This window comes from Pleurodeles waltl, chromosome 2_1, assembly GCF_031143425.1.
Source record: "Pleurodeles waltl isolate 20211129_DDA chromosome 2_1, aPleWal1.hap1.20221129, whole genome shotgun sequence".
Taxonomy (NCBI): Eukaryota; Metazoa; Chordata; class Amphibia; order Caudata; family Salamandridae; genus Pleurodeles; species Pleurodeles waltl.
The window spans coordinates 562,623,848-562,695,936 of NC_090438.1; positions in this window are offsets into that span (position 1 = coordinate 562,623,848).

The following is a 72,089-nucleotide window of genomic DNA, read 5'->3' on the forward strand; positions in this document are numbered from 1 at the left end:
CAGTTCCTGGATATACTGGGAATAGAAGTTGTCAAGCCAGGTTGTGAGTCCTAGCTACTTATCAATGTTTATAGTAGACCCACATCTTATAGAGTGTCTTCCCCAACTCTAGAGATTCTAGATGGTTTTGTTAACCATTATGTAATTCACATATTATCATGGTTATAGGTGATTTTAATGATACATTTCAGCTGGGTGCATGTTTCTCAGAACTAATAATTGAACAGGACTTACTTTGGGGCATCCCTGTCATAGAGGGACTGCCTATTGCTTAATTATCTGCTGCAGCCCTGCAAGTTGCTAGTATTTGTTTATCATATGGGCTAAGACCTTGTAATGGTCGATCTAAATCAGATGCCTCACTTTCTTCCACTTTCTACAGAGTTAACTAAAGGAATAGAATTGATTACATCTGCCTCAAAATTAGAACATAGGAATTTAGTTTTTAATGGACATGGTAATTCCCCACAGATTTGAAAGTGATAATTTCCCTCTTGTTTTGAACTTGGACCATGCTGCAGCATGGAAAGAGGCACGAGTAATGCTTCTGATCCAGTCATGCCTAAGGTTTCTAACACTAGGATGGTACTAAGGTGGAATGCTATTGCCACTTCCGAAAATGCCATCTCAAAAATGTATGACTTCTTTTTTGCCACATTAAATCCAGTAGCTGGCTTTGACTGTCACAATGATTCTCCCATTTTAGCTGCAACTAAGGTCCCTGCTATATTGTTTGCTGATGACACCCTCATGCTGTCAAAGACAGCCATGTGGTTATCAACTTTGTTGCAATGATTTTCCCTCTTTTGTGACCAATGTGGTTTTGAGTTGAATGCAGCCAACACACAGTGTTTGTCCTTCAATCCCTTTAACAATTTCAGTGGGAGCATATCACTGCATGGAGTCTCCTTTCTTAGAATGAGGAACTTTGACTGTCTTGGCATCCGGATATTGAATTCTAATTCATGGGAGTCCCAGTTACAAGACAGCACTGCCATATTAAAACACAGGGCTGGAGCTTAGATTTGCAAAACCAGCCAAGTCTTACCCCATTTACCTCCTCTTCAAATATATAGGGCAACGTTTAACTGTAGTGTTACATGGAAGTGAATTATGGCCCATTCTGATTTGACTATACTCAGTTACGAGGAAAATAGGTTTGTGCGGTCATTAATAGGACTCCTCCAGAGTTGTCACTTGCTACCTTTATGACTTGACTTTGGGTTAAAGCAATTGGGCCTGGTGGCCAAGTTATGCCCACTAGTTTACTGGATACCTATCTGGAAGGTGAATGCACTGAAACCATACAGGGAGGGTCTTGGTCACATCCTTGGAAGACCTGAAGTTTTAAGGAAGATCTGCTGGTTAAGATCTATCAAGGCGAACCTATTGAAGCTTGGCCTGGAAGACCTTTGGAATTGACCTGAACTTATAGTGCTGGGAATCCTGGATGTGTTAAATGTGAGATTTTGGGAAAGGCATCATGCTAAACCTACAGCCCCTGAACAACAGGTGTGTTAACCTAATCTTTTTTTAAGTTTTAAGGTGTCGTTTTATGCAAAGATTTTGGCTACTATTTGCCGTGTTCCTGCGATATCACTTTACTTTCTTCTGCTCTCATCATTCTTAAGTACTTGGTCAACCAGTTCTGAAAGGTCTGCAGCATGCTGTGTCTGTTCTTATTATTAGGAGAATGATGAACACTTTATTTTTTTCTGTCCAGGATACTCAGCAAGCCACTTTAATGGATTACCCCGCCATGCCACAAGCTGGGCTTATTATATTGGTCAACTGCATTACTGGCTTTTCAGCAAGGACAATACCCACTTTCTGTATGTGCTGTAGTAAACTATCTTCAGAGTGCATGGTCTAAACAGAAAAGTTGTTTACTGTAATCTTTTTCCAATTGTACCACTGTTCCACTTTCCTGTATTTCTACACTTTAGTTCCTACATGCTGCTATATAGCCACCTGTCTTAAGTGATAACTCAATGTTGAGCTCTTCTTTAATCATTGGTTTTAAGATGTTTTCAGCTCTGCATGGCTTTTATTATGCCTCATCTCGATGAATTGTATTTACTGTATTGCATTGCTTTATTATGTGCTGTGCACTTTAATGGTTTGCAACAATAAAGTAAAGTTATAAGGAAGATGAGCATCAGCAGCTCAAAGGTATGCTTTTCCACAGGGTCTACTGTCTTCATCATTTTATTGTGTGTGGGTGTGCCTTCCATGATAATAGTTGTCTCAATTGTTATTCAAGCAGAAATGTTTCAACATACTCCTGGAAGAATTAGCGCCTGATGCCTTGTTCCTGACGGAAACTTGGCTAAGCGAAGAATATTCAGTTGACATTTGTAAATCTTTACCCTCCACTTATTCTATAGCTCATATAGATAAACCCCGGATGAGAGGTGGCGGCATAGCCATTATTTATAGAAACACTATTAAGTGTGTGACATTGCCACTTGAGATTCCAGAGTATGAATGTATGACCTTTTCTTTATACTTGTCATCCACTTTTACCTTCTCTGGAATTCTTCTCTATCGCCCTCCCGGCCCCTGTGCCTGTTTTTTAGAAGTTATACCCAATGTCGTGGCCAGTCTTATCGGTAAGACTCCTAATTTAACTATCCTCAGGGATTTTAACATTCACTTTGACAACTTAGATTGTCTTTCGGCGAAATCTCTGTCAGCCTCTTTTACCGCGTTAGACATGGCACAATTTGTCACTGGCCCCACTCATTTGAAGGGTCATACCCTAGATCTTATTTTTAGTAACATCTCTGATCTCACCATTTTATCCTCTCTGCCTTTACTCTGGACAGATCATTTTCTCCTATCATTTATTTTTCCTTATGATGTCCCCAGAGATCTTCAACCCAGGCTTACTACCTCTGGGCGTTCTTGGTCGAAGCTGGTGCCAAGTTTATGGCATACTGCACTTCGTGCCTCTTCTACGATTAGTGACTATTCCTCCCCTAATGCCGCTGATCTATTTGACAGTTGGATCTCTACCTCCCTGAATTCAGTGCTGCCCATCAAACTGAGAATAAAAAAACCTTCTCATAAGTCTAATCCATGGTTCTCGCCTTCTCTACTAGAACTCAGAAAGAATTGCAAAAAATTAGAGAGGATTTGGAGAAAAAATTACAGTCCCTCTGCTAAAGAAGCCTATAGGCCAGCCATTAGATCCTATCATTATAATATTAAAGCAGCTCAAACTGCTTATTATAGCAATAGAATAGAGAATTCCTCTAACTCTCAGAAAGAAATATTTCAGATTTTTAAAGAGCTTACTATAACTGCTTCTCTGATAGAAGCTTCCACAATACATAGTAATTCACTAGCAGCTCATTTTCAGGAGCCGTTGGATGAGCAGGCTGCGAACCCCCCTCTTAAGGGGACTTCATTAACTATTGTTTCACTCCTCACAGATGCTCTAACTTTTAAACTTCTCTCTAATATTAAATCTGGCTCCCCCCTGGATCCTGCCCCTCCTGCTATCCTTTTGAGGGCTGCAGACATTATTTTCTCACCACTGACAAAAATACTTAATAACTCCCTGTCTTCAGGCATTCTCCCCCAGTCCCTCAAACATGCTATTATAAAACCTCTTCTAAAAAAGCCAAAGCTCCATCCCTCTGTTTTGGATAACTACAGACCTATCGCTCTTCTTCCCATTTTAGCTAAGATCCTGGAGAAACATGTACATTTGCAACTGACCAGTTATCTTGAGACTCATGAGCTCCTACATCCCACTCAAATGGGCTTTGGAGCTCAACATAGTACGGAGTCGGTGCTCCTTACGGTGACTGAGTCTGCTCGTCAACTATTAGATCAATGAGGACATGCTGCTATCATCCTTCTTGATCTTAGTGCAGCCTTCGATACTGTTGATCACACTATCCTTTGCGACAGACTCTCTAAGACAGGGTTAGGAGGCATGGCCCTTTCTTGGCTTTCCTCTTTCCTTATAGGAAGAACTTTCCAAGTTTTGGATAGTTCTTTTTTGTCTGATATTGTTCCCCTGACTTGCTGAGTTCCTCAAGGCTCCTCCCTGAGCCCAACTCTTTTTAATATTTATTTATCATCTTTGGCTAAAGTAGTCACTCCCCATAATCTTTCAATGGTCACCTATGCTGATGACACATTAGTGGTGTCCCTTTCTAGTACTGGGGATTCTTCTTCCGCTAATTTGGCCTGTTGTATGAAGGATATCGGCGATTTGATGACCCAATCTAAATTTAAATTTAATGATGGTAAATCTGAAGTACTGATTGTAGGCAATGGCCCAACAGCCTCTCCTTTGGCACTGCATTCGGAGGCCTTCAATAGTCTGCCTCCTCCTAAGACACAGGTAAAAAGCCTAGGTTTCTTGCTTGACCCCCGCTTGACGATGGAACTGCAAGTAAAAAAGAACCTCTTCTGTCTGTTTCGGTCTTATTAGAGCTCTTAGGAAGATTCTCAGTCTTCTTCCTTTTACAGCTATAAGAATTCTTATCCAAGCGTTGGTTCTTTCCCGCCTGGATTATGGGAACTCTCTCTATCTTAGATCCCCAGAGTATGTAATAAGGAGGCTGCAGATTGTGCAGAACGCGGCAGCTAGACTTCTTACTAACTCCCCCAGGCACCTCTCCGCCAAACCAGTTCTTGTAGCACTTCATTGGCTTCCGATCAAACAGCGTATTCATTTTAAATCTCTGTGCATCACCCATAGAGTTTTACATAATAGGGGCCTGCTTTTCTTCAGAAGGCGGATCTCTATTTGTGTTCCCTCTAGATACTTGAGATCATTATCCCCTCAGCAGATTTATATACCTTGTGTCAAGAGATCATGGCGAGGTAACTCTTTTACCATCAAGGCTGCCCGTCTCTGGAATGCCTTGCCTTCTGAACTTCGCCACAAACCATCAGAACTTCTTTTTAGGAAAAAGCTGAAAAATATCCTTTTTAGTAGTTAATCTGTTTTCCTTGGTCTCTCTGAGAGTTATTGTGTACCTTTAGTGCTGGGATGCCCTAGGGTAGCTACACGCTCTATAAATCCACAAAACTAAACTAAACTAAACATACTGTTTCTTTTGAACATAGCTGTTGGACTTTTTTGCTTATGCAGGGTCATCCCCAATCTTTTTGCCTCCTGCCTCCTTTTTTTCTGAACTGTTGCTGTTGGCTTTTGAACTCTGAGCACTTTATCACTGCTAACCAGTGCTAAAGTGCATATGTTCTCTTTGAAAACTGTATGGTTGATTGGTTGATCCATGATTGGCATATTTGATTTACTAGTAAGTCCCTAGTAAGGTGTACAAGAGATGGCAGGGCCTGTAAATCAAATGCTACTAGTGGGCCTGCAGCACTGGTTGTGCCACCCACATAAGTAGCTCTGTAATCATGTCTCAGACCAGCCACTGCAGTGTCTGTGTGTGCAGTTTTAACTGTAAATACGACTGGGCAAGTGCACCCACTTGCCAGGCCTAAACCTTGCCTTTTCTTACATGCCAGAAACCCCTAAGGTAGGCCCTGGGTAGCCCCAAGGGCAGGGTACAGTGTATGGTTAAGGTAGGACATAAAGGTGGTCATTACAACCCTAGCGGTCGGTGTTAAAGCGGCGGTAAGACCGCCAACAGGCCGACGGTAAAAAAAATGGAATCACGACCGTGCGGAAACCGCCAACAAAGACAGGCACTTTAACACTCCGACCGCCACGGCGGTACAAACAAAGAGCGCGGCTGTCACCGCCAACAGACAGGCGGAGGACAATGTACCGCCCACAGTATCATGAGAGGCAAATCCGCCACCTTTTCCGGGGCGGATTCACCGCGAACAAAAACATGGCGAAAACAGGACTTCGAAGGGAAAACGCTCACCTCTGCACACACCACGAGGAATCAGGACGCCATGGAACCCGAGCTCCAGATCCTGCCAGCCCTTATCTTCTTGCTCCTCTACCAGGACCACGAACGCTGGCGGCAAAGACCACGGTGAGTACTGCACCTATGACATAGGGGAGGGGGGAGGGAAAAAACAGGGACACACACACACAACACCCCCACCCCCACCCTCACCCACCACAACACACACACTAATACAGCATGATACAGTACAGTTACATCCCCCAAACCCCCCCAGAAAAATGCAAAGACAAAAGGAAATGAGTGTAACCATTGTAATATATTAAAATCCAGTAAGCAAAAATATACAGTATATACACTATAAACAAATATATACACCAAGAATAGTAGTCCAGGTAGTGCTCTATTGAAGTTCGTGGAACACTGGCCCTACACGGCATGTGCGAGGCCCACACTCAATCCCCGAACATGACAGAGAGAACACTGCAGGGGCATCAGATAGCAATAAAACAGGCACCTCAGGGGGAAGGGAAAGGGGGGGCACCTCAGCCGGTTGAGTGCACGACACCAAATCCACAAGGGGGTCACATGCCCACTGTTCAATCCTGGGGAGTGCAAAGCCACAGTCTCTCAAGTCTCTACAGTGGGTGGTTTGCCCACTGCTTTATCCTGGGGAGTGCAAAGCCACAGTCTCTCAAGTCTCTACAGTGGGTGGGTTGCCCACTGCTTTATCCTGGGGAGTGCAACGCCGCAGTCTCTCAAGTCTCTACAGTGGGTGGTTTGCCCACTGCTTTATCCTGGGGAGTGCAAAGCCACAGTCTCTTAAGTCTCTACAGTGGGTGGGTTGCCCACTGTTCCATCCTGTGGAGTGCAAAGCCACAGTCTCTCAAGTCTCTACAGCGGGTGGTTCGCCCACTGCTTTATCCTGGGGAGCACAAAGCCACAGTCTTTCAAGTCTCTACAGTGGGTGGGTTGCCCACTGCTTTATCCTGGGGAGTACAAAGCCACAGTCTCTCAAGTCCCTACAGTGCGTGGGTGGCCCACTGCTTTATCCTGGGGAGTGCAAAGCCACAGTCTCTCAAGTCTCTACAGTGGGTGGGTTGCCCACTGTTCCATCCTGGGGAGTGCAAAGCCACAGTCTCTCAAGTCTCTACAATGGGTGGTTTGCCCACTGCTTTATCCTGGGGAGTGCAAAGCCACAGTCTCTCAAGTCTCTCTAGTGGGTGGGTTGCCCACTGCTTTATCCTGGGGAGTGCAAAGCCACAGTCTCTCAAGTCTCTACAGTGGGTGGGTTGCCCACTGCTTTATCCTGGGGAGTGCAAAGCCCCAGTCTCTCAAGTGGATAACAGTCTCCACTGGTTCTGGAGTGGGCATGGTGTCCAGAGTGCTTCATCCTGCCAAGGACAGAGGTAGTGGATGCCTTACTCCACTGGTTCTGGAGGGGGCCTTGTGCCCAGAGTGCTTCATCCAGCCAAGGACAGAGGTAGTGGATGTATCTCTCCACTGGTTGTGGAGGGTACCTTGTGTCCAAAGTGCTTCATCCTGCCAAGGACAGAGGTAGTGGATGTATCTCTCCACTGGTTCTGGAGGGGGCCTTGTGCCCAGAGTGCTTCATCCTGCTTGTGACGGACTCAGTAGCGTCAGTGCCCTTGGCGCTCATGGGCCAGTGGTGCTTGTTGCGGCAGTGTCTTTGGCAGTGGTGCTTGTGGCGGCAGTGTCCTGTTCAGCTGTGCTTGTGGCGGCGGTGTCCTGTTCAGCGGTGCTTGTTGCAGCAGTGTCCTGTTCAGCGGTGCTTGTGGCGGCAGTGTCCTGTGCAGCAGTGCTTGTGGCGGCGGGGTCCTTGGCAGTGACTCAGCTGCTGACGGTCCTGTCTGGCCCAGCGGGGCTGGTGCTGGCGGTCCTTTATGGCCCAGCGGGGCTGGTGCTGGCGGTCCTTTATGGCCCAGTGGCCTGGTGCTGGCGGTCCTGTCTGGCCCAGCAGGGCTGGTGCTAACGGTCCTTTATGGCCCAGCGGGGCTGGTGCTGGTGGTCCTGTCTGGCCCAGCAGGGCTGGTGCTGGCGGTCCTTTATGGCCCAGCGGGGCTGGTGCTGGCGGTCCTTTATGGCCCAGCGGGGCTGGTGCTGGTGGTCCTGTCTGGCCCAGCAGGGCTGGTGCTAACGGTCCTTTATGGCCCAGCGGGGCTGGTGCTGGCGGTCCTGTCTGGCCCAGCAGGGCTGGTGCTGGCGGTCCTTTATGGCCCAGCGGGGCTGGTGCTGGTGGTCCTGTCCTAGGCAGCTGGGCTGGTGCTGGCGTTCCTGTCCTGGGCAGCTGGGCTGGTGCTGGCGGTGGCCTCCTTTGCAGCGGGGATGATGGCGGTGGCCTCCTGGGCAGCAGGGATGATGTTGGCGGTGGCCTACTGGGCAGCTGGGCTGGTGCTGGTGGTGGCCTCCTGGGCAGCTTAGCTGGTGCTGGCGGTGGCCTCCTGGGCAGCAGGGATGATGGCGGTGGCCTCCTTGGCAGCGGGGAGGATGGCGATGGCCTCCTGGGCAGCTGGGCTGGTGCTGGCGGTGGCCTCCTGGGCAGCGGGGGTGATGGCGGACTTCTCCGCCGTGCTGCTCTTCCCAGATTTGCTGAGTTTCCTGTGGCCCTTCCCCACCTTGGAAGGTGTCGCAGCTGACTCCACACTCCCACCTGTACCCCTGGGAGCGGCATTGGTGGCTGCAGTCTTCCCCCTCTCCCGCCCGGCACTGGCCAACTTTTGATGCTTCACAGGTGGGGGACTGTACATACTGTGGCTCCGTGCCACACTGGCTGCCCTGCTGCCCGGTGCACTCCAGATTCCGGTGACTACAGGCACCACTGGTCCCGGAGATGGTGTGGCTGAGGTGCTAGGTTGGGACCTGGAGAGTCGGGCCCTAGGAGACTGACGGGGTGGGGGAAGTGAGGAAAAGAGGTCAAGGTTGGACAGGAAAAGTTTCTTAGGAACACTGGGACGGGTAGCTGGAGGGCGTTTGGGAGTGGAGGAAGAGGTTGTGGTTGTAGGAGGTGTTCGTTTAGTGACTTTGGGTGAAGGTGCATGCGCTGGAGGCTGTCGTGAGGTGGATGGCTGTTGGGTGGGTGTGTGCCTGCGTTTGTGTATCTTGGGAGGTGGCGTCACAGACACACTGGGAGAGGACACAGGGGACATGTGAATGGTAGTGGGGGTGGTGACTGCACGTGAGCGGGTTGTGGTGGTCTGTGTGCTGGTGATGGAAGTAGTGGCTGTAGATGTAGTGCATGCAGGTGTGAGTGGAGACGAGACTGGGGGTAGGAGGGAGACGAGGAGGAGGGGGACACAGTGGAGGCAGTGGATGTTGGTGTGTCTGCATATGTGTGATGCTTGCGTGAGTGCCTGTGGGATGTGTCGTGCTTATGTTTGCCAGAGCTTCCCATGTGTGTTGATGTGTGTGCATGCTGGTCTGAAGGTGTGCTTGGGATAGGCTGAGGTAGAGGGATTGGGTCTGGGTGGAGGAAGTTGGAGGCTAGAGACAGGGACAATAGCTGCCATCAGTGCTGAGGCCAGAGTCTGAAAAGCTCGCTAAAGGGCCGCCTGACCAGAATGAATGCCCTCCAGGAATGCATTTGTTTGTTGCAACTGCCTTTCTACACCCTGGATGGCATTAAAAAATGGTAGACTTCCCAACAGTGAGGGACATGAGGAGGTCAATGGCCTCCTCACTGAGGGCAGCAGTTGTGACTGGGGCAGGACCTGAGGTGCCTGGGGTGAAGGTGATGCCCACCCTCCTGGGTGATTGTGCACGGGGCAAAGGCTGAGGGGCTGCTGGGAGGGAGGGGCTGGAGGGGGGGGGCAGCTGTACCTGTAGATGCTGGGGCGCAGATGTGGCCACTACCACAAGGGAGCGCCCATCAGAGGACGAGTCCGTATCACTGGTCTCAGCTCCTGTCCCCGCCGTGGAGCTCCCCTCGCCCTCCGTCCCAAAGGTGAACTCTGAGTCCGTAGTCTCGCCCTCCAGGGTCAGGTGGGATGCAGCTCCCTCCTGCTCTGGTGCCCCTGCTCCTCCGCCTGATGACGCTAATGCACACATGAACAGGGAGACCACAAAAAGGGGGGGAACAACAGAAGAAAGACATGTTGAGTGCATGCATTACCGCTACCGTTGGCGGTCACGACAGACACAGAAGCCCCCTGCACTACGCGGCGCACTTGGGCTCCACTGTTCAATCCCTGGGACATGGCCTACAAGGCTATGGCTGACATCTGCACACATGGATGTCACAGGAGCCTGACTAGGTGTACTTGGCACTGTACACAGGTGGGGTGAGGTGCCACAGGGTCTGCCAGAACAGGGGATCTAACTAGCACACTCGCCCTGGCCTAGGGAAACCCACAGCCCACCTCCCCCACCCAGACACCTCCACTGTGCGCAAAATCAGCAGAATGTGACTGTACTAACCCCCTTGTGGCTGCTGTGATGCCCTCAAGCGCCCATCCAACTCCGGGTACGCCACCGCCAGGATCCTGAACATCAGGGGGGTCATGGTGCGACAGGCACCCCTCCCACATTGGGAGACAATCCCCAGCTGGGCCTCCGCCGTCTTCTTGCTCCAGCAGCGAATGTCCACCCATCTCTTACGGCAGTGGGTGCTCCGTCTGTGGTAGACCCCCAGGGTCCGGACGTCCTTTGCGATGGCATGCCAAATATCCTTTTTCTGGTGGGCACTGACCTACATGAATTGTACAGGGGGAAAAGAAAAGTTATTACCAACTGCACCATCACAGTCATTGGCCCCCATCACTACCCTTGCCATGTGGCACATGCACTCATTTGTTTCATGCACGCCTCAATCTCCCCACCCCCATCTTTCATCCACCCCACTCCACACAGGCACAGCCCATACAGCATGCTCCCAGTGTACTTACCTGTTTGTCTGGAGGACCGTAGAGTAGCGTGTACTGGGGGAGGACCCCATCCACGAATTTCTCCAACTCCTCCGATGTGAAGGCAGGGGCACTTTCCCCAGACGCACGAGCCATTGTCTCTTCCAGACCGAGGTCACAGCAGCACTTGCAGTGTAGGTCCTCTCCTGTCGAAGATCAGGTATCGAGTGATTGAACAGATAGAAAATGGGGGTCACGTCCGCGTCAGTGCGTACCATCACCACCGGCGTACATCGTCATTGGCTCCTGGGACCCATAGGGTCTAATGTTAACCAATGCAGAATTGTGCCACGTTCTTCGTTGTCTATCGCGACGGTGTACAACACCAGCGCAGTTACCTCACATCCCATTGTCCCACCTTACAGGTCAGGCAGCCGCCATTTCAGGGACCCACATGGCTTAATTTTGAACTGCGTCACACATACCTAGGCCTTGCCTCAACACTCATACAGGCCAATTTTTGGATTATGATTTGTGTTCTGTGTAAGCTGTGGGTACGTACCTCTGAGTTGGTTGACTCTGTGCTCGCTGTTGTCCTTCATAGGCACCGTCCGCTTGGACATGTGAGGAGATGGCGGCATCCTCCGGTGTACAGACTGCTGGTGGACCTATCGACAATGGAGGAAAGACATGTGATCATCACCTACAGGCTTGATCATGCCACAATCCTGGAACTGTGTGCCCAGCTGGAGCCAGACCTGATGTCAGCTATTCTCCATCCCACAGGAATCCCCCCTCTAGTGCAGGTGCTGTCAGTACTCCATTTCCTTGCAAGTGGGTCATTTCAAACAACAGTGGCCATAACATCAGGGATGTCCCAGCCTATGTTTTCCAATGTGTTGTCTGCCCTGCTGAAACACATGCGGAGCTACATCGTTTCCCCTCAGGTGGAGGATTTACCTACAGTGAAAGGTGACTTCTATGCCCTGGGACATATCCCCAACATCATAGGTGCCATTGATGGGACCCATGTGGCTTTGGTCCCCCCCCACAGGAGTGAACAGGTGTACAGAAACCGGAAGAGTTATAGTTCCATGAATGTGCAGATAGTGTGTTTGGCAGACCAGTACATCTCCCATGTTAATACAAAATTCCCTGGCTCAGTGCATGACGCTTACATCCTGCGGAATACCAACATCCCTTATGTGATGGGTCAACTCCAGAGGCACCGTGTGTGGCTATTAGGTGAGCACCTGGAAGCAAGTCAGTGGGAATGGTTGTCTGGGTCTGGGGATATCCCTACAGGTTAGTGTGTGTCTAACAGTTGCCCTAGCCATTTGCAGGTGACTCTGGTTACCCCAACCTGTCATGGCTACTGACCCCAGTGAGGAATCCAAGGACAAGGGCAGAGGAACACTACAATGAGGCCCATGGGTGAACTAGGAGGATTATAGAACAGACCTTCGGCCTCCTGAAGGCCAGGTTCTGGTGCCTCCATATGACAGGTGGATCCCTGTTCTACTCACCAAAGAAGGTGTGCCAGATCATCGTGGCCTGCTGCATGCTTTACAACTTAGCTTTGCGACGAAAGGTGCCTTTTCTGCAGGAGGATGGTCCAGATGGCGGTGTTGTGGCAGCTGTGGAGCCTGTGGACAGTGAAGACGAGGAAGCAGAAGAAGAGGACATCGACCACAGGAACTCGGTTATCCTGCAATACTTCCAGTGACACACAGGTAAGAATACAAACCTGCCTACTACATGTACTTTAACACTACTACCTCTCTACTGTCTGTCCTTTTCACCCAATGTATGGTCACTGAGTTTTCACTTTCCCTTACAATTTCACTGATGTGGGTCCCACTGTGTGACATCTGCTTTGTTTCCTCATGGACTAGAGCTGTGTTTTTGTCACTCTAATTGCTAATACACTATTTCGAAATCACAGGCAGGCTCCAGATTGTTTTGTGCTTTAAGGGTGTTTATTTCTGCACTCAATATTGGAGGGGGTTGTGAAATAGTGAGGGGTGATGATGGAGGAATGTCCATGGCAGAGTCCAGTCTATTAGTCTCACAGGTGCATTGTCCAAAGGGGCATAGGAAGTGGAGCTGGGGCAGTTTGAGGATGGACAGGGTGACAAGGTGGGACAAAAGGATGACAATCAGGGTGGTCTCATTTCTTTGCGGGGGACTTGGCATTGTTCTTTGCTTTTGTCCTGGATCTCAGGGACCGCTTGCAGGTTGGTTCTCCATCTGCAGGGGGTGGGGTGCTGGTGTTGTGGTCCTGTGGTGGTGCCTCCTGTCCACTAGTGCCGCCAGAGGTGGTGGGCAGTTCATCGTCCAGGCTAGTGTCAGGGGCGCCTTGTTGTGCCACAGTGTCCCTCCTGGTGTTGAGGACTTCCTTCAGCACCCCTACGATGGTGCCCAGGGTGGAATTGATGGATCTGAGTTCCTCCCTGAAGCCCATATACTGTTCCTCCTGCAGCCGCTGGGTCTCCTGAAACTTGGCCAGTATCGTTGCCATCGTCTCCTGGGAATGGTGGTAGGCTCCCATGATGTTGGAGAGGGCCTCGTGGAGAGTGGATTTCCTTGGCCTGTCCACCCCCTGTCGCACAGCAGCCCTCCCAGTTCTCCTGTGCTCCTGGGCCTCCGTCCCCTGGACTGTGTGCCCACTGCCACTGCCCCCAGGTCCCTGGTGTTGTTGGGGTGGTGGGTTAGCCTGGGTTCCCTGTAGTGGTGGACACACTGCTGATTGACCTGTCCTAGGGACAGAGGTATGGGCCCGCTGGGTGGGTGCTGTGCTGGTGTTTCCAGAGGGGGGAAGCTCTGTGGTGGCCTGTGACTGTGTCAGGGGAACCGACTGTCCCGAGGTCCCAGATGGGCTGGGCTGGTCATCTAGATCCAGTTGGATAGAGCTGCTGTCATCACTGTGGGCCTCTTCTGTTGGTGGTGTGGACATGTGTGGACCCTCCTGTCCGGTGACGTTGGGTAGGGGTCCTGCAGGGGTATAAAAGGATGTTCATTACATCTGTGTGTGCCATGGTGTGCAATGGGTGGGTGGCTGTGTACCCCAGTGCTTGCATTCCTGTGTGGGACATTGTGTGATGGTGGTTTAGGGGGGTGTATGGGAATGTGCAGTGACCATGCGTTGGTGATGGGTGTCCATGCTTTGTTGTTTCATGCAGGGCTTGGTGTTAGGATGTGTGGTTTGTGATGTTGGGACATTTGTGAGGAGTTGGAGTGATGGGGTGAGGGTGTGGGTATGTGATAGCATGCAAGTAGAGTGGGGGATGTAATAATTAAGATTTGACTTATCAGAGTCCATTCCTCCATCTACTCCTGCGAGGCCCTCAGGATGCAGAATCGCCAAGACTTGCTCCTCCCATGTTATTAGTTGTGGGGGAGGAGGTGGAGGTCCGCTGCCAGTCCTCTGTACCGCAAGGAGGTGTCTGGAGACCACGGAATGCACCTTCCCCAGTAGGTCGTTCCACCTCTTCCTGATGTCATCCCTATTTCTTGGGTGCTGTCCCACTGCCTTGACCCTGTCCACTATTCTGCGCCATAGCTCCATCTTCCTAGCTATGGAGGTGTGCTGCACCTGTGATCCGAATAGCTGTGGCTCCACCATGACTCTGAGCTCCTCATCAGAGAACCTGGGGTGTCTTTGCCGTGCCATGGGGTGGTGTGGGTGATGTGTGGGGTGGTGTTTGTAGTGATAAGTGGGGTGATATTAAGTGGTGTGTTGTGTGAGGTGCGTTGAAGTTATGTGGGTGATGGTATTGTGTGCCTGTGGATGCTTGGTAGTTGTTTGTAGTGTCTCTCTCTGGCCTTCTCTCTGTAATTTTGTCGTAGGGGTTTGTGGGTGATGTGGGTGTGTGTTTTATATTGTAATGGGTGTGTGGGAGTGGTGTGTGTTTGTGTATCAGGTGTGTGTATTTCGATTTGTCCAATGTGGCTGTGTTTTGTAAGAGTGTGTGTTTTTTGATTGCGGCGGTGTGTACCGCCAATGGAATACCGCGGTTGAAAGACCGCCGCGTGGATTTGTGTGTCGTGATAGTGTGGGCGTATTTCTGTTGGCGTGCCGGTGGAGGTTTTGTTTTCGCCAGTTTATCACTGACCTTTGGTGTGGCGGACTTGTGTGGGTGTCTGGATTTTGGTGGATTCCGAGCAGTGGTTCATAATGACCGTGGTGGAATTCCGCTGCTGCGGCGGTGTGTTGGCGGTCTTCTGCACGGCGGTAAACAGCTTTTGCCGCCAATGTTGTAATGAGGGCCATAGTAATGTGTTTTATATGTCCTGACAGTGAAATAGTGCTAAATTTGTTTTTCACTGTTGCAAAGCCTGTCCCTCTCATAGGTTAACATGGGGGCTACCTTTAAATCTGATTAAAGTGTAGATGCCCTTTGGGAGCGGATGGACATGTGGAGTTTGGGGTCTCTGAGGTCACAATTTAAAAATACATCTTTTAGTAAAGTTGATTTTAAGATTGAGTGTTTGAAAATGCCACTTTTAGAAAGTGAGCATTTTCTTGCTTATACCATTTCTGTGACTCTGCCTCTTTGTGGATTCCCTGTCTGGGTCAGTTTGATAGTTGGGCTGGTTGCACCTCACACTAGACAGTGACACAAAGGGAGCTGGGGTGTAGTCTGCATTTCCTGATGAGCCATCTGTGCTAGGAGGGAGGGGAGAAGTGGTCACTTACACCTGAAAGGGCTGTGCCTGGCCTCACACAATGCAGTCTCCAACCCCCTGGTGATTGTCTGGGGCCCGGCGTGGGCAAGGCAGGATTTTACATTCAAAAGAGACTTTACTTTGAAGTAGGCCTACTTCAAAGGAGAAATTGGGTATAAGAAGGGCCCCCAAAACCACAGACTTTAGGAACACTTCTGGAAACAAGAGGAACCTCTGGCTGGAAAAGAGCTGAAGAGCTGAGGAAGAAGAGCTGCCCTGCCTGTGACTGTGCTTTATGGAGCTATCCTGCAGTTGTTGCTTCTGCCAGAGTAAGAGGGCAAAGACTGGAGTTTGTGTGCTTCCATCTTGAGAAGAAAGCTCCAAGGGCTTGATTTAGAGCATGCCTCCTGTTGTTTGAAGTCTCAGGGATAGCAAAGACTTCTCTCTGCCAGCACCTGGAGTCTCTGGAGGGACTCCTACTGTGCCCTGTGGTACCCATCCAGTTCCTGGGGCCCTGAAAAGAGAAGCTGGTAGAACAAGAAGAGGAAATCAATGCACAGACACCGTGCAGGGAATATTTTGACGTGTCCTCAGGAAAAATCGACGCGCCGCCGGCTTTGCAGCTCAAATCGATGCTTGCCTGCAACACGACCGAAGAATCGCTGCCCGTGGCTGTAGAAACGACGCGCAGCATAGCTCACGGAGGCTTGGAGATCGCAACCCATGCTGCTTGGTTCTTGGATCATCGTGCGGCTAAATTTCTAACGTGGACCATTGGGTGCGTGCAAAAACAACGCAAGGCCTGCCTGGACCCGTGTGCGGACCGAAATTGACGCATCACTCTCCTGCAGAGACAATAACCAACGTACGCCGACTCGACAGTAGGGGGAAACGATGCAAGGTCTCGCTCGTGAGCGACATCGACGCATCACAAGCCCTTTTCAACGCACACCCACCCGTGCGGGGTTATTTTTGACACACACCAGGTACATTTTCAGGCTAGCAGCTTTAAAACTACTTAAAGACTCTTTTTGATTTTGTATTGATAACTTGACTTGTTTATTGTGGATTTTTGTTGTTTTGGTCTTGTTTTGTTTAGATAAATATTTCCTATTTTTCTAAACCTGTGTGGTGTCATTTTGTTGTGTTTTCATTGAGTTACTGTGTGTGTTTTGGTACAAATACTTTACACCTAGCACTCTGAAGTTAAGCCTACTGCTCTGCCAAGCTACCAAGGGGGTAAGCAGGGGTTAACTGAGGGTGATTCTCTTTTACCCTGACTATAGTGAGGGTCCTTGCTTGAACAGGGGGTAACCTGACTGCCAACCAAAGATCCCATTTCCAACAATAACCTTTCACTTTACTATTTTTATGTTCTATCAACAGAAACAAACCTGTTGAAATTGCCTAGCTGACTCTTCAAAAGAGGTAAATATGGTTTTATGGTACCAGTACATCGCAAATATCGTTTAAAACAATATTACCTTACAGAGGTTAATAATAGAAAATAGTAATCCTATGAAGCAATATTTTTTTTAAAAGATTTTTAGAATATACTCTTTCAATCAGATGAAATTTGTGCGGCAGATATTCTGACATACAATCATATGTTTGCCTAAAACGTAGTATGCGCACATTCATTGCAGGCTATAATAGCAAAGACGATTCTTCTAGAAATTATCAAAAGATGTTTTGTATAGCACAAAGGAACGACAACACCTATAACGCACAACGAACTAAATGGCCCATACTAGGACCCAAAGTGACTATTTTGATGCTGTAGCATTTATTTAGTTCATGACTCTTAATGGCCCATAGAGACCCAAACTGTAATCCTCAGCAAGTTCTGAGCACAAAAATTATCGTGCGTTCAAAGTTTGATTGATACTCCTAAAATGCTTTGTGCATCGTACTGTCAGCCCCTATAATATCTTCTAAAGGGGAATAATGGGTCGAGAATAGAGAAAACCCATAGGTCCACACAAAGGCAGATGCGCTAAAATAGTGTGACAAAGTTTGTGCAAATTCCCCAAAATACCAGGCTCAAATTAGGGACAAATGAAATGTCATGTGATATTCCCAAATACAAGAAGGGTAATTTACGAGAAATTAGCCATTTTACACAGTTTACCCTCGGTGTTCACTCTGAGATTTGTGAACAATATCTAGGGCCCGATTCACAAAGGTAACTCATACATTTAGGTAATTTATTGAATATAGTACAGTTGCTACTTTTTGCTTAATCACAAAATCTGGCTGTTAGTACTGAACACTTTTGTACTAAGTCCAGGAACACACATGACCAACCACTGGTACTGCAAAACGCTCCCATAGAAAATAATGGAGGTATGGAATTGAAATAAATCCCAATAGGGAATAGTGTTAAGTTAAATTAAATTATTTAACATATTTGAAAATATAAATGCATATTATGTAATGTAAAAAATATATGTGTGTTTTAATGCCTTATTTGAAATGTAATAATGATTGCCACTAATGTTTATTAAATGACAACTAAACTGACTTCAGTTATTTCAATACATCACTTTTAATAATTAGTAATGCATTCTGGAAAAATATGTTTTTTCATTAGGCGCAAATTTCACTTATACTTTAAACTTCACAAAAATAATTTAAAAAATGTCTTGTAATTCTATTCATTAACGTTTTTAATCAAAACTAAGATGATAGTCCTATAGCAATTTTTATTTGTAATACATTTAAAATAAAATATATGAAATACATTTTCAATCATATTTAATATAAAATATGTGTATTATTTATTTTCAGGTGAAGTATTTTTAAAATTGTTCCCACTCTACTATGTGGAGATTTCAACCCAAGTACCGAACCTCCCTATTGTAAAGTATAAGGAAATGTCCCACTCTCCTTAGCCTTTCGCCCCCTTTTTTCCAGCATTTGGATGTCCACAGCATCGGTGGGCTGCAGGCCTAATTCTGCTCCCCACCCTGCAGTCCACCCTCCACAGGTGTGTAACCCTCATCTGCACAGAGTCTCTGCCCCATGTGATGTAGTTGGGATACAGTGCCCAGCCTGCAGCTAGGTCCACTAGACAAGTGATTAAGGGCAGGCAACGTTTTCATTGTTGTGTTTCTGTCTGTTTTTGTTTACTAGCGTCTCTTTTTAACCTTTTGTGTGTTTTTGCTCTTTTTTTAAACCTTTTTCGAAACCTATTTTGTTTTTTTCTTTATCATTTAGTGAACTATTTGAAAAGTTTTTTTAATTCTTCATTTTTTTAAACTTTCGTGAAATGCTTTATGATAGTTTTTTAAAAAAGCATTAATTTTCTGTGAAATACACATTTATTCCTCTAACCCAAACAGATGACCTTCCTGCACGAGTTGCAGAAGGTTATGGTCGGGAAGATCTGCAGGACACAAACTTCCTCTTAGTTGTTCTGGATAAATAGTTTCTTCTTCTGCCTCTTCATGGCGCTGTCTTTGCATCTCCACCCTTTTGTACTCATTCAGGTAAATGGCAAGGGCATGTTTTATCATGCTGTTTGTGCTCGGATGGCCTGTCTGCAGGATTCACTTTTTTCTGCTCTGCAGGGTCAGAAAAAATCGTCACATCAAAAGTGTCTGGCTTGCCAAGGGAAACTTAAAACTGAGAACTGTATTGATATTCTCAAATTTTCCAAATTGTTATCCTTTTTGGGACTGCGATACCTGGAACCGGTACTGTGTTACCAGGGCATTGCCTTGGTACCACAGAGGACCCACAGACCCTTAGGAACCATTGGAAAGATGTCATTGGTTTCCATAACTGTATTATCTATATTTAAATAGTTGTTGTCCCCATATTACAAAACAATACAATCCTGGCTACATGAGATCTACTCAAAGGAGGCTAGCTGAGGTATTTAGCTGGTTTTGCTTTTTTTGGGATAGACTACTTTCCGAACTGCAGGTATGGGCTCTGAGCAGGACGATCAGCACAGATGAAATCCAGAGGAAGCAACTCAAGATAGCAGTGAAAATAACGCAAAAGATACCTGTTTTCCACCTGAGTTAACTGTGTTGCAATACTTGTTCATCCTTTCAGGAGTGAAAAAGTTGTCATTGAAATATTTCATGCACATTATGTGACAAGAACAATCAGGAAATTCATTGCAAATAGTGATTCAGAACATCCTAAGCGTACGAGCAACTTATTGCTTGGCATAAAAGACAATTAAATGTAGCCAAAAGGAAGCAGTACTCAGAAGAGACAGGACCTACATACCCCACCTCATTACAAAACAACATAACTTCTGATGACAGATTGCTACAGGACATCCAGCATCAGGCGACAGATGAGAGTGGCGCATGTTTTGAAACTATTATATAATCATAATCCAAGTTCTTATTCGACTGCTCCAGTTGAAATAGTTTTTTATTCCCCAAAAAGTAAAAATACAAAAATATAATTGAAAGAGTAATGCAATGGGGTGAGTCACTGAATATGACTTATGGGCACTCAGCCCACCTGCACACGGCCTTCAGTTAGACCGTACAGCTCACCTCTGCAAGCATCAGCAACATGAATGACTGTTTCCAATTCTACCTGTAACTATGCACAAAACCCATCATGAACACAAAGGCTGTTCTCTGAGTAGCATATTCATTATAAATAGATTTGTGTTTGTAATACAATTAGAAAAAAAACATATTTTACTGCATGGTTTCCCTGCATCTCCCTCGACAGTTCTGCAGAGGATTAGAGGAGACAACAATGTATAACAAATTAATGTAGTGTGCCATAAATCCCATATAGGACAAAAGTAACACACATACCTATTCTACTGCCAGGGCATGAAACTCACCCTTCGTGAACACCTGAACTCCCATGGTCAGTTCAGTAAGGTGAAGGGCCTGGCTGAAGGCATCTGGCTAGACCCTACACCCCACCCTCTGCGAGAGTCCAACCCCCACTGGCAAGGACTTCATCCATATACAGCAGAGTGGAGTTCAGGGTCTTCTCTTTGGGCATGTGCAGGGGGTATTAGCAACAGGTGAAAAGAATGTAGCCTTTGGCAAGCCTCAAGGACCTATATGGGAACAATTGATCTGGAAGTGGGTCTGCTGATCCCACATAAAATATCATGGGTCTCTGAAGATTTCCTTGGTGTTATAGTACCATGTGATGGAAGATTGCAGGTACTCTAGAATCAAAATTGGGTCAATGGTACAAGGGAAGTTGCATATGAGACAGCATTTTTAAAAATTTGACTGCAAGTGAGTTCCCTTTGGGGCCCCTCCAAGATGAATGTGGTGGCTTGGGAGTGCTCATTCTGTCCCTTTATGTGCCCATTTTAATTTATTTTCAGGACACCTCCTTTAATGGCTTCCTCCTCATTTTCTCACAACGGTGCGACCACCGATTCTGATCATACTAGTGTCAAGGATCTTGCTTTGGATCTGTGGAACTGAAATAGCTGACAGTCGAAATCATTCCCCTGGCCAATCAGATCTGAATAATTTTCAATTTATGATCCACTGAGGTGAGTAGTACTGTTTTGAACTCCCATTAGTGCCTGGGTTGCACACCCTTATTTTAGCCTTAGGACTGTGGCCTGTAACTTTAACACATAGGCATGTTTTTATTCTTTCATATGTTTTATCAGAGCTAGCTTTTAGCTCATTTTTTTATTTTTAATCAGCTGTTTCTTTCTGGGAAGACATAGTTGTTAGCTCTGCACATTGTTTCAGCCCTTTGCAAGTATTTCACTTTCTGCCCTGGTCAAGGCTGTCATGTTCGATACATGATATTAACATTTGTATTGCTGCTCCAGGAGCTCAGGTGACAGTCCCCATTTTTCAGACATATTATCACATCAGGCCTGTTATTAGAACACTCCATGATTTGTTATATAAACATCACGTAGGTCTTATAGGGCAGAGAGCATTCCAGTCATGGCTGCCCTGTGACATACACCATTCCATTGACAGCTTGACTTATTCTGGCATTGACACATCTGCTAACTGAGAGGATTGCCATCCAGACAACAGGAAGACCCTTGCCAGCCTTTGCAGGTATGGGGTCAGGGTTCCTTCTCATAGACCGGGATAGGCAGAAGATTTACCACCATATGGCTCTCAGATTTTAGAGATGTGGCATTGTAGAAATCATTCAGGCTTTTAGGATCATACAAAGATGGTCAAGTTGTTGATCTTTTTTTCCCTAATAATAATGATGATCACTGTTATATGTTTCATGTGCCTTATTATCGCAGCCCATGCTTTTTATAATTGGATGCAATTGCTTCAATAAATATATTGAAATCCATCTTGCATCTTTTATGATGCCTTGGCATGTGTCAGTCTTTGTAACTGAGTGAAAGAGGTATGATCTGTTCACCACAACTTCTATGAGGAGTCAGAGAATCATGTTTAGCTTGCCAAAAATCACCTTTCCTTTCTAGGGTTGAATGAGGCAATGCGGTCTAACGAGGATTCAGGCCGCAGCTACCAGATGGTGTGGGACTGACTTAGTCACCCACACGCGGTGGTGCTGCTGCCCTAAAACATTCTGGGGGTCATTCTGACCCCGGCGGGCGGCGGTTGCCGCCCGCCTGGAAGGAACCGCCATTCGGCCGCCCCGCGGTCAAAAGACCGCTGGGGCCATTCCAACTTTGCCGCTGGGCCGGCGGACGCTACCTAAGGTAGCGCCCCCCGGCCCAGCGGGAAAGGGGCCTGCAACATGGAAGACGGCTCCGAATGGAGCCGGCGGTGTTGCAGGTGTGCGACGGGTGCAGTTGCACCTGTCGCGCTTTTCACTGTCTGCTAGGCAGACAGTGAAAAGCAGGCTGGGGCCCTGTTAGGGGGCCCCTGCACTGCCCATGCCATTGGCATGGGCAGTGCAGGGGCCCCCAGGGGGCCCAGGACACCCGTTCCCGCCATCCTGTTCCTGGCGGTAAAAACCGCCAGAAACAGGCTGGCGGGAAGGGGGTCAGAATCCCCATGGCGGCGCTGCTTGCAGCGCCGCCATGGCGGATTCGCCCAGCCGGGGGAAATCCGGTGGGAAACCGCCGAACCCGGTTTTCTGACCACGGCTTTACCGCTGCGGTCAGAATGGGCAAGGAAGCACCGCCAGCCTGTTGGCGGTGCTTCCGTCACCCGCGGCCCTGGCGGTCTATGACCGCCAGGGTCGGAATGAGGGCCTCTGTCTTGTTACCATAACAGCAGCCACACAACATTGTGCCACCAATGTTGGTCAGGCACAAACTTTACAGATCTCCTGAGTAACGTTCTCTCACATGCCAATGGGGCCTTAATAACCTTTATATGAAGACATCCATGGCATTAGCCGAAAATCATCCTCAGCTAAATAGGTAGAACCTATCTATGTATGTAGGTTGTTCAAGCTTGAACCTTAAAAGGATTCCCCATTTGGTGTTTCTATCTCTGAATTTTAATGTTTAACTATGGCACAACCACAACCTGTGGTAATTTCAATGAACATGAGACCAGCTCTCACACAGCACTTACTAGCTCATGGGCTTCTTAATGGGGGTGGAGATGTCACATTCATGGTACAGGCACATGATGGGTATAGAACAGAAATATTCTATTCACATGTCTCCTTTCCTCCAGTAGACGCAAATTCAAACCACTTTCATACACATACTGTAGTAAACTCACCTGCACAATACAGGGCTTATGCATACTTAGAAATGCCACTATCATATAAAAAATTTGTTTCAAGGCAACTTTCCGTATGTTTTTCGTACCATCAGGTTAGGTCCCTGAAGTAATGATGGACCTACATCCATATATACAAAACTTACAGGCAGCAGACCTGCGGACATTATACTGTTGGACTTGGCCCTATTTGCAGGGTCATCCCCAATCTTTCCGCTCCTTCCTCCTATTTGTTCTGACCTGTTTTGTAGGCTTTAGGACTCTGGGCACTTTACCACTGGTAACCAGTGCTAAAGGGCATATGCTTTCTAAGTAAATTGTATTGTTGATTGGTTTATTCATGATTGGCATATTTGATTTACTAGTAAGTCCCTGTAAAGTGCACTAGAGGTGCCTAGGGCCTGTATATCAAATGCTATTAGTGGGCCTGCAGCACTGGTTGTGCCACCCACACTAGTAGCCCTGTAAACATGGCTCAGACCTCCCACTGAAGTGTCTGTGTGTGCAGTTTTAAACTGCCAATTCAACTTGGCAAGTGTACCCACTTGTAGGCCTAAACCTTCCCTTTTCTTACATGAAAGACACCCCTAAGGTAGACCCTAGGTATCCTCATGGGCGGGGTGCAGTATATGTTAAAGGTGAGACATGTACTTAGGTGTTTTACATGTCCTGACAGTGAAATACTGCCAAATTCGTTTTTCACTATTGCAAGGCCTATCCCTCTCATAGGTGAACATAGGGGCTGCCTTTAAATATTACTAAAGCGCAGATTCCCTTTGGGAGTAGATAGACATGTGGAGTTTGGGGTCTCTGAACTCACAATTTAAAAATACATCTTTTAGTGAAGTTGGTTTTCAGATTGTCTGTTTGAAAATGCCACTTTTAGAAAGTAGGCATTTTCTTGATTAAACTATTCTGTAACTCTGCTTGTGTGTGGATTCCCTGTCTGGGTCAGTTTGACAGTTGGGCTGTTTGCACCTCTCCTCTAGACAGTGACACAAAGGGAGCTGGGGTGTGGCCTGCATATCCTGGTGGGCCATCTGGGCTGAGGGGAGGGGAGGAAAGTTCACTTACACCTGAAAGGGCTGTGCCTGCCCTCACACAATGCAGTCTCCAACCCCCTGGTGTGTGTCTGGCGGAGATGTGGCAGTTTTCCTTATGGAAATTTCATGATGTAAAAAGTGTTTTGGCACTCTGCCTTTTTCTCAGCCCCGCTTGATAGTTCATCCAACTTTCCAGGAAGGAGCTGAGGTGGATAAACTTTTTTGGGAAAGAAATTACAATACAAGACCTTTCATGTATTACTTATTATGAAGTTTTTAGATCATATGATTTTTTGAGGATGTTCACTTTAAATTGAATATAATGAATGTTGAATGCCTTTACAATGTGGAACATTATGTCTTAAATAAAATGTAAATGGAGGAGCCATACCTTAGAAAAAATGTACAATTGTGTTTAACAATAAGGAAAGTTGTTTCCATGTAAAGAGAGTCCATGTCATTATGACACTGTTCACTGAAAAATTAATTTGGAATTAATTTCTCTATTTTCTTTTGAATTATATTTTTCGAATTTAAATGCATTTTCACCTATTTGTTTCTGTTCCCCACAGTTCATTCTGTAGGGAACTTCATTTCAGCAATTGACACCAAGGCAAGAAACAGAATGCACTCTTCAGATTCAGGCATCAGTTGTTTCTCAGGCATCTGAGATATTCATGACCTCTCAGAGCATTTAAGGCTTGCGTGGAATGTGTTTTTTCTGGACTACATGAACAAGGAAACTGAGATTGAATTCTTGGAAATCAAGCAGTGCCTTGTGGCATGCCCCATCATGCACAGAGTTGTCATCAATGATGTAATTTCAAATGTGCCAGTGATGTTTCAAAGATGTCATAGAACATGTCATGAGTGATGATATATGGAAAGTAAATAGCAGTGCATGCAAAGCTATAATCACTTTAGGGCTCGAATTATAGTTACTTGAGATAACAATAACTGGTCATTTCAGTGCTTTTTGTTAGTTTAAAACGCTATGTAATTAACTGACATTTTCACCTAACTATATGATCCCTTTAACCTTTGTTTTTCAGCAAATTACTACTTTTCTAAGAAGTAGGAAGACATTATTACAATTCCTAACCATTTCTTTCATAGAATTTCTGTGACCCTCATTACGACTTAGACGGGATTTTCTGAATACCACTGTGCCAGCGGCTGCCACCATGCTGCCGGCGGAGGCGGTATTCCACCGCCCTAATACGATTCATAAAAACAAAATAACCAGAATACAGCCACAAATCCCATACCTCCTGGCTGAGCGACAGCTGGAGAGAGGTGGTAGCACCAGTCACACCACCACGCCAAAAACAGACCGCCCACCACAATACGATCCACAAATCAGCACAGCGATCGAAGCGTGGAGGTAAGCCAATGGCGGTGCGGACCGCCGCAGTCAAAAAGGAACCACCACAACAACACCACACATTGGCCAATTTGAATACCCCACACCTGATACACATACACACACCACACCCCCACAAGACACCACCATAGAAACACACACCCACACAACCCAAAACCCTTTGCTACAACAAACAATTAGGAGACATTTGACAGCCACCCAGTTGTACGCACTGCACACACACAAGACAGCCACTTGCACACCCCACATGTAACACACAGCACATTACACATTTACACACAAACACACACCTCATCATCACCATGTCCCCACAAAGGCACCCCTGTTTCACAGAAGATGAGTTGCGGACAATGGTGGACAAAATCATCAAGGTAGAGCCACAGCTATTCGGTGCACAGATCCAGCAGACATCTGTAGACAGGAAGATGGAGATGTGGCAGCAGATCATCAAGAAGGTGAACTCAGTGGGAAGACATCCATGAACAAGATACGACATACGGAAGAGGTGGAATGACCTGAGGGGGAAGGTCAGATCCATGGCGTCCAGGCACCAAATTGCGATCATGAAGACAGGCGGTGGGCCCCCTCCTCCTACCCTCGAGCTGACATCATGGGAGGAGAAGGTTTTGGCAATACTGCATCCTGAGGGTCTCAGTGGAATCCACGGAGGACTGGAGACTGGTAAGTAACCTACAACCATCCTGTAGTCAGTATACCGGTATCACATTCATCCCCATCTCCTGCATGCCCACCCAAACCCACCAACACCAATGCAAACATCTGCACTCACAAATGCACCTAATGCAGGTTCAGCATGAAGCACTACGAATCCCACAATGCATCCCTCTTTATCAACCTAACAATGCACACCCCCCTCACCTAGGTAGCCCTGCAGACTGCAGCATGCCAAATAGCACTCACTCCACAGCCTATGACAAATAAATGAGGGAGATGTCAATAACAATCCCTGTCATCGACAGGTACCACTGATAATGTCACCCATCAGCAGGTGCCACGAACACCCCGTCCACCACCATCTGAAGACCACAGTGATGACAGCATCACAGGATGTCTTGGACGGGATGAACTCCCTGGCCCATCTGGTATCTCTGGTCAGTCTCCCTCCACTAGCCTCACCCAGGCCACAATGGAGCACCCCACTACTGTAGCAGCTACAACAACAGTCACCCAACGCCCCCAAACCAGTGTCCCAAGGCCATGTCAATCAATGGTGTGTCCACCTATACAAAGGCCTGAGTCAGCACCCACCACTCAAGGCGATGAAGATCCAGGTGTGAGTGGAAGTGGGCACACTGTGCGGGGGACACAGACACAGAGGGCTAGGTACAGTGGGAGGGTATCTGTGGGGCAAAGTGAGGGGAAACCCAAGGAGCCACTTGCCCACAAGGCCATTGCACAAGTCCTGGGAGCATTCCACCAATCCCAGGACAAGATGGGCCATACAGTCACCATGTTGGGGGAACACCAAAGGCTGAAATCCCAGTACCACCAGGAGACCATGCAGCAATGGCAGGAACACAATGCCATCATGGCATCCATCAAAGGGTTCATGGCAGAATTAATATCCATCCTGCGTGAGTCCTCCAACCACCACCAGGCCCCTACCAGTAGCCACAGTCCTGATCAGCCCTCTACATCTGCTGCAGTTACTGGGATGGTGGCCCTGTCTTAGGACTCACAAGCCACAGTTGACCCTCCCCTGGTAGATGAGGAAACCCCACGCAAACGTGGACACAGACCCAGAGATCCAGCAGGCACTGGAGCCAAGACCAACCCCACTGCCAGAAAATGAGCCTCTCCAGAACTGTCTCCCTTATGTGACACTGAGACACCTTGCAGACTGACTACTGCCATATCCCCATTATCCATCACTCCTGGTAACTGGAGCTGTGAAAACGAATGCCTGGGCAAACAACCTTATGATTTTGTACAACATTGCACTACTCTTTAGCACCAACCCATCCTATTGGAAATATAATAAATATACTTCAACACAACAATTGCTTTTGTGTGGTCAATAAGTGACAATGAACAAACAATGATGTTGTGTAGTGTTCAACTGTTGTGTAGAAAGTTAAATCTGTGAAGCCATTGTCCATATAGCTCATTGTCAGATGCACAGAGTCAATGTCAATACATCTCTGGGTCCACAAGTAGCAGAGAGGGAAGGGAACTCAGCATCCAGTGACAGTTCTCCTGTGTAAAGGTGTCAGCAAACAATCTATAATGATAGATCAACATATCAAAGCAATACCACATGCAACTGCATAGTAAGTGTCAAATCACATACCTATTAACAACAACACGAAGAGGATTTTTGTGAACAATACTGCACACATGACAGGATTCCTGTCTTGGTGACATGACACATAAGTGAAATGCTGTCTATCACAATTATCAGTGTGCTATCCTCCACTGATAGCATGACAAAAGTGAGAAATTAAATTTGCATAAACTGTACCATGAGGAGATGTATGAGGACAGCTGTGAAGAAGGTACATTCCATTGTCACTCCCAAATTATTCACACAGTAATAATCACATGAGGGATTTGGATAGTTAGTGAACACAATTCATACAGACTGACAATAGCAATGGAATTGGTACTTCTGCCCATTAATACCTACCAATCAGGTACACTTTACTGCTGTACCTAGCTCAGACAAAGACACTGCTCACATCACAGATAGATTCCAAATAACAGCCATACTGTAGTTCAGCATAATAAGTGGTATATTGAGATAGAAAACTACTCGAATGTCACTCAAAGTATTGCTGGATGAGCTGAGTTCTTGTGACATGGTCATCCTCGTCCCCATCTTCGTCACTGTCCATTGCTCCCTCTACTGCTAATGGTACGTCATCTACACCCTCCACTTCCAGCAATGGCACATGCCTCCTTAGAGCCAAATTGTGCAGCATGCAGCAGGCCATGACAATCTGGCACACCTTTTGAGGTGAGTAGAGCAGGGAACCTCCAGACATGTGCAAATACCAGAACCTCACCTTCAGAAGACCGAATGTCTGATCACTGACCCCCATCGTCCTCCCATGAGCTTGATTGTACCGATTCTCCACCCTGGTCCTTGGATTCCTCACCGGTGCCAGTAGCCAGGACAGATTGGGATACCCTAAATCACCTGTGGATAGTGGAAACAGCTGTTACATTCCAGCTATGTTCAGAGTGGAAAGTCTAGGCTTGTTGTGGTCAAAGTGATTGTACACACACTCATCATACTCACCAAAGAGGAAGCCTCTCTTCCTCTCTAGGTGCCTCATCATATGTGGGACACAGCTGTTCCTAAGGATGTGGGAATCATGTACAGTGGCAGGTAGCTGTCACCTGTGAGATATATAGGTCTGCTATACAGACCATCTGCACAATAATCGAATAATAGTTCTTCCTATTCCTATACACTTGCTTGTTGTCCCTGGGTGGTACAAATGCAATATGGGTACCATCTATGGCCCCTGTTACATGAGGGATGTGCCCCATTGCATAGAAGTCAGGCTTCGGATGGGGGAAATCTTCAGGATGGGGAAAGTTAATGTAGCTGTCAACATGTTCCAGCAGGGCAGACAAGACATTTCACAACACATTACTGACCATAGGTTGAGACATACCTGCTGCCAACCCCACAGTCCCTTGGAAAGAACAAGTGGCCAAAAAGTGGAGGATGGATAGCAACTGCACAGTATGAGGAATGGCTGTAGGTTGTTGTATGGCTGGCATCAGATCTGACTCCAACTAGCGACACCATGATAGTTGCACGGTTGAGACGATAGGTGAGTATGATGTTTCTGTCTTCTATGGTGGCAATGGCAACCAGGGGCCGGTACATAGATGCATGTGCCTGCCTCCACAGTGGTCGGAATATAGGTTTAGGAAACGACACATGTGTGAGCACGATTACACTTCATTGGTCTCATTTTGTGACAATATATCGCCAATATGCATCACACTTGAAAACAGGTTCCTGACACTGGCCTGGATATTTGACGAGAGACTGTTCCAACAATGTGACAATCCAATGTTGTCATCTGGAGCGCATATACCATATATTATTGGTGTCTCGTGTCAGGCATAGTTTAATGTACAGTCATCCTTTCACCCACTACACAATCATAGGCTGTTCAACAACATATTCCTCATTACTCTGAAAGTACAACTGACTAGATATGACTGACATTGATCACCACCATTTCTGCTTGGCATGTACATTGCCTGTACAAGCTGTAACAGACATGTGTGACTGTAAACTGGACAATAGATGCGTAAAGTGGCTGCTGCCTGTCCTGCATGCAGCGCCGCCATGGCGGATTCGCCCAACTGGGGGAAATCCGGCGGGAAACCGCCGGACCCGATTTTCTGACCGCGGCTTTACCGTTGCGGTCAGAATAGGCAAGGAAGCGCCGCCAGCCTGTTAGCGGTGCTTCCGTCACCCGCGGCCCTGGCGGTCTATGACCGCCAGGGTCGGAATGAGGGCCTCTGTCTTGTTACCATAACAGCAGCCACACAACATTGTGCCACCAATGTTGGTCAGTCACAAACTTTACAGATCTCCTGAGTAACGTTCTCTCACATGCCAATGGTGCCTTAATAACCTTTATATGAAGACATCCATGGCATTAGCCAAAAATCATCCTCAGCTAAATAGGTAGAACCTATCTATGTATGTAGGTTGTTCAAGCTTGAACCTTAAAAGGATTCCCCATTTGGTGTTTCTATCTCTGAATTTTAATGTTTAACTATGGCACAACCACAACCTGTGGTAATTTCAATGAACATGAGACCAGCTCTCACACGGCACTTACTAGCTCATGGGCTTCTTAATGGGGGTGGAGATGTCACATTCATGGTACAGGCACATGATGGGTATAGAACAGAAATATTCTATTCACATGTCTCCTTTCCTCCAGTAGACGCAAATTCAAACCACTTTCATACACATACTGTAGTAAACTCACCTGCACAATACAGGGCTTATGCATACTTAGAAATGCCACTATCATATAAAAAATTTGTTTCAAGGCAACTTTCCGTATGTTTTTCGTACCATCAGGTTAGGTCCCTGAAGTAATGATGGACCTACATCCATATATACAAAACTTACAGGCAGCAGACCTGCGGACATTATACTGTTGGACTTGGCCCTATTTGCAGGGTCATCCCCAATCTTTCCGCTCCTTCCTCCTATTTGTTCTGACCTGTTTTGTAGGCTTTAGGACTCTGGGCACTTTACCACTGGTAACCAGTGCTAAAGGGCATATGCTTTCTAAGTAAATTGTATTGTTGATTGGTTTATTCATGATTGGCATATTTGATTTACTAGTAAGTCCCTGTAAAGTGCACTAGAGGTGCCTAGGGCCTGTATATCAAATGCTATTAGTGGGCCTGCAGCACTGGTTGTGCCACCCACACTAGTAGCCCTGTAAACATGGCTCAGACCTCCCACTGAAGTGTCTGTGTGTGCAGTTTTAAACTGCCAATTCAACTTGGCCAGTGTACCCACTTGTAGGCCTAAACCTTCCCTTTTCTTACATGAAAGACACCCCTAAGGTAGACCCTAGGTATCCTCATGGGCGGGGTGCAGTATATGTTAAAGGTGAGACATGTACTTAGGTGTTTTACATGTCCTGACAGTGAAATACTGCCAAATTCGTTTTTCACTATTGCAAGGCCTATCCCTCTCATAGGTGAACATAGGGGCTGCCTTTAAATATTACTAAAGCGCAGATTCCCTTTGGGAGTAGATAGACATGTGGAGTTTGGGGTCTCTGAACTCACAATTAAAAAATACATATTTTAGTGAAGTTGGTTTTTAGATTGTCTGTTTGAAAATGCCACTTTTAGAAAGTAGGCATTTTCTTGATTAAACCATTCTGTAACTCTGCTTGTGTGTGGATTCCCTGTCTGGGTCAGTTTGACAGTTGGGCTGTTTGCACCTCTCCTCTAGACAGTGACACAAAGGGAGCTGGGGTGTAGCCTGCATATCCTGGTGGGCCATCTGGGCTGAGGGGAGGGGAGGAAAGTTCACTTACACCTGAAAGGGTTGTGCCTGCCCTCACACAATGCAGTCTCCAACCCCCTGGTGTGTGTCTGGCGGAGATGTGGCAGTTTTCCTTATGGAAATTTCATGATGTAAAAAGTGTTTTGGCACTCTGCCTTTTTCTCAGCCCCGCTTGATAGTTCATCCAACTTTCCAGGAAGGAGCTGAGGTGGATAAACTTTTTTGGGAAAGAAATTACAATACAAAACCTTTCATGTATTACTTATTATGAAGTTTTTAGATCATATGATTTTTTCAGGATGTTCACTTTAAATTGAATATAATGAATGTTGAATGCCTTTACAATGTGGAACATTATGTCTTAAATAAAATGTAAATGGAGGAGCCATACCTTAGAAAAAATGTACAATTGTGTTTAACAATAAGGAAAGTTGTTTCCATGTAAAGAGAGTCCATGTCATTATGACACTGTTCACTGAAAAATTAATTTGGAATTAATTTCTCTATTTTCTTTTGAATTATATTTTTCGAATTTAAATGCATTTTCACCTATTTGTTTCTGTTCCCCACAGTTCATTCTGTAGGGAACTTCCTTTCAGCAATTGACACCAAGGCAAGAAACAGAATGCACTCTTCAGATTCAGGCATCAGTTGTTTCTCAGGCATCTGAGATATTCATGACCTCTCAGAGCATTTAAGGCTTGCGTGGAATGTGTTTTTTCTGGACTACATGAACAAGGAAACTGAGATTGAATTCTTGGAAATCAAGCAGTGCCTTGTGGCATGCCCCATCATGCACAGTGTTGTCATCAATGATGTAATTTCAAATGTGCCAGTGATGTTTCAAAGATGTCATAGAACATGTCATGAGTGATGATATATGGAAAGTAAATAGCAGTGGATGCAAAGCTATAGTCACTTTAGGGCTCGAATTATAGTTACTTGAGATAACAATAACTGGTCATTTCAGTGCTTTTTGTTAGTTTAAAACGCTATGTAATTAACTGACATATTCGACTAACTATATGATCCCTTTAACCTTTGTTTTTCAGTAAATGACTACTTTTCTAATAAGTAGGAAGACATTATTACAATTCCTAACCATTTCTTTCATAGAATTTCTGTGACCCTCATTACGACTTAGACAGGACTTTCTGAATACCACTGTGCCAGCGGCTGCCACCATGCTGCCGGCGGAGGCGGTATTCCACCGCCCTAATACGATTCATAAAAACAAAATAACCAGAATACAGCCACAAATCCCATACCTCCTGGCTGAGCGACAGCTGGAGAGAGGTGGTAGCACTAGTCACACCACCACGCCAAAAACAGACCGCCCACCACAATACGATCCACAAATCAGCACAGCGGTCGAAGTGTGGAGGTAAGACAATGGCGGTGCGGACCGCCGCAGTCAAAAAGGAACCACCACAACAACACCATACATTGGCCAATTTGAATACCCCACACCTGATACACATACACACACCACACCCCCACAAGACACCACCATAGAAACACACACCCACACAACCCAAAACCCTTTGCTACAACAAACAATTAGGAGACATTTGACAGCCACCCAGTTGTACGCACTGCACACACACAAGACAGCCACTTGCACACCCCACATGTAACACACAGCACATTACACATTTACACACAAACACACACCTCATCATCACCATGTCCCCACAAAGGCACCCCTGTTTCACAGAAGATGAGTTGCGGACAATGGTGGACGAAATCATCAAGGTAGAGCCACAGCTATTCGGTGCACAGATCCAGCAGACATCTGTAGACAGGAAGATGGAGATGTGGCAGCAGATCATCAAGAAGGTGAACTCAGTGGGAAGACATCCATGAACAAGATACGACATACGGAAGAGGTGGAATGACCTGAGGGGGAAGGTCAGATCCATGGCGTCCAGGCACCAAATTGCGATCATGAAGACAGGCGGTGGGCCCCCTCCTCCTCCCCTCGAGCTGACATCATGGGAGGAGAAGGTTTTGGCAATACTGCATCCTGAGGGTCTCAGTGGAATCCACGGAGGACTGGAGACTGGTAAGTAACCTACAACCATCCTGTAGTCAGTATACCGGTATCACATTCATCCCCATCTCCTGCATGCCCACCCAAACCCACCAACACCAATGCAAACATCTGCACTCACAAATGCACCTAATGCAGGTTCAGCATGAAGCACTACGAATCCCACAATGCATCCCTCTTTATCAACCTAACAATGCACACCCCCCTCACCTAGGTAGCCCTGCAGACTGCAGCATGCCAAATAGCACTCACTACACAGCCTATGACAAATAAATGAGGGAGATGTCAATAACAATCCCTGTCATCGACAGGTACCACTGATAATGTCACCCATCAGCAGGTGCCACAAACACCCCGTCCACCACCATCTGAAGACCCCAGTGATGACAGCATCACAGGATGTCTTGGACGGGATGAACTCCCTGGCCCATCTGGCATCTCTGGTCAGTCTCCCTCCACTAGCCTCACCCAGGCCACAATGGAGCACCCCACTACTGTAGCAGCTACAACAACAGTCACCCAACGCCCCCAAACCAGTGTCCCAAGGCCATGTCAATCAATGGTGTGTCCACCTATACAAAGGCCTGAGTCAGCACCCACCACTCAAGGCGATGAAGATCCAGGTGTGAGTGGAAGTGGGCACACTGTGCGGTTGACACAGGCACAGAGGGCTAGGTACAGTGGGAGGGTATCTGTGGGGCAAAGTGAGGGGAAACCCAAGGAGCCACTTGCCCACAAGGCCATTGCACAAGTCCTGGAGCATTCCACCAATCCCAGGACAAGATGGGCCATACAGTCACCATGTTGGGGGAACACCAAAGGCTGAAATCCCAGTACCACCAGGAGACCATGCAGCAATGGCAGGAACACAATGCCATCATGGCATCCATCAAAGGGTTCATGGCAGAATTAATATCCATCCTGCGTGAGTCCTCCAACCACCACCAGGCCCCTACCAGTAGCCACAGTCCTGATCAGCCCTCTACATCTGCTGCAGTTACTGGGATGGTGGCCCTGTCTTAGGACTCACAAGCCACAGTTGACCCTCCCCTGGTAGATGAGGAAACCCCACGCAAACGTGGACACAGACCCAGAGATCCAGCAGGCACTGGAGCCAAGACCAACCCCACTGCCAGAAAATGAGCCTCTCCAGAACTGTCTCCCTTATGTGACACTGAGACACCTTGCAGACTGACTACTGCCATATCCCCATTATCCATCACTCCTGGTAACTGGAGCTGTGAAAACGAATGCCTGGGCAAACAACCTTATGATTTTGTACAACATTGCACTACTCTTTAGCACCAACCCATCCTATTGGAAATATAATAAATATACTTCAACACAACAATTGCTTTTGTGTGGTCAATAAGTGACAATGAACAAGCAATGATGTTGTGTAGTGTTCAACTGTTGTGTAGAAAGTTAAATCTGTGAAGCCATTGTCCATATAGCTCATTGTCAGATGCACAGAGTCAATGTCAATACATCTCTGGGTCCACAAGTAGCAGAGAGGGAAGGGAACTCAGCATCCAGTGACAGTTCTCCTGTGTAAAGGTGTCAGCAAACAATCTATAATGATAGATCAACATATCAAAGCAATACCACATGCAACTGCATAGTAAGTGTCAAATCACATACCTATTAACAACAACACGAAGAGGATTTTTGTGAACAATACTGCACACATGACAGGATTCCTGTCTTGGTGACATGACACATAAGTGAAATGCTGTCTATCACAATTATCAGTGTGCTATCCTCCACTGATAGCATGACAAAAGTGAGAAATTAAATTTGCATAAACTGTACCATGAGGAGATGTATGAGGACAGCTGTGAAGAAGGTACATTCCATTGTCACTCCCAAATTATTCACACAGTAATAATCACATGAGGGATTTGGATAGTTAGTGAACTCAATTCATACAGACTGACAATAGCAATGGAATTGGTACTTCTGCCCATTAATACCTACCTATCAGGTACACTTTACTGCTGTACCTAGCTCAGACAAAGACACTGCTCACATCACAGATAGATTCCAAATAACAGCCATACTGTAGTTCAGCATAATAAGTGGTATATTGAGATAGAAAACTACTCGAATGTCACTCAAAGTATTGCTGGATGAGCTGAGTTCTTGTGACATGGTCATCCTCGTCCCCATCTTCGTCACTGTCCATTGCTCCCTCTACTGCTAATGGTACGTCATCTACACCCTCCACTTCCAGCAATGGCACATGCCTCCTTAGAGCCAAATTGTGCAGCATGCAGCAGGCCATGAATATCTGGCACACCTTTTGAGGTGAGTAGAGCAGGGAACCTCCAGACATGTGCAAATACCAGAACCTCACCTTCAGAAGACCGAATGTCTGATCACTGACCCCCATCGTCCTCCCATGAGCTTGATTGTACCGATTCTCCACCCTGGTCCTTGGATTCCTCACCGGTGCCAGTAGCCAGGACAGATTAGGATACCCTAAATCACCTGTGGATAGTGGAAACAGCTATTACATTCCTGCTATGTTCAGAGTCGAAAGTCTAGGCTTGTTGTGGTCACAGTGATTGTACACACACTCATCATACTCACCAAAGAGGAAGCCTCTCTTCCTCTCTAGGTGCCTCATCATATGTGGGACACAGCTGTTCCTAAGGATGTGGGAATCATGTACAGTGGCAGGTAGCTGTCACCTGTGAGATATATAGGTCTGCTATACAGACCATCTGCACAATAATCGAATAATAGTTCTTCCTATTCCTATACACTTGCTTGTTGTCCCTGGGTGGTACAAATGCAATATGGGTACCATCAATGGCCCCTGTTACATGAGGGATGTGCCCCATTGCATAGAAGTCAGGCTTTGGATGGGGGAAATCTTCAGGATGGGGAAAGTTAATGTAGCTGTCAACATGTTCCAGCAGGGCAGACAAGACATTTCACAACACATTACTGACCATAGGTTGAGACATACCTGCTGCCAACCCCACAGTCCCTTGGAAAGAACAAGTGGCCAAAAAGTGGAGGATGGATAGCAACTGCACAGTATGAGGAATGGCTTTAGGTTGTTGTATGGCTGGCATCAGATCTGACTCCAACTAGCGACACCATGATAGTTGCACGGTTGAGACGATAGGTGAGTATGATGTTTCTGTCTTCTATGGTGGCAATGGCAACCAGGGGCCGGTACATAGATGCATGTGCCTGCCTCCACAGTGGTCGGAATATAGGTTTAGGAAACGACACATGTGTGAGCACGATTACACTTCATTGGTCTCATTTTGTGACAATATATCGCCAATATGCATCACACTTGAAAACAGGTTCCTGACACTGGCCTGGATATTTGACGAGAGACTGTTCCAACAATGTGACAATCCAATGATGTCATCTGGAGCGCATATACCATATATTATTGGTGTCTCGTCTCAGGTATAATTTAATGTACAGTCATCCTTTCACCCACTACACAATCATAGGCTGTTCAATAACATATTCCTCATTACTCTGAAAGTACAACTGACTAGATATGACTGACATTGATCACCACCATTTCTGCTTGGCATGTACATTGCCTGTACAAGCTGTAACAGACATGTGTGACTGTAAACTGGACAATAGATGCGTAAAGTGGCTGCTGCCTGTCCTGCATGCAGAGGAAAATTACAGTGATCTTATTCTGCCAGCGTATGTCGTCATGGCGGTAGGAGGTCGAAACTGCTGTGTAACTCCTCATTGGTTAACATTGTTGTCTATGGGAAATGGTGGCCAATGATGATGACCGCCGGTGGTGACGGTGCAGACCACCATTTTCTACAGCCTCTCTCACTTGACTCCTGATTCTCTAGCCAACCAGACCTCCACTGTATGTGCTGCTGTGTCTTGCTCCTGGAAGCCATGATGGAGTGTGTAACAGGGGAAAGGGCCCCTGCCTTCACACAGGAAGAACTCCAGAAACTAGTGGATGGGATCCTGTCCCTGTACACAAAGCTGAATGGGGATCCAGAACAAGCAGGTATGTTGCATATTGGTTTATCTGTAGCAACATGGTTGTGTGTGGATGATAGTATCTGTATGCTGCATACCCTGTGGAGGGTCATGCATGCTGGATTAGGAAGTGTAAGTGTCCTGTTGTTAATGGAAGTGTGCGTATACTGTTTGTGGTCCTATTATATTGCTGCAAAATGTGTCTACATGATTGTGTCATTCTTACTGTGTCTCCCATCCAGGTCAGCGCCCATCCGAAAAAATCCACCTGAAAAGCCATCACCAAAAAAGTGCGGACCCTGGGTATCCATAGCCAGCTGAGCACCCACTGCAGGAAGCGGTGGGAGGACCTGAGACGCTGGGCCTGGAAGATCATAGAGGCACAGTTGGGGACAGCCTCCCAATGAGAAAGCGGTGCCCATCGGACCCTGACCCCCCTAATGGCCTGCATACTGGTGGCGGTGAACCCGGAGTTGGATGGCCACTTGGGGGCAACACAGCAGCCACAAGGGGGTGAGCAACAGAGTGTAGTGCTTGTCTTATTTCACTCTGAATGGAAAGGATGAGTGTAATGGACAAAGGTAGATGTCTAGTGTAAATATGATAGGAAATGTAACTAGGATATTTGTGCTAAGGGTATGTAGGCATGTTAGATTGGTAGTGTATTTACCTAAGGATGCCAGGCATGTGTAAAGTAGGACTATCTGGGATTGGACTGGGGAAAGTCACTGTCATGTACAGTTCTGATCATAAGAAGTTGGTTCTGTAAGGGCATACACCGGTTGGCATCACATTGCAAGGTTGTTATTTAGGGAATTATTTAGCATAGCTCTAATCTGGATTCATAGAGGCATGCCAGTATGCAGCAGATCCTGAGTTGTGCTGTCGAAGTGTGATGTCTGTATTCACTTACTTCTTGGTAGCTATTTGGGAGTGTTGATGAATGAGGTAATGTAGTAGCTGATGCGTACCTGTAATTGCTATGCTTATGGCTAAAACTGTGTTGATATGTGCTTGATGTGTAGATACTGACCCTATGCTCCCTTTCATGCTCTCCCACCCTCAGTCCTTGTTCTCTTCTTCCCATGTGTGCATTAGCATCAGCAGGCGAAGGAGTAGGGGCATCGGTGAGTGTGGAGGCTGCAGCCCACGGGGCCCAGGAGGCCGAGAGCACAGATGCTGAGGGGACAAGTGGGTTGGACAGTGAGGGGAGCACCACAGGGAAGACAGGAAATGCAACATCTTACTCTGATTCCTCCTCCGAATGAAGCTCCCTGGTGGTGGCGGACCCTTCTGGGACCAGTTCAGCAACAGCCTTGTCCGCCACCCCCCTTACCAGCACCGCTCTCCCAGTAGAATCCCGCCCAGGTGCCCGTGCCCGCTCACCCAGGAGGGTGGGCATCTCCTTCGTCACAGACACCTCAGCCCCTGCCCCAGTCAGCCCTGCTGGCCTCAATGTTGAGACTATTAACCTCCTGAGATCCATTTCTGAGGGGCAGTCAACCATCATGAATGCCAGATGCAACAGACAAGTGCCTATCTGGAAGGCATTCACAGAGCCTTGGCTGGCCCACAGAGATTGTTTCAGGCTCTGGCCTCCTCATTGACGGTAGCTAGTGTCCCTACTACTTCTGTCCTCCCTCCAGCTACCTGTGCCCAATCCCAGATCATTCTCCCCTCACCCATCCAAACTACACATTCAAACAGGCATTTACCCAACACAACAGACAAGGAATGCAAAGACACACACAGGCACCACAAGACACACCACAGGCATTCACACGCTCAACACTCAGAAGCAGACACAACAAGGGCCATTGCCTCCCCTGTATCCACCACCCACCTCCTGCCTTACAGTCACATCACCACTCACGCCTGCCAGCACTGCATCCCCACTCCCAGATCCTGCCACTACTTCTGGTTTGCCCACAGTCATCACAACAGCAGACACTCAGACATGCACCCCATACACCACATCCACACTCACCATAACCACCATCATGACCACATGCAGCACACCCACCTTCCTTGCAGACACCACCCCAACATACATTCATATGACCTGTTTGACCTCTCCCACCCTCTCTTCCCCCTTCTCCCAAAACACAATAAGGTTCCCACTCAGACACTCAGCATTCCTCAACCTTACACATGCACACTATGCATACACCTGCATCTATATCCAGCACACATACACGTCCTACAAGCACTCCCTCTACCTCCATTCCCAGACCTGTATCCCAGACCATCCCCCATTTTCCTAAAAAGCATTTCCTTTTCTGCCTCAATCTATTCCCTGCTCCTGCCCCACCATGTGTTGCCCCTTGCTGTCATAGTTCCCTCCTCACACCAAGTCCCTTCATCTCCAAGTCCTCCCATGACCCCCCTTCTGTTTCCCATGCCCCTCCTTCACCACAAAGCCTCCCCCTGGATTTGTGGCTGAGTCCAAACAGCCTCCTCCTCAGTCAAGAACAAAATCTGTATGCCAAGCCCCTCCAAAAACATCATCCAAGGACCGCCCTCCTGAACCAAAGCCAAAGGTCCCACCTCCCAAACCTAAACCGCTGCCACCACCCTTACCCACTGACCCTTGAGGTACCTTCCTGCCCCATTGATGTCCCTAGCCTGTGGAGGCTACCAGGCTATCAGGAGTCAAGTTGGGGCAATTGTTTGACACTGTGTGCCTGTGGACAACTTGGACTGGCCTATGGCCCCCTTTTGTAAATAGTTATACCGGTGTCCTTTCCAATTGCATCTTCCCAAAAGACCACGTTGGTGTCAATTTGAAACATTTGTCGTGCCTTTTTCAGTACATGGTTGATGTTCATATCTGTGCATTGTGTCTGTTTGGCTGCATTGGCTGGATCCATGACTTGGGCAATGTAACTATTGTTATGGATATGGATTGGTATGTTTGTATATCCTTGGTTGTGGTAGTTCTGTAGTTATGTTCTAAGATGTTTATGTGGCAGTATGAGTGTGTTCTGTGTCCATAATGTGCGTATATTCCCTTTGCATGAGTGTCTGTACGTTCAGAATTGGTTGTGTTGAATGTTTTCTATTCCATGCAGGTTGTGTTGTCATTTTGTTTTACTTGCTGGCCCTGTCTGTTACAGGATTAGGGTACCTGCGTAACGTTTTGTGGGCTGTTGAGTGGGATTGCTGTGGGTGGGTGTATGTGAGGTTCCGTTGTGATGTTTTTCACCTGGGAGTGTGTGTGTGACATGTGTGTTTGGCGTGGTGTGTGTGTGTTGGTTGTGCGTGTGTGTGGTGTGTGTGTGTATCTGTGAATGTGTGTGTGTTTATCGACACGGGTGTTGTATCGCATGTGTGAGTGTTGAAGTCCATGATGGGTATGTGTGTGGCATGTGCATGTGTGACTCTCCCCTTCCCTCCATTGTGTGCTAGTTGGGAGTACTTACCGGTGGCATCTTCGTCTGCATTGCTGGTCCTGGTGAAAGAAAGTGTAGAATAGCGCTGGGAAGACTTGTAGTGCACGTTCCATGGCATCCACTGACTCGTCTGTATCCCTGGAGGTAAGTGTCTACTTCTTTCAGTTCATTTCCACCAGCTTTTTGTGGCATTTGTACTTCCCTGGAAACCATGGTGGTCTGCTGACTCATTATAGGGTGGGCGCTAATGTGCTTTCCGCCGGCCTGGAACTGTTTACTACCATCAGCGGCGATCATACCGCACTTGGGGTACTGGTCGGCTACTGGCTGTGTCATGGTGTTATCACCACCAGGGTGGTTATTTTGCAGGCTGCCCCTCCAGTATGCGACGGTACAACCCCCACCACTGGCATGGTGGTACCGTGACCGCCAAAGTCATAATGATGGCCTATGGCGGTCATTCCAACCGCGGCAGGCGGCGGTAGCCGCCCGCCTGGCGGGAACCGCCGAGTGACCGCACCGCGGTCAAAAGACCGCGGCGGCCATTCTGGCTTTCCCGCTGGGCCGGCGGGCGACCGCCAAAAGGCCGCCCGCCGGCCCAGCGGGAAAGACCCAGCAACGATGAAGCCGGCTCCGAATGGAGCCGGCGGAGTTGCTGGGGTGCGACGGGTGCAGTGGTACTCGTCGCGATTTTCAGTGTCTGCAAAGCAGACACTGAAAATCATTATGGGGCCCTGTTAGGGGGCCCCTGCAGTGCCCATGCCAGTGGCATGGGCAGTGCAGGGGCCCCCAGGGGCCCCACGACACCCGTTCCCGCCATCCTGTTCCTGGCGGTAAAAACCTCCACAAACAGGATGGCGGGAAGGGGGTCGGAATCCCCTGGGCCAGGGGAAAACCGTCGGGAAACCGCCAGTTCCCCTTTTCTGACCGCAGCTTTACCACCGCGGTCAGAATGGCCCAGGAAGCACCGCCAGCCTGTTGGCGGTGCTTCCGCGGTCCCCGGCCCTGGCGGTCATGGACCGCCAGGGTTGGAATAACCCCCTATGTCTTTTAACATAAAGCAAGATGTCTATTTTCATGCATGAAGTGGGGTTGGGGGCATGGCCTAGCCTGTGGCGATGCCCTGCACCCAAACCCCCAAAGGTTCCCAACCCTACTCTGACTGCCATCTTCAGCAGTGCATGGCGTGGGGATGCTGCAGGGCCTAGACTGTAGCCAGGCTCTGCACCTAACCCCGCTCATGTAACCCCCACCTATGCTCATGCACGGCATGGGGTTGAGCATAAGGCCGGTGGCCAGGCCCAAACGTAAACAAACTCTGTGGGTGATAAATATTATAATTTTAAGTAAGGCATACTGCTAGTCCTGACACCCTTAGGGTGTTCCTCCCTCAACCTTTGCCTGCCTCCCTTCACTTTTCTGACACTGTTTTGCTGGTTTTAGGACTCTGTGCACTTTACCACTGCTAACGAGTGCTAAAGTGCTTATGCATCTCCCTTAAAACATGGTAACATTGGTTCATACCAAATTGGCATATTTGATCTACTTGTAAGTACCTAGTAAAGTGCACTACATGTGCCCAGGGCCTTTAGATTGAATGCCTCTAGTGGGCCTGCAGCACTGGTTGTGCCACCCACATAAGTATCCCTTTAACCATGTCTCAGGCCTGCCATTGCAAGGCCTGTGTGTGCAGTTTCATGGCCACTTTGACTTGGCATTTGAAAGTGCTTGCTAAGCCTTAAACTCCCCTTGTTCTACATATAGGTCACCCCTAAGGTAGGCCCTAGGTAACCCATAGGACAGAGTGCTATGTGTAGGTAAAAGGCAGGACATATACCTGTGTGTTTTATATGTCCAGGTAGTGGACTGCTGTGAGGCCTGTTCCTTCAATAGGCTAATGTTAGGGCAACCCTCATATACTATTTGAGTGGTAGATTCTGATCAGAAAGGGGCAAACAGGTCATATTTAGTATGGCCTGAATGGTAACACAAAATCCTGCTTATTGGTGATGTTGGAATTTATATTACTATTTTAGAAATGCCACTTTTAGAAAGTGAGCATTTCTCTGCACTTAAAATCCATCTGTGCCTTCCAGCCTGTCTCCAATCCACGTCTGGGCTGGGCTGGTTAACAGCTCCCCTGTGCATTTCACCCAGACAACCACAAACACAGGATACTCAGTCACACCTGCACTCATCTGCATACTGAATGGGTCTTCCTGGGCTGGAAGGGTGGAGGGGCCTGACACTTACATTTCAAAGGCTAGTGGCCTGCCCTCACACAATGGACTGCCAAACCCCCTACTGGGACGCTGGCAGACAGACTTGTACTGAAAGGGGACCTTGTGCACTTCAAAACCACTCTTTGAAGTCTCTCCCACTTCAAAGGCACTTTTGGGTATATAAACTGGGTCCCTGACCCCACCAACTCAGACACTTCCTGGGACAGACACTCTGAGCCAGAAACTGCAACCTTCCAAGAGGAGCTGCCTGGCTGCCCAAAGGACTCACCTGGACTGCTTTGCTGTGAAGGACTACTACCTTGCTGTTGCCCTGCTGGCTTGCTGGCCTCTGGCTCTGCTGAGAAGTGCTCTCCAAGGGCTTTGATTGAGCTTACCTCCTGTTCCTGAAGTTTAAGGGCCAAAAAGACTTCTATTATTCAAGGAAACATTTTGTGCGGTGAAAATCGATGCGCAGCCTGCCGGAATCGATGCACAGCCTGCCCAGAGTTGAAAGAATTACCTCATTGCCGAACTGGAATGAAGCAGCCCGGCTTCCCGAGTGGAGATCGACGCAGTGTCTGCGTTGTGACTAGAACCTCGACGCACAGCCATACCGGATCGATGCATCGTCAAGCCAGAACAACATAGCATGATTTCCTGTGTAAGGAATCGACGCAGCTCCTGCCGTGTGACAGAAACTCTGACGGATTGCCACACCGGATCGATGCAGCACCTGTGACTTCGTCCTGCATGCCCAGGATTTCCATGCATCGTCCCTGGCCGTCAAAAGATCCCGCATCGCAGTGAGGATCAGAGACTGCGCACCAGAAATTCACACAAAGCCAGTGTGGGAAGAATCAACGCATCATCTGTGCACGTCAGGAAATCCGCAGCACACCTTCCTTTTTCCACACATCTCCTCCTCTGTGGTTTTTGTGCATGTAATTTTGATGCATACTAGGTACTTTGTACAGACAAGAGACAATTGTTGATTTCTTAAAGACTTAAAACTCTTGTTATCACTATAAAAGTGATATTTCAACTTGTGCTTATCAAATCTTGATCGTTGGGACCTTAGCTTACTCAGATAAATATCTTATATTTTTCTAAACCTGTGTGGTGTTTTTTTGTGGTGTTTTCACTGTGTTATTGCATGATTTATTGCACAAATACTTTACACATTGCCTTCTAAGTTAAGCCTGACTGCTCAGTGCCAAGCTGCCACAGGGTGTGCACAGGATAACTTAGCTTGTGTGTGACTTACCCTGACTAGGATTGTGGTCCCTACTTGGACAAGGGTGTATACCTCTGCCAACTAGAAACCCCATTTCTAACACATACCTACCGGCTTTTTCAAAGGTTCAAAACACTATCTAAATATAGTAAGGGACCAATTGGCTTTATAAAGGGGCCACTGCTGCCTCTCCTTTCCATTTCTTTTTTGGATTCCCTGGTACCCATCCAGGGTGCTCACAATGTACACATCATGGGGGGCTGTGGGGAAAACCCCAAGGCCCCTTCCGTGCCCCTCAGTCAGGACCCATACTGGGTTCTGGCAAAGGCTGAATATATTTTGGTAACCGCTGGGACACCAACGAGAGCCAAAATTAATGGGGGCCCCACATGTAGTCTCCATGCCACAACAAGCTCCTCAACCAGCATTCTTCGTGGTACTGGAAGGAGGCAGCTTTTTAAATTTGCTCTCACCTGGGTGGGAGCAGAATTTTTCAGGGTAGAAGCAAACTTGTTTTCCTAGCCTGGGAATGTGCAGGTAGGGAATAAAGTTTATATTTGCTGCCCATACTCTTTGGGGCAAGGAACACCGGTGTCCCAAGGGATAGGGTGTCTGGGACTATGCAGTCCCATGGGATGGGGTTCCCAGTGCCTTGAAGAGGCTGATGCTGGGGGTGCCACATTCCAGCTTTGGATTGGTAAAATACCATCCAAATATATGCTGCATGGTTGTGCAGTCAAAGGCTTTGCCACTTTCTACCTCGGCTTCAATGGCACTTTGCTAATCCTATGCTTAAAAAATCTGTTGGAAAAATGGACATTTGAGTGGTGCAGCTTGAGACTGTCAGTGGTATTGTAGGGTGGTGCATATAAAGTAGCTGCTCTCCACCTAAACTTGAGAACTACCCAGAGTTTCCCGCTTTCTTTTTTGCATAAATTAGACAGCACTGTAAGCCTGGAAGGGTATTGTCTACTGAGTGTTTCCTTGATCTGGCCAAAGCTATAACTCTCTGATGAGCTCTAACTAGAGCAAAACACGTGTCAGGGGCTGCTTTTATTCATTCCAGGTTGACTTGGGTGGCATTTTATCAATTCAAAGGTGTAAGACTGTGCCTGGCATGGTAAAAGGCTAAAAGGCTTTTGTTATTTTTCAGTTCGGTGTGGATGATGGCACATGGTATTCCTATGCTTGAGTACTTTGCCGGAAAAATGTCAAAAGGCTTTGTCACTTTGTAGCTTGGCGTGGATGGCACTGTGCTAATCCTACACCTGAAAATTCTTCTGCAAAAACAGACATTTGAGGGGAGTGGACACAGAGTGTTAGTGGTGTGGTATGGTGCTCCACATAAAGGAGCTGCTCTCCACCTAAAATTGGGGACTATCCAGAGTTCCCCGCTTCCTCTTTTGCATAAATTATTGCACACTCTAAGCCAGAATGGGAATTGTCTTGACTTATATGGGGTGCACCCTTGTGTCTGGACAAAGGCCTTCCTCTCTGGTGCACTTTAATGGGAGCAAAACACATGTGTCAGGGGTTGCTTTCAAACATTCCAGGTTGGCTTGGACAGTATTTTACCAATCCAAAGCTTTGTCATTTTTCAGGCAGGCTTTAATGGCACCAGCTAATCCTATAATTAATGTCTTTGCTGTAAAAATGACAAACGTCTTTGTCACTTTCAGGCTCAACATGGAAGGCACTGTGCTAATCCTATGCTTAAAAACTCTGGTGGAAAAACAGACATTTGATTCAGAGTGCTGGTGGTGTTGTAGGGTGCTCTATTTCTTTCTTTCTATCTATCTATCTATCTATCTATCTATCTATCTATCTATCTATCTATCTATCTATCTATCTATCTATCTATCTATCTCTTTATACATTACCTAGTGGCAGTCGCCACTCAGTAGTTATAGTCAGGACCTAGCTTCTATATAAAAAGCATTTTTTTAATTGCCTATTTCTTTGGCACACTTGACCAATCTTCATGAAAGTTTCCCAAACAATTTGCCAGCCCTGTCAGCTGCTGCCTGGAAAGTTTTGGGGTGAGCCGTCTGCTGGTGGGGGGGGCGGGGTTGAAAAAAAGGGTACTAAACTAAATTTGGTAGGAAGGTAGGTCTTGGTCCAGAAAAGAAGTTTATTTTTTTGTTTTGGTGTAATTTCATTCAGTAGTCTTAGACAAATGAAAGAAAATCCAAGTTTGTATATCTAGGGACGCAAAGGAGTCCTGATCTCGTGCGGAGATCTGATTGGCTGATAACACGTCAACAATACAAGTTGTTGAGGTATTGAGGTATGCTTAAACACTTTGCTAGATAAGCAGACATTTGAGGTGAGCAAATCTAGAGTGTTGCTGGTGTAGCAAGGTGCTTCTAACTAGAACTGCTCTCCACCTAAATTTGGAAACTTCCCAGAGTTCTCTCTTGTTTTTTGCATGATTTATGTGTCACTCTAACCCTGAAAGGGCCTTGTTTTGACTTATACTGGGTGCTCCCTTGTGTCTGGACAAAGCTAAACCCCACTGAAGAGCTCTAATGAGAGCAAATCACATGTCAGGGGTTGCTTTACTCATTCCAGGTTGGGTTGGACGGTATTTGACCAGTCCAAAGCTGTAACACTGTCTGGAGTGGTAAATGGCTTTTATCATTTTAACAGCTTGGCGAGGATGTCGCTGTGTCAATCCTATGCTTAAAGATTTTGCTGTATAAATGGCACAAGACTTTGGGGGTCATTACAACATTGGCGGTAAAACGCGCTTACCGCCGTGCAGAAGACCGCCAATACACCGCCGCGGCGGCGGTATTCCGCCACAGCTATTATGACACACATCTCGGAATCCGCCGAAATTCAGACACCCACACAACACCGCCACACCAAAGGTCTGTGATAAACTGGCGGAAACTAATCCTCCACCTCCACGCCAACAGAAACACACCCATGCTGTTACGACCCACGAATCCACGCGGCGGTCTTACAACCGCGGTATTCCATTGGCGGTACACACCGCCGCGCACAAAATACACACACATCTCCAAAACACCGCCACATTGGACAATTCAAAATACACACACCTGATACACATACAAACTCCACTCCCACACACCCAATACAATATAAAACAAACACCCACATCACCCACAAACCCCTACGCCAAACAAACACGAACGAAGGCCAGAGAGAGAGCACAGAATAGACAACCCCATCACACAGAGGCACACAACACCATCACCCACACAACATCCACGCACAAAACACCACACACCACTACACTCACCACACTCATCACCACATACACCACCTCACACATCACCCACACCACCCCATGTCACGCCAAAGACACCCCCGCTTCTCTGAGGAGGAGCTCAGGGTCATGGTGGAGGAAATAATCCGGGTAGAGCCACAGCTATTTGGCTCACAGGTACAGCACACATCAATAGCCAGGAAGATGGAGTTATGGCGCAGAATAGGTGACAGGGTGAATGCCGTGGGACAGCACCCAAGAAATAGGGAGGACATCAGGAAGAGGTGGAACGACCTACGGGGGAAGGTGCGTTCCACGGTCTCCAGACACAACATCGCGGTACAGCGGACTGGCGGCGGACCCCCACCTCTTCCCCCACAACTAACAACATGGGAGGGGCAGGTCTTGACCATCTTGCATCCTGAGGGCCTCGGCGGAGTCGGTGGAGGATGGGATACTGGTAAGTCAAATCTTAACTATCATATCCCCCACCCTACCTGCATGCTATCACACACCCCCACCCTCACACCCTCCTCTATCACTCCAACTCCTCACTAATGTACCCATAACACAAACCACCCATCCCAACACCAAGCCCTGCATGACACAACTAAGCATGGACACTCATCACTAAAGCATGCCCACTGCACATACCCAGAACACCTCCCCAACCATCATCACACAAGCCCCCACACAGGAATGCTAGCACTGGGGTACACGCACACCAACCCATTGCACACCATTACACACATACATGCAATTATCATGCTCTTATGCCCCTGCAGGAACCTGAAGGACCGTCACCACACCAGAGGGTCCAGACAACACCACTCCACCCCCCGGAAGAGGCCCACAGTGACGAGAGAAGCTCTGCCCTACTGGATCCTGATGACCAGCCTGGACCATCGTGGGCCTCGGGACAGTCGGTTCCCCTTGCACAGGCACAGCCCAACACCGACCTTCCACCCTCTGGTAACACCAGCACAGCACCCACCCAGCGGGCCCAAACCTTCCTACCAAGGACAGGTCAATCAGCGGTGTGTCCACCACTACAGGGAACCCAGGCTAACCCGCCACCCCAACAACAACAGGGACCTGGGGGCAGTGGTAGTGGGCACACGGTCCAGAGAACGGAGGCACAGGCACACAGGGGAACTGTGAGGGCTGCTGTGCGACAGGGGGCGGACAGGCCAAGGGAACCCACTCTCCACGAGGCCCTATCCTCCATCATGAGAGCATACCACCACTCCCAGGAGACGATGGCGACGGTCCCGGACAAGTTGCAGGAGACCCTGCGCCTGCAGGACGAACTGTATTTGGGGTTCAGGGAGGAGCTCAGGACCATCAGCTCCGCCCTGGGCACCATCGTAGGGGTGCTGGAGGACATACAGCAGACCTTGAGGGACACCGTGGCACTCCAAGGGGCCCCTGACACTAGCCAGGACGATGAACTGCCCACCACCTCCGCCGGCGCTAGTGGACAGGACGCCCCGCCACAGGACCACCACACCAGCACCCCACCCCCTGCAGACGGAGAACCACCATGCAAGCGGTCCCTGAGATCCAGGAACAGGACAGAGCAAGATGGCAAGTCCCCGCCAGGAAATGAGACCACCCTGATTGTCCTCCCACTGTCCCACTTTGTTACCCTGTCCATACTTGAACTGCACCAGCTCCACTTCCTATGCCCAGATGGGCAGTGCACCTGTGAGACTAATAGACTGGACTCTGCCATGGACATTCCTCCGCCATCACCCATCCTCATTTTACAAACCCCTCACATTTCTGAGCACTTCAATAAACACCCTTGAAACACAAAGCAATCTGGAGTCAGTCTGTGATTTAGTTAATATGTATTATCAATGACAGTGTCATAATGGGTTTACCATTGTAAGGCTAACATACCTATGTCACATATCACAAGCCCTTCAAGGATGCAAGCAGTTGACACGTAGGTAACCACACCTGTGAAACCGTAATGGAAGGGTACAACTCAGTTACCAAATAGTGATTTAAATCGAGAAACAGGATAGAGGTAGACGTGTGAAAGTTAATGTAATGTTAAACCTGAAAAGGTTCTCACCTGTGTGTCACTGGAAATATTGCTGTATGACTGACTCCCTGTTGTCGTTGTCTTCTTCCTCAGCTTCATCCTCATCACTGTCCACAGGCTCCACTGACTCCACAGCTGCCACAACACCGTCATCTGGATCATCCTCCTGCAGAAAAGGCACCTGGCGTCGCAAAGCCAAATTATGGAGCATGGAGCAGGCGATGATGATCTCGCACACCTTCTTCGGTGAGTAGAATAGGGATCCACCTGTCATATGGAGGCACCTGAACCTGGCCTTCAGGAGGCCGAAGGTGCGTTCAATCACCCTCCTAGTCCGCCCATGTGCCTCATTGTACCGTTCCTCTGCCCTTGTCCTGGGATTCCTCACTGGGGTCAATAGCCATGAAAGGTTGGGGTAACCAGAGTCCCCCAATAGCCATACACAGTGCCTCTGGAGTTGACCCATCATATCAGGGATGCTGCTATTCCGCAGGATGTAGGCGTCATGCACTGAGCCAGGGAACATAGCATTAACCTGGGAGATGTACTGGTCTGCCAAACAGACAATCTGGACATTCATTGAATGATAACTCTTCCTGTTCCTGTACACCTGTTCACTCCTATGGGGGGACCAGAGCTACATGGGTCCCATCAATGGCACCTATGACGTTGGGGATATGTCCAAGGGCATAGAAGTCACCTTTCACTGTAGGTAAATCCTCCACCTGAGGGAAAATGATGTATCTCCTTACGTGTTTCAGCAGGGCAGACAACACTCTGGACAAGACGTTGGAAAACATAGGCTGGGACATCCCTGATGCCATGGCCACAGTTGTCTGAAAAGACCCACTTGCAAGGAAATGGAGCACTGACAGCACCTGCACGTCAGGGGGGATTCCAGTCGGATGGTGGATTGGTGACATCAGGTTTGGCTCCAACTGGGTACATAGTTCCTGGATTGTGTCACGGTCAAACCGGTAGGTGAGGATGACATGTCTCTCTTCCATTGTCAACAGGTCCACCAGCGGTCGGTACACCGGAGGATTCCGCCATCTTCTCATATGTCCCAGCTGACGGTGCCTACGGAGGACAACAGCGAAGAACCAGTCATTATTCCTCCAGGTATGTACCCACAGTTACACACAAGACTACACCACTCACAAAACCCTTCCTGTATTTGTGTTGAGTGTAGGCCTAGCTATGTGTGACGCAGTAGTAAATGAAGCCATGTGGGCCCCTGAAATGGCACGTGCCTGACCTCTAAACTGGGAGAATGGGATTGTGGGGTAACTGCGCTGGCGTTGCACACCGTCGCGGTAGGCGGTCGTAGACCGTGGCGCAATGCTGCATTGGTTAACATTGGACCCTATGGGTCCCAGGAGCCAATGAACAGGTGCGCCGGCGGTGATGATGCGCACCGCCGCGGACGTCACCGCCGCGGACGTCACCGCCGCGGACGTCACTGCCGCGGACGTCACCGCCATTTTCTATCTGTTCAATCACTAGATACCTGACCTTCGACAGGAGAGGGCCTACACTGCAAGTGCTGCTGTGACCTCGGTCTGGAAGCGACGATGGCTGCTGCGTCTGGGGAAAGGGCCCCTGCCTTCACTGCACAGGAGTTGGAGAAACTGGTAGACGGGGTCCTCCCCCAGTGCACGCTACTCTTCGGTCCTCCAGACCAACAGGTTAGTACACAGGGAGCAGGTTGTATGGGCTAGGCCTGGGTGGAGAGGGCTGGTTGGAAGAGGGAAGGGGGCAGAGTTCATAGAACAACAATGCATGGGAATGAATGGGCCACATGGCCAGAGTAGGGAGGGGGCTACTCACAATGACCGTGCAGTTGGTAATGACTGTTCCTCTTCCCTTGTGCATGTCATGTAGGTCAGCGCCCACCAGAAGAGGGACATTTGGCGTGCCATCGCCAAGGAGGTCCGGACCCTGGGGGCCCACCAGAGACGGGGCACCCACTGCCGTAAGAGATGGGAGGACATTTGCCGCTGCAGCAAGAAGACAGCAGAGGCTCAGCTGGGGATGGCATCCCAACGTGGGAGGGGTGCCCGTCGCACCATGACCCCCCTGATGTTCCGGATCCTGGCGGTGGCCTACCCGGAGTTGGATGGGTGCTTGAGGGCATCGCAGCAGACACAAGGGGGTGAGTACAACCTCATTCTGCTGACTTTGCGTGCAGTGGAGGTGTCTGGGTGGGGGAGGTGGGCTCTGGGTGTCCATAGGCCAGGGCGAGTTAGGTAGGCAAGGCCCCTCGGTAATGTAGGCCATGTGGCACTCTACCCCACCTCAGCAGAGTGCCAAGTCGAGGTACAGTTGTCCCTGTGGCATGCATGTGCGCAGATGTCCACCATTGCCATGTAGGCCATATCCCAGAAATTGCATGTGCAGAGGGCAGGAGCACGGCGTAATGCAGGGGGCTGCTGCGTCTGTCTTGTCTGCCAACGGTAGCGGTAATCCATGCACTAAAACTCTCTTTCTTCTGTCTCCCCCCCTTTTTCTGCTCTCCCTGTCCTTTTGTACATCAGCATCAACAGGCGGAGGTACAGTGGCACCGGAGCACGAGGGAGCTGCATCCCACATGGCCATGGAGGGCCACACCACAGACTCTGAATGCACCAGTGGGACGGAGGGCGAGGGGAGCTTCACGTCGGCCACCGGATCACCAAGCAGCGACACGGACTCGTTCGCCGATGGGGGCTCCCTTGTGGTGGTGGCACCATCTGTGCCCCCCACCTCTACGGGTACAGCCACCTCCCCTACCTGCACCGCCCTCCCAGCAGCCCCTCAGCCTTCGCCCTGTGCCTGCTCACCCAGGAGGGTGGGCATCACCGTCGCCCCAGGCACCTCAGGCCCTGCCCCAGTCACCCCTGCTGCCCTCAGTGAGGAGGCCATTGACCTCCTCAGGTCACTCACTGTTGGGCAGTCTACCATTGTGAATGCCATCCAGGTTGTAGAATGAGAGTTGAAACACAGTAATGCATTCCTGGAGGGCATTCATTCTGGTCAGGCTGTTCTTCAGCGAACCCTGCAATCTCTGGCCTCAGCACTGATGGCAGCCATTGTCCCTGTGTCTAGCCTCCCCCCTCCAACTTCCACCACCCAGACCCAATCTCCTGTACCCCAGCCCATCCCAAGCACACCTACAGATCAGCATGCACACAAGTCAGCACACACAAGTAGCTCAAGCAAACATAGGCACCACACACACCACAGGCACTCACCCAAGCCTCACCCACATACAGACACAGCAACATCCACTGCCTCCACTGTGTCCCCCTCCTCCTCTTCTCCCTCCTCCCTCCCAGTCTCGTCTACACACACACACCTGCATGCCCCACATCTACAGGCACCATGAGTCGCACAAGGAGACCCAGCACCACAAGCCGCTCACCTGCACTCACCACCTCCTCTGCCATTTACACGTCCCCTGTGTCCTCTTCCAGTGTGTCTGTGACACCCCCTCCCAAAGTACACAAACGCCGGCAATCACTCACCCAACACCCATCCACCTCACGACAGCCTCCAGTACCTGCACCTGCACCCAAAACAGCTAAAGTGACACCTCCGACAACCAACTCCTCTTCCTCCATTCCCAGACCCCCTCCAGCTACCCATCCCAGTGTTCGTCAGAAACTGTTCCTCTGTAAAGTTGACCTATTTGCCCCCACCCCACCCCCTCCAATTCATCAGTCCCGTCGTAGCGCCTCATCCAAAAAGCCTCCAATACCAGTGGTGCCTGTTCAAGGTATGTGGAGTGCACCGGCCACCAGGGCAGGCAGTATGACATGGAGCCAAGGCACTGGCAGCCCACCCCCTGTAAAGGCTCTAAAATTGGAGAGTGGACAACGGGACCGTGTTAAGACTCCTGGTGGAAAAACAACTGACATAGGTTCCAAGCAGATTGGAGAGTCAGCTGTGACTCCACCAAAGGTGGGGAAGGGCCAGAGGAAGTCTGCCCAGCCTGTTGTGAGTGTCACGGCGGAGAAGTGCGCCATCATTTCCGGCGGTCGACACAAAACCGCCAGCACCGTCGTCACTGGTCTAGAGATCACCGCCAGAGTCACAGCCCAGGAGGGCACAAGTATCGTCACTGGTCAGGAGACCACCGCCAGAGTCACAGCCCAGGAGGGCACAAGTATCGTCACTGGTCCAGAGACCATCGCCAGAGTCACAGCCAAGGAGGGCCCAAGTATCGTCACTGGTCAGGAGACCACCGCCGGAGTCAGTGCCCAGGAGGGCCCAAGTATCGTCACTGGTCAGGAGACCACCGCCACCGCCGGAGTCAGTGCCCAGGAGCGCCCAAGTATCGTCCCTGGTCAGGAGACCACCGCCGGAGTCAGTGCCCAGGAGAGCCCCAGATGCCACAGCCCCGCTGGGCAATGATGGAACGTCATGCCACACACCAATGCCCAGTGTAGAGAACATCATGCCACACACCAATGTCCGTATCAGAACCGCCATGTCAAAGCACCGCTGAACAGGACAAAGACCGCCATGTCAAAGCACCGCTGAACAGGGCAAAGACCGCCATGTCAAAGCACCGCTGAACAGTCCTGAACCTCCATGTCAAAGCACCGCTGAACAGGGCAAAGACCGCCATGGCAAAGAACCGCTGAACAGGGCAAAGACCGCCATGGCAAAGCACCGCTGAACAGGGCAAAGACCGCCATGTCAAAGCACCGCTGAACAGTCCTGAACCTCCATGTCAAAGCACCGCTGTACAGGGCAAAGACCGCCATGTCAAAGCACCGCTGAACAGTCCTGAACCTCCATGTCAAAGCACCGCTGAACAGGGCAAAGACCGCCATGTCAAAGCACCGCTGAACAGGGCAAAGACCGCCATGTCAAAGCACCGCTGAACAGTCCTGAACCTCCATGTCAAAGCGCCGCTGAACAGGGCAAAGACCGCCATGGCAAAGCACCGCTGAACAGGGCAAAGACCGCCATGGCAAAGCACCGCTGAACAGTCCTGAACCTCCATGTCAAAGCACCGCTGAACAGGGCAAAGACCGCCATGGCAAAGCACTGATGAAGAGGGCAAAGACCGCCATGGCAAAGCACCGCTGAACAGGGCAAAGACCACCATGGCAAAGCCCAGCTGAACAGTCCTGAACCTGCATGTCAAAGCACCGCTGAACAGGGCAAAGACCGGGTAGGAATGAATGGACCACCACATCAGGCATCCTTATCCCATGTGCAGCTGGGACAGTGACAGGACAGGAACTTTCACGGGGAGACTCATCCAGTCCGGGCATCAGTCCCCCCCAATACCAGTTGAGACCTGCATCTACTTGAGAGACTGTGGCTTTGCACTCCCCAGGATTGATCAGTGGGCAAGCCACCCACTGTAGAGACTTGAGAGACTGTGGCTTTGCACTCCCCAGGATGGTCCAGTGGGCAACCCACCCACTTTAGAGACTTGAGAGACTGTAGCTTTGCACTCCCCAGGATGTTACAGTGGACAAGCCACCCACTGTAGAGACTTGAGAGACTGTGGCTTTGCACTCCCCAGGATACATCAATGGGCATGGAGCCCCGTCGTGGATCTGGCTTTGCAGTCATCCGGCTGAGGTGCCCCCCCTTCCCTTCCCCCTGAGGTGCCTGTAGTATTTCTATCTGATGGGCCGGCAGTGTTCTCTCCGATTGTGGTCAGGTATCGTTTGTGGGCCTCGCCCATGCATTTTTGGACTGTTGGTGCACGGACATTGTTATGTACATATCTGCACTACTTATCGTATTGTATATAATTATGACTGATTTTCAAATATATATATCTGTATATTTTTGTATGACATGTATATTGCCACATTACAATGTTTGACCGAATTTCTCTTTGTGTTTTCATTCTTCCGGGGGGATTGTGGGTTGTTACTGTGGTTTTTGTGAATGCATTGGTGTGTATGTTGTGATATGCAAGGGTGGAGGTGTGGGTGTTTGGTGGGTGTCCCCCTAAATTTTGCCTCCCCCTCCCCCGTGTCGTAGGTGCAGTACTCACCGTTGTCTTTGGCGCCTACGTAGCTGTTGGTCGTAGAGGAGCAGAAAGACAAGGGCAGGGAGTATTTGGAGTTCCGGCTCCATGGAGTCCTCGTTCCTCGTGGGATGTGTTCAGGTGAGTGTTTTCCCATTGCAAAAGCTGTTTCCGCCATGTTTTTATCCACGGTGAATCCGCCCCGGAAAAGCTATGCCAAAAAAAGGGAATTATGACCCTGGCGGAAACCGCCAACAAAGACAGCCACTTTAACACACCGCCCGCTACGGCGGTACAGACAAGCAGCGAGGCGGTCACCGCCAACAGACAAGCGGAAGACAATGTACAGCCCATAGTATCACAACCCGCCAATCCGCCACCTTACCCGGGGCTGATTCACCGTGGATAAAAACACGGCGGTAACAGTTGCTGCAATGGGAAAACGCTCACCTGAACACATCCCACGAGGAACGAGGACTCCATGGAGCCGGAACTCCAAATACTCCCTGCGCTTGTCTTTCTGCTCCTCTACGACCACCATCTACGTAGGCGCCGAAGACAACGGTGAGTACTGCACCTACGACATGGGGGAGAGGGAGGCAAAAGTTAGGGGGACACTCATGAAACACCCCCACCCCCACCCTTGCATATTACAACGTACACACCAATGCAGGCGAACGCTGAGGGGCTGCTGGGAGGGCGGTGCTGGTAGGGGAGGTGGCGGCTGTACCTGTAGAAGTGGGGCGCACAGATGGTGCCGCCACCACAAGGGAGCCCCCATCGGCGGACGGGTCTGTGTCGCTGGTTGGTGATCCAGTGGCCGACGTGAAGCTCCCCTCGCCGTCCGTCCCACTGGTGCATTCTGAGTCCGTGGTGTGGCCCTCAATGGCCATGTGGGATGCAGCTCCCTCGTGCTCCGGTGCCACTGTACCTCCGCCTGATGATGCTGATGTACAAAAGAACAGGGAGAGCAGAAAAAAGGGGAAGGACAGAAGAAAGACAGTTTGAGTGCATAGCATACCGCTACCGTTGGCGGACAAGACAGACACAGCAGCCCCCTGCATTACGCCGTGCTCCTGCCCTCTGCATATGCAATTTCTGGGATATTGCCTACATGGCAATGGTGGACATCTGCACACATGGATGCCACAGGGGCAACTATACCTCTACTTGGCACTCTACTGATGTGGGGTAGAGTGCCACATGGGCTGCATTACAGAGGGGCCTAGTCTTCGTGTTTCTGGCTGGCCTAGGTACACCCACAGGCCTACTCCCCCACCCAGACCCCTCTACTGCGCGCAAAGTCCACAGAATGAGGTTGTACTCACCCCCTTGTGTCTGCTGTGATGCCCTCAAGCGCCCATCCAACTCCGGGTAGGCCACCGCCAGGATCCGGAACATCAGGGGGGTCATGGTGCGACGGGCACCCGACCCACGTTGGGAGGCCATCGCCAGCTGAGCCTCCGCCGTCTTCTTGCTGCAGCGGCGAATGTCCTCCCATCTTTTCCGGCAGTGGGTGCCCCGTCTCTGGTGGGCCACCAGGGTCCAGACCTCCTTGGCACTGGCACGCCAAATGTCCCTCTTCTGGTGGGCGCTGACCTACATGACATGCACAAGGGAAGAGGAACAGTCATTACCAACTGCACCGTGGGCCCCCTCCCTACTCTGGCCATGTGTCCCATTCATTCACATGCATTAATGTTCCATGAACTCTGCCCCCTTCCCTCTTCCAACCAGCCCTCTCCACCCAGGCCTAGCCCATACAACGTGCTCCCTGTGTACTAACCTGTTGGTCTGGAGGACCGTAGAGTAGCGTGTACTGGGGCTGGACCCCGTCTACCAGTTTCTCCAACTCCTGAGCAGTGAAGGCAGGGGCCCTTTCCCCAGACGCAGCAGCCATCGTCGCTTCCAGACTGAGGTCACAGCAGCACTTGCAGTGTAGGTCCTCTCCTGTCGAAAGTGAGGTATCTAGTGATTGAACAGATATAACATGGTGGTGACGTCCGCGGCGGTGACGTCCGCGGCAGTGCGCATCATGACCGCCGGCGCACCTGTTCATTGGCTCCTGGGGCTCATAGGGTCCTATGTTAACCAATGCAGCCTTGCGCTGTGGTCTACGACCGCCTACCGCAACGGTGTGCAACACCAGCGCTGTTACCCCACAATCCCATTGTCCCAGTTTAGAGGTCAGGCAGCCGCCATTTCAGGGGTCCACATGGCTTTATTTACCTCTGCGTCACACATAGCTGGGCCTACACTCAACACACATACAGGAAGGGTTTTGTGAGTGGTGTAGTCTTGTGTGTAACTGTGGGTACATACCTGGATGAAAAATGACTGATTCATCGCTGTTGTCCTTCGTAGGCACCGTCAGCTGGGACATGTGAGAAGATGGCGGAATCCTCCGGTGTACCGACCGCTGGTGGACCTGTTGACAATGGAAGAGCGACATGTCATCGTCACCTACCGGTTTGACCGTGCCACAATCCAGGAACTATGTACCCAGTTGGAGCCAGACCTGATGTCACCAATCCGCCATCCGACTGGAATCCCCCCTGACGTGCAGGTGCTGTCAGTGCTCCATTTCCTTGCTAGTGGGTCTTTTCAGACAACAGTGGCCATGGCATCAGGGATGTCCCAGCCTATGTTTTCCAACGTTTTGTCCAGAGTGTTGTCTGCCCTGCTGAAACACGTAAGGAGATACATCATTTTCCCTGAGGTGGAAGATTTGCCTACAGTTAAAGGTGACTTCCATGCCCTTGGACATATCCCCAACGTCATAGGTGCCATTGATGGGACCCATGTAGCTCTGGTCCCCCCCCACAGGAGGAAACAGGTGTACAGGAACAGGAAGAGTTATCATTCTATGAACGTTCAGATGGTCTGTTTGGCAGACCAGTACATCTCCCAGGTAAATGCTATGTTCCCTGGCTCAGTGCATGACGCCTACATCCTGCGGAATAGCAGCATCCCTGATATGATGGCTCAACTCCAGAGGCACCGTGTATGGCTATTGGGGGACTCTGGTTACCCCAACCTGTCATGGCTACTGACCCCAGTGAGGAATACCAGGACCAGGGCAGAGGAACGGTACAATGAGGCCCATGGGCGGACTAGGAGGGTGATCGAACGGACCTTCGGCCTCCTGAAGGCCAGGTTCAGGTGCCTCCATATGACAGGTGGTTCCCTATTCTACTCACCGAAGAAGGTGTGCGAGATCATCATCACCTGCTCGATGCTTCATAATTTGGCTTTGCGACGCCAGGTGCCTTTTCTGCAGGAGGATGGTCCAGATGACGGTGTTGTAGCAGCTGTGGAGCCTGTGGAGCCTGTGGACAGTGATGAGGAGGAAGCTGAGGAAGAAGACAATGACAACAGGAAGTCAGTCATACAGCAATATTTCCAGTGAGACACAGATGAGAACATTTTCATTTTTACCATTACATTAACTTTTACACGTCTACCACTATCCTATCTGTCGATTTCAACCAGTATTTGGTAACTGAGTTGTACCTTTCCATTACGGTTTCACAGGTGTGGTTACCAACGTGTCATCTGCTTGCATCCTTCAAGGACTTGTGATGTGTGACATAGGTATGTTGGCTTTACAATGGGAAACGCATTATGACTCTGTCATTGATACTACATATTTACAATATCACAGACTGACTCAAGATTGTTTTGTGTTTCAAGGGTGTTTATTGAAGTGCTCAGAAATGGGAGGGGGTTGTAAAATGAGGATGGGTGATGGCAGAGGAATGTCCATGGCAGAGTCCAGTCTATTAGTCTCACAGGTGCACTGCCCATCTGGGCATAGGAAGTGGAGCTGGGGCAGTTTAAGTATGGACAGGGTAACAAAGTGGGACAGTGGGAGGACAATCAGGGTGGTCTCATTTCCTGGCGGGGGTCTTGCCATCTTGCTCTGTCCTGTTCCTGGATCTCAGGGACCGCTTGTGTGGTGGTTGTCCATCTGCAGGGGGTGGGGTGCTGGTGTGTTGGTCCTGTGGCGGGGCGTCCTGTCCACTAGCGCCGGCGGAGGTGGTGGGCATTTCATCATCCTGGCTAGCGTCAGGGCCCCTTGGAGTGCCACGGTGTCCCTCAAGGTCTGCTGTATGTTCTTCAGCACCCCTACGATGGAGCCCAGGGCGGAGCTGATGGTCCTGAGATCCTCCCTGAACGCCAAATACTGTTCCTCCTGCAGGCGCAGGGTCTCCTGCAACTTGTCCAGGACCGTCGCCATCGTCTCCTGGGAGTGGTGGTATGCTCCCATGATGGAGGATAGGGCCTCGTGGAGAGTGGGTTCCCTTGGCCTGTCCGCCCCCTGTCGCACAGCAGCCCTCCCAGTTCCCATGTGTTCCTGTGCCTCCGTCCCCTGGACCGTGTGCCCACTACCACTGCCCCCAGGTCCCTGTTGTTGTTGGGGTGGTGGGTTAACCTGGGTTCCCTGTAGTGGTGGACACACCGCTGATTGACCTGTCCTGGGTACGGAGGTTTGGGCCCGCTGGGTGGGTGCTGTGCTGGTGTTACCAGAGGGTGGAAGGTCAGTGTTGGGCTGTGCCTGTGCAAGGGGAACCAACTGTCCCGAGGCCCACGATGGTCCGGGCTGGTCATCAGGATCCAGTAGGGCAGAGCTGCTATCGTCACTGTGGGCCTCTTCTGGGGGTGGAGTGGTGTTGTCTGGACCCTCTGGTGTGGTGACGGTCCTTCGGGTTCCTGCAGGGGCATAATGGCATGGTTAATGCATTTGTGTGTGTGATGGTGTGCAATGGGTGGGTGTCTGTGTACCCCAGTGCAGGCATTCCTGTGTGGGGGCTTGTGTGATGATGGTTGGGGGGTGTTATGAATATGTGCAGTGGGCATGCTTTAGTGCTGGGTGTCCATGCTTAGTTGTGTCATGCAGGGCCTGGTGTTGGGATGGGTGGTTTGTGTTCTTAGTACATTAGTGAGGATTTTGGGTGATAGGGGAGGGGATGAGGGTGGGGGTGTGTGATAGCATGCAGGTAGGGTGGGGGATATGTTAGTTAAGATTTGACTTACCAGTATCCCATCCTCCACCGACTCCACCGAGGCCCTCTGGATGCATGATGGTCAAGACTTGCTCCTCCCATGTTGTTAGTTGTGGGGGAGGAGGTGGGGGTCCGGCGCCAGTCCGCTGAACCGCAATGTTGTGCTTGGAGACCGTTGAACGCACCTTCCCCCGTAGGTCGTTCCACCTCTTCCTGATGTCCTCCCTATTTCTTGGGTGCTGTCCCACGGCGTTGACCCTGTCCACGATTCTTCACCATAGCTCCATCTTCCTGGCTATAGAGGTGTGCTGTACCTGTGAGCCAAATAGCTGTGGCTCTACCCGGATGATTTCCTCCACCATGACCCTGAGCTCCTCCTCGGAGAAGCGGAGGTGTCTTTGGCGTGACATGGGGTGGTGTGTGTGATTTGTGGGGCGGTGTGAGTGTTGATGTGTGTGGTGATCTGTAGTAGTGTGTGGTATTTTGTGCGTGAATGTGGTGTGGGTGATGGTGTTGTGTGCCTCTGTATGGTGGTGTTGTCTTGGCTGTGCAGTCTCTCTGGCCTTCGTCCGTGAATTTTGGTCGTAGGGGTTTGTGGGTGATGTGGGTGTGTGTTTTATATTGAGTTGGGTGTGTGGGAGTGGTGTTTGTATGTGTATCAGGTGTGTGTATTTTGAATTGTCCAATGTGGCGGTGTTTTGGAGATGTGTGTGTATTTTGAGCGCAGCGGTGTGTACGCCAATGGAATACCGCGGTTGAAAGACCGCCGCATGGATTCGTGGGTTGTAATAGCATGGGCGTGTTTCTGTTGGCGTGGAGGTGGAGGTTTTGTTTTCGCCACTTTAACACTGACCTTTGGTGTGGCGGAGTTGTGCGGGTGTCTGAATTTCGGCGGATTCCGAGATGTGTGTCATAATAGCTGTGGCGGACTACCGTCGCCGCGGCGGTGTATTGGCGGTCTTCTGCACGGCAGTAAGCGCCTTTTACCGCCAATGTTGTAATGACCCCCTTTATCTTCTATTTTATCTTTGTTAGATATATCTGGGTCTAATTCTGATCATTTGATGCATGTGTTGTTTTATCGGGGGTTCAAAGTCTTACATCCGCAGGCCGTGTCACCATCAGTCCGAAAGGTGAAAGAGTTGAAATCACATTCAATTCAAGCTAACTGAGTGGTTAAATATGTGTGCCTACAAGTGGAGAAACCAAGTTGGATTGACTGTCCTTTATGTAAGCAAACTATTGTAAAATAAAAACAAATGGAGGACTAGGTATATTCTCTGAAGTCTCTATTCAGGGGGTGTAAATTTTAGATGCCACGCAGGATCGGGCATTAGTAAAAAACTTTTGAACAAAGGGGTAATTCATACAGGGAGAGTTTCTTCTTCAAGGCCTGCGCCAGACTTTTCTTCTGTGCCAGATAATGAACAAGGGGGCCTTCTAGCCCAAGGGACCAGGGGCTAATAAGCATAAGGAGAAGGGAAAAAACAAACACCATATTATGAAAAGCAGATCCAAATATTGGGATTTGCAAGTGCATCAGTTGAAGGCAATGCTGAACAATTGTTGTCCCCCTCCCCCATGAGTAGTAAAATGCCCTTCCGTGCCTCCACCTCAATGGGTATAGCACATGGTTCCTCAAACAATGCTATTACTCAGGAGATGTTTGATGAGGAGGAAGAAACTGGAATCAGAGTAATGTGCCCAAACAGGGGAGTCAGTGTTACATAGTGCCAGAGGTGATCCTGCTTTGGTCCCCAGTAAGGATGTTGTGAACCCCAATGGCTGATGTAAAACAGGGAGTGAGAGCACTGGAGGTATGGGGTTGATGCTGACCCCCAGAGGGTCCCTTCCATAGGGCAGGATATGGAGGAAATGTTATCAACAGAGGCCCCTGCTGAAAAGATGTCTTCAAGGCACGATCCAAGGCCCCAAATGCCCCTAAATGAGGAAGCAAATATTTTTTTCCCCTCTAATCAGAGCACCGAACATGTAGAAGTAAATTAAAGTTAAACAAATTGAAAGGAGGCCCGATAGGTCTAGAAACAGTACTCAAATCGAATATGTTGGATTTCCTCATTTTGTTTGGTCAGGCATTGGGACTCCTTAGTAGACACTTTATTATGCACTCTTTAACTGAAATATAAATTGAAACTGTGACAAGTAGCGACGTTGAGAATGTTTATATAATGTCCATTCTCCCTTGGTAATCTTAAGGATGTCACTGTTTCAGTAGGCCATGGGAGGAGAGATAATTATTTTGGAGTCTGCAGAGGTGTGTCCTTGGAAGCCTGCTCAGGATGAGTTGTCCAAATGGAGCTGGGTAGCAGGAACATTGAATGGTTTCAGCAGTAATCTAATGCACCCGGCGTGGCGGAAGTAACCTGAGGGGGAAACTTTTATCTTGGAGCATGACAGACATAAGGCAAGATGATGTAAAATTTAAATTGATCATGCCTCTTAATCCTATCATTTTATGTTTGTGAGAAACCTGGTCCTGGGTCAATGTTGTGTATGAGAATTATTTCGTTTTTTTCCTGTAGCGCAAAATCAGCTACAAAGGGTCATGCTGGTGGAGGTATAGCTGCTTTGCTCAAAAATACCATTAATTAGAACCAAAAAATATGAATCCATCCATCAAAAGTGTGTCTTCATGTAAAGTTGGTTTTAATTGAAAGGGGAGAGGGGGCTGACATTCTGTCTGTTTGATAATTTGTACACTCCACCGGGTAAGTCTCATGGCCACTTAGTCAATTCAATGTTTGCATTGGTTCGTAACATTAGTTTAATGGAGGAATGCCCCCTGATGATTATTGTATGAGCTTTTAATTCTGAAGTATCAAATTCAGCATTTTTGACATTTACTATCTCTGAAATGGATGAAGCATGGTCCATTCCTAAAGAGGTGCTCCCGGAAAAGGTTGGAACCGATAGCTTGAGCCTATTTTTCCTGGACAACCTGAGACTACATGAATGTATGCGTTTGAATGTTAGGTTCCCAGAAGATATACCTGCCACCTATACCTTCCACTCTTCTCACAGTTAGTCACTAATCGATTAATTTGTGGTGTCACGCAGATATTTAGTCACAGTATTCTCTCTATTTCTGTTGATTTAGAGTTACAGGTCCTTGATTCTTGAAATTCCGCATGGAGCAGTGGGGATTATAATAAATTGAATTGGGGTATCTTGTGGTCCATAAAGGCTTTAGGGGCCTCAGGGGATCAAGCATAGGCCCAGTGGGGAAGCCCTACTATCACCTTATATCATAGTGTGAAATGTATTTGAATTCCTCCACACTCATGGGAGTAGAGCTAAAGGATCAAAACCCTAAAAAAAGGTTAACTAGGCTCTAAAAGTGGTAAACCAGGATATACAATCTCACTATGTGGCAGAAATTCATGTCATTCAACTAAAATGTAAGACAGCTAGAGTGAAAGTGACAGAACGTAAAAAGAAAGAGAATTAATAGTAGATTAATTTGAGGGAATAATTTAAGAAAATATTGGTGCCTCATCACCCAATACTGTGATTCAAAAGGTAGCGCTCAAGTGATTCCGATTTCAGATGATCTCAGGACTAAGTAAGTTACTGATCTACAGGCATACAACCCGAATATTCGTGGCCCTCAGACACAGATTTCAGGTTTTATTAAAAGCAGTAGAGCATCCGGAGCCACGGACCCTGATGAAATCCTGGTCATTAAGCAGAAGGACCTTTCACGGGCAACTTTTTTATGTCCATTATATCATCATTGCTACCTTACATGTGACATTCCATCATGTGACATTCCATCCTCCTGGAAGGGAAGCATTATTGTTTTCGGTATATAAAAGGGTTGAAAATTTCACCAGCCCGTTCGGCGAAAAGATCGACGCGTCTCCGATCTGCGGCTGAAGAAACGACATGCCGCCGGCTCCGTGGCTGAAAATCGACGCTTGCTGGAAACGCGACTGAAGAATCGACGCACGGAGCAGGAGAAACGACGTGCAGCATCGCTGACGGAGGCTGGGAGATCGCGACCCACGCTTCATAGTTTTTGGATCATCGTGCGGCTGTAATTCTTATGGGAACCATTGTGTGCGTGTAAAAACAACGCAAGGCCTGGACCTGGGTCCGGGTGCGGACCAAATCGACGCATCGTTCTCCTGCGGAGAGAAGAACCGACGCACGCGACTCGACAGAAGGGGGAAACGGCGCAAGGTCTCGCTCGTGAGTGACATTGACGCATCGCAAGCCCTTTTTGATGCACACCCACCCGTGCCAGGTACATTTTCACGCTAGCAGCGCTAGTGTGTGTTTAAAACTACTTAAAGACTCTTTTTGATTTTTAATTGATAACTTGACTTGTGTATTGTGGATTTTTGTCGTTTTGGTCTTGTTTTGTTTAGATAAATATTTCCTATTTTTCTGAACCTGTGTTGTGTCATTTTGTAGTGTTTTCATTAAGTTACTGTGTGTGTTGGTACAAATACTTTACACCTAGCACTCTGAAGTTAAGCCTACTGCTCTGCCAAGCTGCCAAGGGGGTAAGGAGGGGTTAGCTGAGGGTGATTCTCTTTTACCCTGACTAGAGTGAGGGTCCTTGCTTGAACAGGGGGTAACCTGACTGTCAACCAAAGACCCCATTTCTAACATTGGTGATCAGCGGTTGGGATTTTTACTTGTATTTGTACTTGACATACAGTAATTAAGTGTACACTACTGTTTTGATTTCAGACCACTACGTGACCACATACTACTTATCTTGTGATTTTGCTTTTTCTCTTTGGGACCCCTTTTTGTTTTACTTCCATGATTTTGCTGATCCCTTGACTGATTCTTTTTACTTCATTGGGAACTTGTTTTCTGCCATTAGAACTCTGCACTTGTTGCCATCATGTATCAATCTGGAGATGCAACAGCTGGAGCTGTGTTTGAATTAGGGAAACTGAAGAGGTACTCAGTTGCTCAATTGAAACAGTTCTGTAAAGATCATGCCTGTCCCGTTAAGAGCTCCACCAGGAAGGGGGAGCTGCAAGAGGCACTGAGGGCCTGGGTGACAGTCAAGGAAGCTGGGGGGCACGTAGAGGATATGGATGGGGAAGTGCAGAGTCTATACAGTGGTGTAGTAGAGGTACCTGTTACACCTGGGGGGGAGGGTCTCCAGGAGTAGTAGCAGTAGGTCCTCTAAGGGTCTGACTCCTAAAGATGTGCAGGACAGACAGGCAGAAAGGGCTCGCCGGTTGGAGGCAGAAACGTTGAGGATGCAAAGGGAGTTCGACGAGTGAAAAAGGGACTTAGAGATAAAAACTATGATTTTGGCTTATGATCTAAAACTGGAAGAGCTGGAAGTCAGGAGGGCTGAGTCCAGCTGGAATGGTGGCAGCAACAATTTTATATCCAGTGCTACTGAAGAAGTGAACATGCCCAGAGATTTGGTGCCCTACTTGAAGGAGGGAGTTAGCACACGCCAGGAGGTTCAGATGTATGAGGTAGCCCCAGTAATGCACAGGGTCCCTGAGGTGGATTGGGGAACTGGCATGGGGAGTTATATTTCTACTGGCGGGAGGAACACTCTACTGACTCTAGGTGAGAGTGACAGGGATAGGGGTTCCCCCCAGGTAGAAGTCCTGGTTATGGAGTTTGAAGACATCCCAGAAGAGTGTGGGTTGAGTGTCAGGGACAGTCAGGTACTGTCTCACATGTCTTAGGAGGGTGATGGGTGCTTTTTCAAAGCAGAGTCACTGGATGGTTGGGTGAAGGGTACTTTGGTAAATTCATGTGAGGGGCTGAGTGATGTAATTGCTGGAGAGCATATGTATAGTCCTTATTTTCCAGAGCTATGCCAAAACCAGGTGGAGTGTGAGTTCTCCGACTCCAGGGAACTTACACTGGAGGCAGACCTCTGAGTGAGTACCGGAGAGTCTGAAGAGGCATTTGGAGGTGCTCCTGAGAGGAGTGGTCTAGGCATTTCCCAATCAGGTGAGGTAGGAAAGGATTGTAGTGTCCCAGGTAGGTCCCAGTGTAGTGGGATGGGTGAGGGACCCCATGTCCAGTCTCAGAGGAGAGGGGATGGGGATGGGTTGAGGCCCAAGGTGCCCGAGATCGGGTCCCAGGTCCTGGGGGGTTCCATGAGGGAACACCAGGAGGGGAGCCTAGCCTGTACCATAGGGCCATCTGTTAAGGGAGACGCCACGGTGACAGGGAACTTGGGGGGGGCGGCTGTAGCCAGCGTCCCACCAGTTCTGGTGTATGGCAGTACCACTCCTAGTGAGGAGGTGCAGAAGTCCAGACAAGGGGTTGAGAGGGGGTTGCGGACCCCAGTGGAGAACCTGGAGGGTCAGAGGTCAACTCTCACCCCTGGCCCTGATCCAACCTGAAGGTACAGACCCCAGGTTGGAGGACCAGTTGCAGGTTAACATCCCTGCACTGGTGGGAAAATTGTGCAGGACTGCTTCTACAAGCATCCTGACAATTTTGTATTCTGGTGGTGCCGCTCCTAGAGGGAGGGTACAGAGCCCCAGAAGGGAGGACCAGGGTCAGGTCATCATCCCTGACCTGGTGGAAGAGAGAGTGGTCAAAGGGTGCCAGGCACCTGGGGCTACCGCCCCCCACTCTCCACGGTCACAGTGGTTGGAGAGGCCTGAGGGCGGGCTCTCATCCCTGACAGTTGTCAGGGGTCACTGTGGCTTGCTGTCCTGGTGGACAGAGTTGCCCTTGGGGGGGGGACGAGAGTCATACCTCAGGGGTAAAGTGGGCAACACCACTGTGTTGGCCCTGATGGTACTATCTGCCCATTGGGCTACATCTGTGAGCAAAGTAAAGTTAGGTGCTGCACAGATGGTGTCTCCAGATGTGGAGAAGGGTTCCCCATGGGTTAGCTTAGTGGGCCCTGACAGGATGAACAGAGGGATCCAACTGGAGTCAGGAAGGCATAGAACTGGAACATGCCCCTGCTGTTGTGGGCCTGGATCCTTGTTCTATCGCCCCAATCAGGGAAGTACATCAAGGTATTGATTGTTCTCCCCTGGCTTTAGGCTGGTAGGGGGGTCGTGTTGGACTTTTTTGCTTATGCAGGGTCATCCCCAATCTTTTTGCCTCCTGACTCCTATTTTTTCTGACCTGTTGCTGTTGGCTTTTGAACTCTGAGCACTTTACCACTGCTAAACAGTGCTAAATTGCATATGCTCTGTGTGTAAAATTGTATGTAATTGGTTTATCCATCATTGGCATATTTGATTTACTAATAAGTCTCTAGTAAAGTGCACTAAAGGTGCCAGGGCCTGTAAATCAAATGCGATTAGTGGGCCTGCAGCACTGGTTGTGCCACCCACATAAGTAGTTCTGTAATCATGTCTCAGACCTGCCACTGCAGTGTCTGTGTGTGCAGTTTTAACTGTAAATTCAACTTGGCAAGTGTACCCACTTGCCAGGCCTAAACCTTCCCTTTTCTTACATGTCAGACACCCCTAAGGTAGGCCCTAAGTAGCCCCAAAGGCAGGGTGCAGTGTGTGGTTAAGGTAGGACATATAGGGCCTGATTCTGACTATGGCAGACGGCGGAGGCCGTCCGCCATAGTCCCGCCGCCAAATGACCGCACCGCGGTCAAAAGACCGCGGCGGCCATTCACACATTTCCTCTGGGCCGGCGGGCGCTCTCCAAAAGAGCGCCCACCGGCCCAGAGGAAATGCCCCTGCAACGAGGACGCCGGCTCAGAATTGAGCCGGCGTAGTTGCAGGGGTGCGACGGGTGCAGTTGCACCCGTCGCTTATTTCAGTGTCTGCAAAGCAGACACTGAAATACTTTTTGGGGCCCTCTTACGGGGGCCCCTGCAGTGCCCATGCCATTGGCATGGGCACTGCAGGGGCCCCCAGGGGCCCCGCGGCACCCCCTACCGCCATCCTGTTCATGGCGGGTTTCCCGCCATGAACAGGATGGCGGTAGTGGGTGTCTGAATCCTCATGGCGGCGGAGCGCGCTCCGCCGCCATGGAGGATTCCCCCGAGCAGCGGAAAGTTGGCGGGAGACCGCCGACTTTCCGCTTCTGACCGCGGCTGAACCGCCGCGGTCAGAATGCTCGTGGGAGCACCGCCAGCCTGTTGGCGGTGCTCCCGTGGTCGGTGGCCCTGGCGGCCACCGGCCGCCAGGGTCAGAATGACCCCCATAGTAATGTGTTTTATATGTTCTAACAGTGAAATAGTGCTAAATTAGTTTTTCACGGTTGCAAGGCCTGTCCCTCTCATAGGTTAACATGGGGGCTACCTTTAAATCTGATTAAAGCGTAGATTCCCTTTGGGAGCAGATGGACATGTGGAGTTTGGGGTCTCTGAGCTCACAATTTTAAAATACATCTTTTAGTAAAGTTGATTTTAAGATTGCGTGTTTTAAAATGCCACTTTCAGAAAGTGGGCATTTTCTTGCTTATACCATTTCTGTGACTCTGCCTGTTTGTGGATTCCCTGTCTGGGTCAGTTTGACAGTTGGGCTGGTTGCACCTCACACTAGACAGTGACACAAAGGGAGCTGGGGTGTAGTCTGCATTTCCTGATGAGTCATCTGTGCTAGGAGGGAGGGGAGGTGTGGTCACTCACACCTGAAAGGGCTGTTCCTGTCCTCACACAATGCAGTCTCCAAACCCCTGGTGAGTGTCTGGGGCCTGACCTGGGCAAGGCAGGATTTCACCTTTAAAAGAGACTTTACTTTGAAGTAGGCCTACTTCAAAGGAGAAATTGGGTATTAGAAGGGCACCCAAACCCAAAAAGACTTTAGAAACACTTCTGGAAACAAGAGGAACCTCTGCCTGGAGAAGAGCTGAAGAGCGGAGGAAGAAGAGCTGCCTTGCCTGTGACTCCTTTGTGGAGCTATCCTGCAGTTGCTGCTTCTGCCAGAGTAAGAGGGCAAAGACTGGGCTTTGTGTGCCTTCCATCTTGAGAAGAACTCTCCAATGACTTGATTTAGAGCTTGCCTCCTATTGTTTGAAGTCTCAGGGACAGCAAAGACTTTACTCTGCCAGCACCTGGAGTCTCTGGAGAGACTCCTACTCTGCCCTGTGGCGCCCATCCAGGTCCTGGGACCCTGAAAGCAGAAGCTGGCAGCCTAAGAGGACGAAATCCACTCACAGAGCCCCGTGCGGGAAAAAGATTGACGCGTCTCCGATCTGCAGCTGAAGAAACGACGCCCCGCCGGCTGCGTGGCTGAAAATCGACGCTCGCCGGATAGGCGACCGATGAATCGACGCACGGAGCAGGATAAACGGCATGCAGCATCGCTGACGGAGGCTGGAAGATCGCGACCCCTGCTTCGTGGTTTTCAGATCATTGTGCGGCTGGATTTCTGATGAGAACCATCGTGTGCGTGCAAAAACAATGCAAGGCCTGCCTGGACCCGTGTGCAGACCGAATCGACGCATCGCTCTCCTGCAGAGAGAAGAACCGACGCACGTCGACTCGACGGAAGGGGGAAACGGTGAAAGGTCTCGCTCGTGAGTGACATCGATGCATCGCAAGCCCTTTTTGATGCACACCTGCCCTTGCGGGGTTATTTTTGACACGCACCAGGTACATTTTCACGCTAGCAGCGCTAGTGTGTGTTTAAACCTACTTAAAGACTCTTTTTGATTTTTAATTGATAACTTGATTTGTGTATTGTGGATGTTTGTCATTTTGGTCTTGTTTTGTTTAGATAAATATTTCCTATTTCTCTGAACCTGTGTTGTGTCATTTTGTAGTATTTGTTGGTACAAATACTTTACACCTAGCACTCTGAAGTTAAGCCTACTGCTCTGCCAAGCTACCAAGGGGGTAAGCAGGGGTTAGCTGAGGGTGATTCTCTTTTACCCTAACTAGAGTGAGGGTCCTTGCTTGAACAGGGGGTAACCTGACTGTCAACCCAAGACCCCATTTCTAATAACTGGTTTCTGGGGACTGATAAAATGGAAAAAGTTAAATTTTACACTCATCTGGAGAAGATTTTTCCCGGTAATTGCTGTGATAGAGAGCATTTAAATCATTGTACAACTAAGGCACTTTCTCAAGCTTCTGCCATTGACAGATTATATAAACGTTGCGGAAAAGGCACTTTGCATATGCCCTAACAGTTTACAAGGCAAAAATGTCTTCATCTTTAAGTTATGCTTGTGAAGTGATGGACATGAGGCATCGGGCCTTTTTTGGTGTGGTGGAGGGGAGTATTTGGCATCAGATTTGCAGTTTGAGTTCCCTGGTTTCCTCTTATTTTCTGCGACTTGAGTTTGGGATACCTTCTACAGTTGCTTTTGCCCAGATGGCAGTTCTGAGATGGGGGAACTGCCTGTTCAGAAGTGAAAAGGGGTCAGTTCGTACTGTGTTAATGCATGGAATTTTTGATCTATGGTTAGAGAAAAGTACATTTTTTATCCTTCTAAAATCTAGAGAAATGTTTGCAATTAATCAAGCTGGGAATCTTCCAATGCCAAAATTCTTCTAAAAAAAGATTTATGAAAAAATCTTTCTACAAAGTAAGCATGAAAAGGGATGTTATGCTCTGCACTCAGCATGCAAAAAACATGGCTATTTAGGAAAGCAGTAAATGGAAATCTTTCTCATGGAGGCACAGAATCATTTTGCTTTTAAGGTTAAATTTACTCCTTCTGCGTAGGGTTACAGGAATTGGGAAGGTGTACCCAAGGAAGAAAGACTTTGTGAATTTTGTTCTATTCATGTACAAGATTTAAATCTTGTAATCTTTGTGTGTAGGTATTTGCACTCTGCACATCGCCCCTTTATAAAACGGATCTTTTTCAAATATAATGTTCAATCAGCAGTTGAAGGCAGTCAATGTTTACTTGCCCCCCTAACAAGATGGTTTGCGCAAAAATGTTTACCTTTTTTTAAATGACTTTTAAATGTGTATTAACAACTTGTTTTTGATACTGCTTGTTGTAATTATGATTGTGTACAAGTACAATTGTGTCTGTATTTTTTGCACTTTTTTGTGTATCTCCACTGGAGATACAAAACATAAATAAATAAATGAATTGAATTGATTGAATTGAATTGAAAATGAATAACATGTCGGTCTGGGAAAATGCAGTTATGGCATTTCACACCGCTGGGTTAAATGCATTTGAAAATAAAGAAGAAATTGGGTGTCCTTTAGCATTACAGGTAAGGAAGAGGACCAATAGGATTGTCATTGATTCTATCAGAGTGCAGGATAATATACTTCAAGGGTTCCAGACAGGGTCGTGAAGGTCTTTCAGGTTTATTATGGTGTATTATAAAGGGAAACATATGAGCATGCCCAAGAAAACATCAATAATTATGTTACCCTCATTCTACAAGTGTTAGTTTCAGATAATGATCGGATAACTATGGATTCACCTATTATGGAGTCTGAGACCATAAGAGCTTTCAAACAACTTCAGAAGGGTAAATCAGCAGGACCCGATTCATTACCATCGAGTGTTACAGAGATTTTTCAAGTATC